General features: G+C 43.7%; 1 protein-coding gene across 2 annotated transcripts; it reads right to left on the bottom strand.

The window, feature by feature from the left end:
* Nucleotides 1–12,384: 12,384 nt before the first annotated feature.
* On the bottom strand, nt 12,385–60,493 carry LOC118787684 (inhibitory synaptic factor 1-like). 2 transcript variants are annotated; one of them, XM_036543288.1, is made up of 4 exons: nt 60,159–60,493; nt 59,839–59,945; nt 58,127–59,577; nt 12,385–13,218 (listed from the first exon to the last, which is right to left on the bottom strand). In XM_036543288.1, exons 3-4 carry the CDS (start codon nt 58,268–58,270, stop codon nt 12,385–12,387), a joined length of 978 nt encoding a protein of 325 aa, XP_036399181.1. In that variant the 5' UTR covers nt 58,271–59,577; nt 59,839–59,945; nt 60,159–60,493. The 2 variants fall into 2 exon arrangements, with proteins under 2 accessions (XP_036399181.1, XP_036399180.1); XM_036543287.1 differs by lacking the exon at nt 60,159–60,493 and having other exon boundaries at nt 59,839–60,028.
* Between the last annotated feature and the right edge of the window lie 11,596 nt (nt 60,494–72,089).

Genomic DNA, 72,089 nt, shown 5'->3' with positions numbered 1-72,089 from the left:
ACTGTGGGCTGTGGTTGTGGTGGTTGGGTGTAACTGAATGGGCCCATGGGAGATAAATGTGGATTTGCCATTGAGAAGACGTTGAGAAAACGTGAGACTGTTATGATGTTGAGCAAGAGATGTTTTACTTGTCTAATCTAATTTATCTTGTTTAGACCTGTGGATGGATATGTTTGTTTCATACAAACGGGCTCAAGAAGTGTCAAAACAAAAGCTGTTCCCTTGCGCTCACATCGAGTCTCATTACGGTATTTATTCCAACATGTCTTCAAATGGAAACCTCTTGCTCTAAATGTTCTCATTCTTGTCCCAATAAGTTTTATGAAGATTTGGTGGAACAGATGTCAAAAGCTCGTGAAGTGAGATGCGAGATAGAATCACTTCCACATCTTCCCAGCGCACCAGTCAACAAGACATCCCCCCCCCCCCGTATTTCCACGTATTTGTTTTCACCCTTCTGTTTTTTGTTTTTTTTTTTTTTTGTAAAATTCATGTGAATGTTTCATTCTTCCCTTGTCTTTATTCACTTATTTAGACACAGCTGGTGGAAAACAAAACAGAGATGACATTCAGAATCACAACCCATTTCCTTTAAATTATACATGCTTCTCTGCTGCTAAAGGGATTTAGGATGCGATAATAAAGATAAGAAAGAACCATTAAGAATTTTTGTTATGTTAATTAGAGGCAAGGGGATTAACGGCAGAAAAAAAAAGATGAGAAAAAAAAAATGTGTAGAGCAACAAACAGACAGCCATGCCGATAATGTATCAAAGCCATTAATAAAAATTCACTTTCCCTCTCAGCCGCGATCTAACAGATCATCTAGGGACAAAGGATTTTAATTTAAAAAGTGCATAAATAAGTCAGAGTTCCAGGCATTCAGAGCTGGCGTGCAAACATTTTCAATCCTTTTTTTTTTGTGGCGCATGAATGTTGATTTTTCTCATTCCCTTCTATTCTTTACTATTGTTTCTTTAGAACAGTATTATCTACAGCCAAAAGCAAGCGGGGACTGGCAAATGGAATGCAGTTTAGGCAGCAGCTAAAACATGGTGTGGCGTCCCGAGCATTGATCTGCACCATGTAGTGAGGAGGAGCGGGCGGTGATTAGAAAATATATTATCCTCAGACTGACTAATAATCCTATGTTGGGGTGTTGTGAACATGGCTGGGTGAACACCCAGGCACATAATGACTTGGGAAGCAGGAAGCATGCTGCACATTGTTGCGATGATGGAATGGGCCCTATAAATTCAGTGGATAAATAACGCTCACATTAAGTGCGAGGTGGATGATGGCTCCTAATCTTCGGTGTACGAATGCTCCATCTCCCCTGGCGTGATCGCGCTGTAATGTGGCAGTTATTGACAGAGCCGGCAAACAGGCGATCTGAAGCATTGAGCTGTTCAGCAGCTGGTAAAGCGCCCCCTACCTGAAAAGCATTGTATTGCACATGATGGGCAAACAGTGGCACAGAAAAATGACGTGGTCCACAATCAATCGCTCAATCAATACCCTTGATTAGAACGATAACTTTATCCTACTGGGGGCAATTTAAAAAAATACTCAAAGCAATCAGCTAACATCACAGAATTGGTGACCTGTGGTGACCCGTGCCTCAGGCGGAGCAGAGCCATTTTTGACTGCCAGTGGTAAAAACGTTATTGTCTCGACTATACAGGGACCACTCACCAGTGAATAAACTGCTGTAAGGAGAAACAACAAGCAACGGATCATGTTAGCAGAGCTTGCTCGACGCAGAGACGCTCTCATCAGTCTCATCTGCGTTGAATAGTGTAGAAGGCACCTCAGTAGGGGGCCCCGGCTTTGCACTAAATCACATATGTGGTCACGCACCGCACCCGCTGAATGGGAGGGCTGAGCCAGATTAAAACAGAGACGTGAGAGAGAGAGGGAGCATGGCGGACATGAGGCTACATGGAGTGCGCGGCTCAGCCCTGGCTGCCTGTCTCACCGATGAGATGAAAGCAGCAGAAGCCGAGGCAGCGCGCCGCAATGACATGTGGGATTACCCCGCCTAAGCCGTCTGAGGCTGACCCTGGCGTTTGAGGGGTTAATAGAGGCTAACTCGTCAAGGAGTCGTGGAGAGGCTCCGCGAGTTCGCGGCTGATTGATAAGTTGTAAATTGATTTTGCATTCATTAGAATAATGAGCCGGACCGGCGTGGATGATCCCGTGATGTCTGGTCGGCATCGGCGGCTATCGGCTTGTGAAAATTAAATGTAGATGACGGTGTTCACTGATGTATGTGTGGGTTTGTGTGTGTGCACGTGTGAATATGTGTGCGTGTGTGTGTGGGGGGGGGGGGGGGGGGGGGGGGGGTTGGTGGACTGAAGATGATAAGGGATCTGAGCCAAAACAGCTGAACAACTGGGTGTATTCATCAAGCCCTATTGATGATACCGTCCCATTATTGGTGGAGGCTTCAAATTAATGTTGCATGAGTCAGACAGACCTTTCCAAACCAATTAAGACTTTGTGAAGGACAAAAAGAACGTGAAAAATCATTGGCAAACATTGCTGGTATTAGATTAAGAAAGGAGGGGGAAAAAAAACGCATTGTGGCGTGCCGATATTAATGCCGTTTTGCATGGCAGCTTAGAATGCGGGACGCTTAGCACATTTCAATTTCACAGATGCATTTTTTGAGGCGGCTGTTCAGAAGTGTGATACTGTTTAATTGATTTTATTTATAGCCTCGTCTACATTGGTGTTAAAACCTATTAGCACTACATGCACAGATAAACTTTCCTTCCTCCCGTCCTCCTCCGCAGTTCCTTGTAGTAATTGTCCTCTTGTACCGATTAGAAAAATACACCTGCTTTTAGGAGTCAGGAACCCAGCAGAGTAGACAAACCAACAGCTGTTGTTTATAGCAGTCAGTCTCTCTGAAATCCTATTTACACCTGGGCAGTGGGTGGCCCTACCCATTAAAATGGTGATAATTTCCCTTTCGATTTGAGTGAACAGGAGGAAGGGAATATCACATTCAGGGATCGCTCATTAAAAGAGCTGGCAGCAAAATGCGGCAGTGCCGACAAGCGCTTGTCACAGTGTCAGCGCTCATTGAGGTTTAACTCTTTCTTTGTTTTTCAAAAACAGCTCAGTACCTGGTGGGCAAAAGAACAAATCGGTCTCTTGACTCAACAGAACTGTGACTGAACAGGCATTGTTGCCTTTATGCTATTATGTGTGATTCAGTTTGATTGGAGGGGTGATGCTTCACAGAGCACATGACTCAGACCATGCTACTGTTAATGAGAAAGGAAAGAATGTGGGCAGGAGGAGGACTGAAATGGAGGTAACACCTCCCTAACACAGGAATTTAAACTGCGGTGGGCAGCGAAGTCTCCCTCTCTGATACGTGCTCCGCCCTGGACATATCCATAAAACGTATGAAAAATGATTAGGCTGTGACTAATTGCCCGTTTAGTGTCGCTGAAAGTTGTTAAACAGACCATTACCTTTTAATACCTAAAGTAAGGAATGGGATTAATTAAGCAGAAATGTATTTCTCTACCCTGCCAAGTCCCCTCTTCTCACCCTCTAAAAACAGTGTCTGATGGTCGTTCGGACCTTAGGGGAATGGCTGATAATGATGTGAGAATGGATTTCCAGTCTGCACTCACCAGTCCCTAAAGAATGAAAATGAAAGGAGGAAAGAAACAAAAAAACGAACAAAGGAGAACAAAAAGAGGACAGAAAGAAAGAAAAGCAAAGAGGAGAAATGAATGAATGCATTAATGGATTCATGTATGAATGAACAAATGAAAATTTTCAGGGCTATGGGTTTAAAGACTTTTTTGTTTTGTTCTTTTTTTCTTGAGTATTGCATTTTGTCTCAGTTACCCCAAGAAAATTACAGAATAGCTAGCATTTACTTATAATGCAAGATATTTTAATAAAGAAATCCAATGGCTTTATCCTCCCGAGTATTCTAGCCTGCAACCTTCAGTCCAAACCCTTAACCATAACACACTAAGGCCTCCCTAAAAATGTAATGTATGAGTAAGAAAATGACAGGGTCATCGCCTTCTGTCACAGATTGACCAGAGTTTTTTACTATATATTTGATTATGTTCTCAAAGGAATCAATTTTAAATACTAATTGTATTAAGCATTAACTGTAATATCTGCTTGTACGTATAGATACAAGGCATGATTTATTGTGTGTGATATATTAACTACAATGTAATGCAGAATGTGCCAGTAATGCAGCTATGGATGTAGAGATCCCTTTCAGGCTGATTCTTGATAGGGTGATTGAGGGACCATTAAGAGGGATTATAAATGAACAAAAAGGATTTTTTTCCCCTGCTTAATGCCTCCTTGTTAATTTCACCTTCCCTTAATTACGCTAATTAACAACAGGTGTTCTGCCAGCCCGCATTTCCCTTAAAAGAGAAAGCGAGAGCGGCGCGGGAGGCTGGAGAGAGGAGCTCTGGGGCCCCGCGGGCTCGGCGAGTGGAGGCGCGCCGCTCGAGGGGAACGCACTCGAGGTTTCCGCCGAGGAGGCGGCCTGCAAAAAAATATATAATACATGATAATACTCTTTCACGGAACAGCAATTACAATCGATTCACCCGAGCCCGGCCTCTCGGTTTACGACGTATGAGAGGTTTCCCCGTTTGAAAGGTCATACATTTCCCCCCTTCTTTTTTCCGCCGTAGTGGTGGATAGGGACCTGCGTTTACATTGGCTCCTCAGATCGGATTGCCTCGGAGCGGCGTAATGATGCTGGCAGCTCCCTGTATGTCACGGGCGCGCCGTTTCGAGCGGCGGAGGGATTCATTCGCTTGATAGGGGATGACGCACCATTTCTTCTCCCTCAGACAGGTATTCCCAACAGGTCGTTATGTTTGTGAAAAGCGGCGTCTCCGGCACAGATTAAACGCAAGGAAAGAGGCCTTCCCCTGGCAAAGGAGTAAGAATGTAGAGAGGGAGAAACTACACCAGCGTGATGCGCCAACACACACCATCAGTTTAAGTTCTAGCTTACGGTCCGGCAGCTCCTTACAGGCCGTGATTCAAACACTCAAGGCTACGGAACACCCTGAGCCCCTCCCACCTTAAATTCCATTGATCATATTGTTTACTTTCTCTTTCTTTCCCATTTCCTCCAATAACAGTATAGTGTATTTTCGCTCGGCAAAATAAATAAATAAATAAATAAATGCATATATCGCAATGAAAGCATGGCTGCATTACTCATGAGATCGGTAATTAATGCAGTAACGGCAGTAACGTGGTAACGTGATGGCAGTGGGTTATCTCACTGGCCACTTTTCTGAATGTGCACCTACATCGCCCTTTAGCCTCACCTTTTGTTTCATTTTAACTTTCGCAACAAAATAAAATGCAGTCCCCACTCACACAATAAGTTGGTACATTGTTAACTGCAATGGAGCACAGTCTATGCTCTACATTGCTCGATCCCCTGCATTGGACGGTCCTTGGGTCCAGACCTCAGGGCTGGCCCTCCGTCGAATATCTGGCATTATTTGCTTAATTTAGGGAAACGCAATGGGTGAGTGAGGGAGACGCTCTGAGCAGACTCATTTCTGTCTGGGGAAGGAACAAGGCATTGGGGGATTCACCTCGAACATACTCATTCAGAACCCATTCTATATTTTTATGGACCAGTTTCCTACATCATTATTATTTTTTTTTTCCTGTGAAGGCATAATCCAAAGCTGGAGCACTAGCCACAGGATTCAGGCGCCCCTGACCAGGCTAGGGCACAGCCAAAGCACTGTGAAATCGCGTGAATTATTATTTGATTGTTAAGTGTCTGTTACGCGTAAAACTCTATTGATCTGGCAGTTCCCCCTCGCTCAGCATCGGCTGCGGCCGGCCCCCGTGGCGGACTCTTGGCTGGAGGTAAATCTGTGCCGGCGACGTCTGACATCAATCAGGCGGCTCGGGGGATTTACACCTGACGTGCTCTTGAACCTGGGGGGCACGACACTGGGGTGGGGGGTGGGGGATCTGAGACGAGGCTAAACACCAACAACACCGCCATCTCATTCCGCAAATGCACAGCGCAGAATAAAGCACCATCAGTGGTGTTTTATAGGTGCATTAAGTTGAGTCCCTGCGCTGTGGAATCGGGAGGAGAATTGATTGACGGCTTCCCTAAAACACACATTTGAGCGGGTGCCAAAACACCATAACTTAGATCCTTTAAAAGCAGGCAGGTCTGACATAGTCTGTTTGTCTTTTTTCCTGTGGGCACATGTACCTTTGGCTCAAAGCGTCGTGCCCGTAATTCAGTCCAGATAATTTTTAATTTAAAGGGATAATTACTAATAAAAAGTAACAACAGTTTTCTATTCCATTTAAAGCAGCTTCTGCATAGCAATGTGTTATTAATACTATGTAGATTGCTTAATTAGCCAAATTGAGTTAGCATTTAGAATTATGTAGCTATATTGAGTTTTAACAATGCTTAATTTATTCTTCCGTGCGAATGTGGAGTAATATTCAGTGTCTATGCCTGTAGTGCATGTTCAAAGATGTTCCTATCATGTTTTTAACCACATATGAAATGTTGGCTTTCAGTATTTAATTATAGACTAAGCTTGCCCTTTAGGGAAGAAGGTGAAACTCTAATGAATTATTGTTTATTCTTCACTCATTCCCAGCAAATGACTTGGGTAGCAAACCCATAACCATTAATCTTGTGACATACCTTAGAGCCACTTTGTCAGCATGCCACGGAGATGCAAAGAGCGAGAGAGCGGAACCTGACATTTTACTAATTGTGCGCGTTTGAGAATGATCACCGCTCAGGGGTAGCCATGCCACACCGCGGCGCGGCGCGACATACAGGACCCCCCGTCAGGCTGGCGACCCGCTTTGCTCTACACGTTCCCAGAAAAAAAGGTTAAATTCATCCCAATTACACAAATAGATGGCTGCAGCAATTTCGTTCAATGAAGTTAATGGCAGCAGACCCTCTAGCCCCTAAGGCTGGTGTTCATTGTTGAAATGGGTAGCTGGTTTAAGGGTTGGCCACCCTGCCTCTGCTTCCATTGATGGAAAAAAATAATGCAGTCGAATCCGTACCGCAATCAGTCATCAGTTAAAAACAACAGCCTCTGCACAGCACTCAGACAGACTCTCCTGCCCTTACTCTCGAGACCCTTGAAGATTGTCTCGTGCCTTGCCCTTGCTGCTGAGGGGAACAGGGCATCAGGATGCAGGGGCTTGCTATAATAGCGGGTTTAACACTGCCTTTCAGCGATGTCCTTTACAGGAGGAAGACCTTGTAAAGAGGAGAAAATAGGCATGTGAGAGAAGAACTGTAATGGGAAAGAGGGGCCTGCTGCCTCTTATGATTGTTTAACTCTCATTTGCTGATCTTACAAAACTGTCAGCAGTGGCATCCTGGACTATACCTGCAAATGCCATAAAAAGGTTGACAGGCTGCCAGAAGCATTCCTGACTGGGTAAAATTCAAGTGTCTCCTTTAATAATAGTCTTTCAGCAGTTGGTCCTTTATGTACTCATCCAGTGAATGTATGCATTTTTTTCTACTCACGATTGCATACCTAGGTAGATTGCAATGCATACGGTAATACCATTATATTCTAACAGCAAGAAACAGATTGACTAAAAATAAATGGCATTTCTAGATTGCTTTCTGTAAAGAATTTTTTGGCAGGCTGTTACATTAATTTCTGACTGCCTGTTTGGAATCCGAGATAGTTGAGAGTTTGGCAGGCATCTTCGTCAGCCCTCTATATCGTCGTCGTCCTGAAGCAGACCCCAGAGTGATGGATTCTGGGAGTAATGGAGTTGTCAGTGCTTGGAGCGGCGTGATTGGGCGGCGCCGGACATTTGAGCAGCAGCTCTGTCAACGGCGAGACCCAAATTACCTTCCCTGATCTGAGCGGCAAGAATGATACTCCGCTGTTCCGGTCGCGTGTGTGGTTTCCCATTTGTGTTCACGCGACGGGCGCCGCAAGGAGATGGAATGCTAAAGACAGGAGTCGATTGCCTGCGTAAATATGTTCATTGCGTTAATGAATTCTGAGGCAATATCCTAGAAATCCCATCCGCCTCAGGCAACTCTCTCCCCCCCCCCACCCCGCCACCGGAGGTGCAATCTAGTTTGTCGCTGCTTCTTGGAGGTTCACCAGTCATCTCGGAAAAGGACAATTGGGTTTTGAGTGATGCTGACACGGCCTTGTCCAGCGCGTTAGCGGTGATGGGCCACCATTCTTGCCCGCCCACGCTCGTCCCCAGGAACACGCTCCGGGCGTCAGCCACACGTCAGCATCAATGGCCCATCAAGCCTGGGGAACATCCTGTACCTTCCACAGTCGAGGGAGTCGTGCTACGGTTGTTTACTGGTTGTGAGCGCTGGTTTACCATTTCTGGTCCTTAGAGCTCAAGGGTTCTTACTCCAGATGAGGCACTGTCGTTGGAAACCAGTGAGTATATGCACCTCCCACCTTTCTACGACCCTGGGCAAGCTGGGTCTGATGAAGAGCCACAGAGATCAAAATCTTGGCAGTTTTACAGAAGTTTAAGCAGCCAAATAGCAGGTGTGCCTTTTTGTCAATTTTTTTTCACCATTTCTGTAACCATTAGCGACTTACCTCACCTTATTCACTCCGGTGTGCAAGGCATACAGTTTTAATCTTTGCGCGCTGGCCTGGATATCACTGTCCTCATTCTGTTCATGTCACCAATTATACTTCACGCAGATAATCACCCAGTGGTAATGTGATATAAGCCCAATGATGTGCTGTCGTTTTTTAAGGCCATCTCTTCATTTCGGCGGGGATGTGGGATTTATGAATCGGAAAAACAATCTGCACATTCACAAAACGCCGTGACTGCCCCAGACGCGTTTCTGAGCCTGTCCTCATTTGGCCCATGTTGCGGCCCCAATCACGGCCCTTGTGCTTGTGCAAAATTGCAGGGAATGGGTGTCGAGTTTCAAGAGGGGGCCAATTGGTACGGGTGGGCGGAAGCGCGGAGGGGCTGATAGGGTGAGGGAGGGAGGAAAAGAAATGTTTTTTCCCCTGGTCACAGCAGAGAAACAAATGACACCGAGGTGAAACAAATGAGCATTCAGTCACCCAGTCTGGTAGCCAATCCATAGTAATTAGTGTGATTGTATTGGGCTCTTGTGGACCTTTTCCAGTCACCAAAGACAACATCTCTGCCAGAACAAAGATGTTTTATCCTGTAACTTCAGCTCAGCGACGTGTTAAAATAACTTCTTCGTATGCTGCGTATGCACAATGCCTTAAACCCCTTTGTGAAGAAGTGAGCTTCTACACAGGGAATTTTGAAATGTAGCTACAAAGTGACTGACATAGCCTAGCATCACCAAATGTCTAATGGGATGTATTTATCCAATGTCTTTATGTTGACATTTGTGGTTGTTTTCTACATGAGTAACTTGATCATGTTACACAGTTATCTCATAATAAATGTTTCAATAATCTTGATATATTACACATTCCTGTATAGGATTACACATGATGATAATAATGTCAAAATATGACATTATTATACAATCCCTTGTGGCACAGTGGATAGCTGTTTTGCATCTCTGGTTGCATGTCCAAGTCTTTATTTGTTTATTTATTTGAACATCAAATGAATGAAATTGAAGACACCCACAAACCCTAAGGCAATCAGTAATAATGGGAAGGACATGTTGGGTTTGTGTGTGTGTGTGTGTGTGTGTGTGTGTGTGTGTGTGTGTGTGTGTGCTGGGGGTCAGTTGCAATGATACACTGATGTCTAATGACGTGACATGCGCACGACTTACCTGAACATAGTGTCATGTTAAGTCTGCCCTTAGACTTTAGTTGCATATGCACGCGCACATGTACACACATGCGTGTACACACTGTTCTCAAACGATCCCAGCAGTACACCGTGTTTGTGACATTTGAATAGAAATAGATTTATTTGCTCGGGCATTTGCATAACATTACCGACTACGCGCGTGTGCATGTTTTTATTTTGCTGCAGTAAATATGTGGCGCCTGAGATTTTGGCCCAGGTTCCCATGGCAAATTTGTTCCTATCTGTTGATGTACTTAGGTGATTGTTTATTTAACCTTTGGATGTCTCTCCACTCTGCATTCTCATAGCCAGGAAAAGAGAGAGAGAGAGAGAGAGAGAGAGACAGTATCTGTTGTTATTCTGCATCAGTAGTATACCTACTGGCTTCAACGGGCTTCATCAACCACTTCAAATCAAATATCAAATATCCAATATGAATACTCACCAAAACTTTGCACACAGATATTACACCTAAAAGGCACTTTCCATTGTGCACAAAATTAGTATTGATCATTTTCCCTGTGACTGTCAACATTTATTAAAGGGCTGCAATAGCACATTTTTGGCAAATGTCAACTAATTTCCCCCTTCTGCTGTGACCTATGAGAGTTCTATCACAATGGCGACGGCAGAGCTGTAAGCAGTATTAATGGTACCCAGCCAGCAGGTGTCAGTCCTGCCAGTGCCGTGCAGGGAAACGTATTTCTGTCAGACCCATTTTCTCATTATCAGGGACAGCACTCTGGGAAAAAAGGCAAGCATGAGGTAATGATGTGTTGTGATTCAGATTCTTCACACATGAATACGTGAATGATTTCGTAATTGCAGTATATGTGGCTGCAGTGGCTGTTCACCTAAAAGGCCCTTTTAATGTGAAACCCTCTTGGTTTGCAAAAGGCGAGGGCGTGGCACGGAGGATGGAAGGTGGTCCGTGTCGAGAGGGGCAATGTGCCGGGAGGAGGATAAAAAGTGCGTAAACAGGTAGGTTGCACGCCTTAAGAAGCAGGAAAATCTTTCACTTGGACAACTGGCGCATGTCGAATGTGGGATGCTAAAAGGCAAAGCAGAAAGCGCGAGGGTGTGTAGTACATTATGGGATGCAGAAGTATGCTAAATATGGAAAGCCAGGGAGTGGGGGCGGGAGTGAGCACAGGAAAGAAAAATAAATCAAGAATATGTTACAGATAGGGCGTCTCCTTTGAAGGCGAGGGCACCGGGCATCTGGGAGACGAGCGAGCTTCAAGCCTTGGGAGCGATTGCACAGAAAATGAGCCCGCAAGGAAGATTAGTTAAGACAATCTGTCTCAAGATGGCCATTTCTCTGCGAGTTTCCCCTTCGGTAGGCTCTCCATTTTCATTGATATACTGTTTCCCACTCGCATCCTCCCCCTCGTTTTTTTTTTCTTTCTCTCTCTCTCTCTCTCTCTCTCTTTCTCTTTCTGTCTCTCTCACTCTCTTTCTTTCAATTTTTTTTCCTGGTGTAAACACACAGGGGCCTGACAGAGGGTTTGTGTTAATGGTCTCCAGGAGTGCAAGACGCGTACTCAGCAGCGAGGCGACTCCCAGCATTCTAAACAACTCATATTGATCAACAGTGCTATTGGCATTATCCCTGTGGAAAAAAATGCAACTCTATTGAGTCCCAGCCCCTACTGGGAAGGAGAAAGCAGAGACATAACCTTTCGCATTATGCCTTTGTGCTCCGCTATTCAAGTTGTCACCCCTAACAACCTTGCTCCCTCACAGAGAAGAATAAAGAGGAAATGTCACAATATGGAGCACAGCAAATGGAAAATACCTGTTTTTTCCCCCCACCAACAGTTTCAGTAGCACACAATGGATTGAATTATTGAAATAATTTTCAAAATCATAGGAAAGCCAAACAATGTTGTTATTACTCCTCTTTTAGCACAGAAAAACATGTTATGCATGTGGTATGCTCGATGCTGTCAAAAAGGAAGCTTGCCATTTCCAACTGGATGTATTGATTGCATGGCATCACCTTGGCATTTGAAACCATCGACTACAAAAACCAATATTGTATCTGACAGAAAGAATGTACCTTGTTATTGTTGTAGCTCACCACTTATTATTAACAGCTCAGGTTTTGCTGTTGACTGGCTATGGTTTTTTACAAAAACACAATCTCTACAGTGGAGGTTGTTGGCTTTCCATAAATAGTAGGATTCCTACTTTCTCAAACAGCCCCCATACACAGTTATACTGCTGTAGCGCTGATGGTGGGGGAACCTTCATAGCACATATGTTTTACTAGGCAGTAGCAAGCCTTGGGGATCTCCTCCCACCTGCTTTTTGCTATGACCGTAAGAAACTGGTTATTGTTTCCACGGAACATTTTCGATCTTTATTTCCCTGAGCCTCCAAATGACGTTAGGTAGTCAAACAATTTCCCACATATCATTTATTTATTATGTTTATGTATTTATTTATTTATTTTATTTGTGTATTAATCTATTATCTATATATTTGATATTAAATAGTACACAGTCTTTTCTTTATTTGTCTTGATTTAACTCTTTTTCTGTCTCAATGCAAGTCCTTTGTTTTCTGTTTGGCTGGTATATAGGGCAGTACAGTTTGGGTGCTCTTGTCCGAGACAGTCTGTGTACTGCTGTTCCGTAAGAGTTTTTTCCGACAGCCTGGGTTGAGGAGACCTCTTTTGGTGAGGGCGGGGGTGGGGATTCCCAGGGCCGCCTGCCCCCCGCCTACCCTTAAGGACGAGGGGAGAGGGGAGGAGTCGAGGCAGTTGTGGAGAGAGTGTTCGGAGGACGAGATCGTGGGGACGGGTGAGGCAACGGGCGGGCTGGGCTCGCCGTCCGTCTCCGGCGTGGCGTGGCCTCCGTCCTCCTCCTCCCCCTCTTCCTCCTCCTCCTCCTCCTCATCATCATCGCAGCACAGTGCGTGGTACAGGATCTTGTCACTGAAGCGGACCCGCTCCCTAGTGCCAGAGGTCCGGGAGGTCTTGTGGCTGTGCGTGGAGCTGGTGGCCTCCTCGCTGGATGAGTCCGGGGTGACGATCAAAGGCCCGTTGGGGACGGGGAGGCCCCCGTTCATCTGCGAGTACACCGTGGCGGTCTTCACTGGCGGCGCGGCCTCCGCCCGCTCCTGCCCCTCCTCCCGCAGCACCTCCCCCGGCTTCGGGGTTGTGGCGGCGGTGGCGGCGCTCGGGGAGGAGGCCTCCAGGAAGTTGCAGAACTCCCAACTGTCGGAGAGCACGTCCGGGTTCAGGAAGTCCAGCCTGAAGGCATCGCCCAGCCCCCTCTCGCTGCTGGACGTGCTGCTCGCCGTCGCCACCGTCCAGTCGTCCGGCTCCAGGTCGAAGTCGAAGTCAGATGTCAGCTTGTCGATCTGACCCACCACCTGTGACGGAGCGAGCCGAGGAAAAAAAAGAGACAGGAGGGGAATTAAACCGAGATTCAAGATCACAACTGCCTGCAATATCCTGGCCACCAACATTGTTTTTGAAAGACATACTCTCAACGACACTGATTGCTGCCCACAACAGTTTCCAAATGAGACCTGGGTCTCCGAAATCAGCTATGATACTCTTCAGTTAGCATACATTCCATACAAGTGTTTATGGTGTGATTTTAAAAAGCACTTAAACCTCATTGACTTTCTATTGATTTCCCTCCTGTTTATAGCATTTACAATCAAGTCCAAAATGCCTGAAGTCCACGCACCTTAATAAAAACACTCATGAGGCATGCTTATTGTAAAAAGACAAAAAGATTAAACATTTGCGCAAAGCAATGCATCTACAAGATGTTCCACCAGGACAGAATCAGTGCTTATTTCCCATTGAACAGCAGAAAAAACATCAGCAGCATGGGATTCGTGCTACATGAGCCTTTTCCATTTTGTTTACAAAGCCATTCGCTGTATTGTTTGTGCTTTCAGCAGCTCGTCATGGCACACCGTAGCAAATGACACCATAAAAAAATACATTCTGAAGTGCATCACGGATTAAATCCGAAGTAGCTCTTCCAGAGCGGTGAGAGTGAAAGAACAATGAGGAGTTCTGCAGACTGCACACGAGCGCATGATTAAGGAAGAAGCATTCATTTCAGCAGATGCACGGACTGATTGTGCAGGTGCTTTCTCCGGCAGATATAAATACATCGCGTCAGACTACTTGATAATCACGCACTGAACTGGAGGGGCTTAATGAAACGTAAGCCAATTTCTTAAAAGAAAGGCGAGCTTTACAAACTCACAGATCACTGGAAACAGATGGAGTAAACAGCAAGCGCTGGAGGAAACAGCATGGGACTCTGAGGGCCGGGATGCTTGTTGGCCCAGGGAAGACAGCTGGGTTATCCCAACGATCCTAACAATGTAGACAAGGGGATGGCATATCGAAACGTCTGCCACCCAGGTGACATTAAAGGAGGACCTGTCCTAAAAGGTTTGCTCGTGTCCAGGTACGTTATGCCTGCGAGTTTGACTTTCAGCATCTTCGCTTTGCATAAAACGCACCAACCTTTTGCCCTGGCTGTATTGATTTTGCGTCATTTGACATTTGCTCAAGGTAAACATTCCTGTATGTGTGTACGCGTTGGTGAATATGTGTGTCCATCCCTCCGTCCTATCCACTGTGCATCTGTGTAGTTGTTGCACACAAGAGCAACTGGGCAGGATGTGCTTAAGGAACACAGCCTTTTGGATATCGGCTAAGGTGTCTGTCAGACAAAATATTTTGTTGAAATGCTGCGAAATGGAAACCCGTCTCTGTTGATGGCCAGACAGGAGAATTATGGGATGTGAGGAGCAGCGATGGAGGATGTGGAACAAATCTGTTTAGCTAATTACACAATCCTAAAAATTCACTCAAGTACTGATCCCAGCTACTTTTTATGATTATCTCAGTCCTGCAGTGTCAGTATGAGATGTTCTGGCCTGGCAAAAACCTGAGATGTTTCAGGCAACAAGCAGAGTTTGTTTTTTTCAAAAATATTCTTTCTTACACACCATCCAGGACACTGACTTCCAAAAGAACAGAAATAACCTTCCCTTCCTGGGACATGCAGATAACTTTGACATGCCTGAAATTCAACCAAACATGGCTGCAAATCTCGTTGCAATTACTGTATAGCCACTGAACAAAGTTTGTCTGGGTTTTTAACAGAGGAAACAATTTCGAAGGCTTAGAAGATAATTAAAAAATGTAATTCCCCAAGCTCACCTCTGGATTTCAGCTCTCGGGAGCTATGACATACAGTAATGTGGTGTGGGTTCCGCAGACTCTTGCTGGGTCACAGATACCCATTAATATTTGTGCTTCATTTTTTAAAAACAAGTGAGATGGGGAATGAATGGGTTAACAGACAGGTGAATAAAAAGAAAAAAGCGAAATTATTTTTGGTCTACTGAAATTGTAAGATTTGGTAACAATTTACAACCTGCCCCTACATTAGTCAAGTAATTGGAGAGCTCTGAGGCTAAGCTGCTATCTACATGTGGTCCAATGGGAATAAAACCTTCAAGCCAAAGAAACAATCATCCTCAGGTATATACATGATATGACTGAAGTTACAAACAATGCTTCAGGAGGAGAATTTTCAAACAATCCCTACACAACTGAGCAAACTTAGACAAACCAGTATTGTCCTATAAAGGTTCCACTTACCACTTCCTTTCTGTGCCAGTTGTCCTGGCATCCCTCCCCCACCCGATCTCTCTCTGTCTTTTCCTTTTTTATGATGTGCACATGGGGGCAACAACTGTGACCCATGCCAAGGTGTGATCCCTTTGCTGGACATCAAGCCAAATAAAAGTACCGTTATAACCACATCAAACGCAACCTTCATTCTTTGACTGTATGGAAATTTATCTACTGAAATGCATTTTACCTGCCCTGCTACACAGCTGCACACATTTGAGGATACATTGTAGACTGCTAGATATGTAATATCATTATTAAAATAACACAATTCTTATCATCCAATTGAAGTACTATTATTTTAACAATGATTAAATGTGACAACTGTTCTCCTGTCATCTTATAAAATATTAAACTTGTTTACAAATTACTGAATAAATATACTTTGTGGTGCTCTTGAGAGCTCTCCAACTCTGGAGGGTGTCAAATTAAATTTATAGACACATTGTACGTTAAATAGAAAGCCAATTATCTAGCCAAAGTAGGCAAGCTAACCTTCGAGAGAGAAATGCAATACCTGTATTTGTTTGTGACTGTGATATGTTGTGGTAATTTGAAAGCTGTGCTCATTTGAGTTGCACTCCTGCATTTATTTTTTCTTATTTCCCTAAACGATCCAGAGGGAAGACTGCCCCGTACAGGCAGGCTCGGCACCAGAGGAGAATACAGAGGGGTGCAATTGCAATCCATGGTGTACAAAAACTCATAAATACTATGTAGTATTGGGATATAAGGAGACACCTGGGGGTGCAATGCACCCCTAAGCGCCCTCATAGGGAATGCCTATTGATCTGCCAACAACAACATGTTCCTCCTAAGAGTGTGTAGTACATCCTCCATCCAAGTACTAACCAAGCCCATCCCTGCTTAGGTTCTCTGAAGGGTGGTATGGCTGCTGGTGTGTCTGGATGCTCTTGGATGTGTGTAGGTGCTAGCTCAGTTACTGTGGATGCTTGCTGCAGTGTGCCCACAGACTTCCATGTGGGATGATTGGACTGGGTTGTCGAGGGTCAGGACTGAAGAGGACCCTGTGAGTGTACAGTAAAAATAGGATGAAAGAGCCTGTTGTGAGTGTAGCCTATGGGGTAATCTGTGCGCTATTAAGCTTTCTGTCAAATGGAGTCTCTGATGTCCCAACAATGAATGGAGTTTCCTCCTGAACCCAGCGTCCCCAACATATATATCCTAAGATAACTGTACTTTTTTTTTTTTTCCTCTTTTAGATCTGTCCCCGCACAAACATTGTAGGTGAACTCAATTTCAAGGAAGAAACATTTCAACTTGCTTTGATATTTTGAAATATTCCTCCTAATTAAGACGACGATCATGATATGAATGAGAAGGGGCCACATATCAAGAATACAGTTTGTTGTGTTTGGCAGTCCCCAAGATTAATAAAAAAATGTTGAACAAGAACGCTTCTCATTTACAGCTAGGGAAAACCACACTGTGCTCCGATTGTAGCGGGGATTTAGTCTGCAGAAGAGGATGCAGTAGGTCATTCATGGCTGGCACTTCTGCTTTCTTCTGTTGCTGTGGATATAAATTCCTGGAGCTGTTTCTCTCTGCCATGCAGGTCAAAACTGCGTAAACTCTGCTTATTTGAATTCGCTGTTGACAAGAATGGGGTGTTTATTGTATGGTTTTATCGCTCCACTGGTGTTTAAACAGATGTGTAATTAGGGGAGTTTGTTATCATGCCCCTAGATGGTCTTGAAAAATCAACATGGTTTTTCACTGGCTCTGGAAAATTCCTGATGTCTTTCATATTTGTACATAATGAAATGACCCGCACCAGGCCGCAGCGGCAGCACGTCCTTCCGAATGAATGCTGACATCAAAATTCCTCTGCGGCAAACAGCAAGTTATTTTACATTATGAATCTTAATAAATTCAGCTCATTTCAGCTCATCTCATTTTCACTGAGTGAGACTTTTGCATCTCTTATTATAAATTGGCATAAACAAAATGGCATAAACAAAATAATAGAACACTCATATTGTGAATATAATGTGAGCTAAAACAAAAAATAATGACCAGCAAAAATTGATCATGAAAATGCTACTTTCTCTAAAAACATTTAACAGACAATTCTCTTACGATGTCATTGAGAGATGTTATGCTACATGACACAGATGCAAAAGAAAGTGTACGGAATTCCTTTTGTGACTGTAAAATTGTGCCCTTTATTTCAGAACAAGTTGGGGTTGTTGTGCTATTCAGTGTTCTGGTATGTCTCTGTATTTTACCTCTACTTCTGAATGGTTTAAGGTCCCATACCATACCTACCAGTGCATGCCTCCCATTTTTTATTTTTCAAGATTTTTCAAGATCAAGATATTTTTTTCTTTTTTAAAATTTTGTAGAAGAAAACCAAGACGAGGTTTGACACTTCAACTGTTTAATTATGCTGTAATTACACCGTGAAGCCTCATTTATCGGGCATTTACTTCGTTTTTCCGTGAATATGAGCCAGGAAGGGTGATGCTGAATGCTATCTCACCAATGCCATTATAACTCTCAACATGTCATGTGCATCTCAACACGTCCTGCAGCAGCAGCCGGTCTCACTCCTCCTTCTTTATTCCACACGTCTGAGCACTACATGCTAATTAGGCACCCGACCAAATTACCATAATGCCCTTTCCTGCTGATTTTGAAGTGAAATGTTTGCAAATATTGTTTTAATGTGTAAAGCTAATGCAGATCCCGCAACCCCGCTCCTCAGTCGTGTCAGTTATTTCCAGCCCGTTTACCCCACTTTGGGGTCTTCTGTTCAAATGCACGTCACTAAATCGCATGGATCCAGACTCATCATTTTAATCTCTCACCAAGCTTGCTGGAGAAAGATACCGTTTTGTCCATGTTCTGAGCCCCTGTTATTGTTGCACATGCTGTGAATGAACATGCGCATGTGTTATATTAAAATTTCTTAAGGCCTAGATTTTCCTCATGGTGCGCTTTTACAATTCAGCTTATTGTCTTAAAATAATGGTTAGTAGTGGCTGGTAGCAGTTGGGGGCGGCAATATTTTGTGTCTCTCTTACTTAATGACTGGATGTTAAACAGTTCTGCAGTGTGGTTGTCAAAATGATCTCAGTAGTTTTAGTCTGAAACTTCCCCATCCGGGGATATTATTAAATAAGGACTCTGAGTATCATCGTACATGTAAATTCACGTATTTGGCAGAATTTGTTATTTGTCTAGCTAGTCAGCTACGCAGAAAAAAGTAATGACATGGCACAGGTTGTATTTAGTTTTATATGTTTTTAGTACATTAAACTGGACATGAATTGGGTATGAATTTCACCCAGTGACTGGCAGTGCTTACCACAGTGTTTATTCTGTTATGGGACTTGCTACTCAGGACGTCGGTCGGGGTGGGGTGGGGGGGGGGGGGTTGGGGGTCATTGCAGAGGGTGCAGTGACTTCAGGCCCAGCTTATAGTGTGATCATATCAACAGTTTTTATTTACAATGGCCAAAATGTTTTAAGAAATGTAATTCAGACATAAAACACCAGTGTGGGACAACTACAGTGTTGAATCCTGCTGAAGCTAATTCAGCTGTGTGACGCTAAAACCATGCTTATGTCTCATTCTGCGTAATTCATCAGGTTGGGGAATGAACGGGGCCACATATCACAATATGAGCCCCCCAATTAGAATCCGTGACTGCACCTTTGGTCTCATTGGCAGAACTACATTTTCTCGTTGTCAACACAAGCGATTGTTTAGGAACCCGTGCACCTTTGCCGCCGCGTGAGACATTTATTGCAGTTTTCCTCCATCAGTAACGTCTGAGAAAAAGGTCCAGTGTGCTCATAATAACCTGAAATAGATGGAGCTGCTCTGCAACAGGGGATCACACTCTGTCTGCTTCCCTGTGATTAGGCCAAACCGGGAACGTGCACAAGTAGGTCACGCTGGGTGCGTTTTAGGAAATGAGTCTGCCGAGCAAAGTTTGGACTGACCCTCTTTAATGACTTTGCAGCAGAGGAGTTTCAGGGTTTGCAGCCTTGCCAAGCTTTCCCTTTTTTGTTACTTTGCGAGAAGGCCACTGAGGAGAAGGCATTTCGACCCCAGAGGGAAAGGATGCCAAGGGTTTTGTTGAAATAGTGGGAGCTGGTGGTGGGTACAGGTCTATAGAGATGCCATGGCAACCAGTAGGCTTGGGTTACACTGTGCAGAGCTATTCATATTAGCAGCAGCTTTATTATGCACATTTCTAAAAATGAGTGCTTCTGTAATTAAACCATCCTAGACACCTGGATTGAACCAAAAAACTGAATAATAATGAGTCATCACATATATTTTTTGCTTGTAGCATGTGTTGTAAACTAGGTGAACCTTCAAAAGTGACTACTGAGTGTGGCACACTTCAAAGTTCTTCTAGTAGTTTATGAAATTTGTTATGGTGTTGTTTTGTCAATAACATCTACATTTTACACATGCACAGGAACACAAGCAAATCTACCTGTTTGCTCAGAGCCTCTTTAGAACGCAACTCATTAGTACAGTTGCTGATTAGATCAACACACAACTGCTGATAAAACATAACTTGCTAAAAGGTTGGTAACTCTGGACATCACTCTCATTGATAATCAGCAGCTTAACACTACAGTCAGTACACCTTTCACAAGTAGCACATTGACAAGTCAACCATAAGTCATCAGAAAAACATGACTTGCTAGCGACACAGGTTTGACATAGAATGGCAAATATAGCTGTGTCACCACTGTAGATAGCTTCCAAACTACTTACTTGGAGAAGGCTGTGTCTCCTTTTTGCACTGCAATGATGCCAAAGTAGACACATAATGGTTTATGGTAGGGATTCCAAAGCAGAAATGTAAGATAGGATCTTGGTTTATGATTTTTGCTGTCAGTAAATGTAAATCAATAACATTAGTGAGCTAGCTAGCTAGTGTATTACAGTTTAGAAACAGTGCAAACTGAAAGAATGAGAAAATGAATATGAAATTTATATATGTCACACTGAGACAATGTGAAATAGTCAGCAATGGCCCCAGCTTAGCAGCCAGCAATAAATCCTTAACTTCCATCACAAACACCAGAATTTAGCCCGGTCAGAATCCCCTGTTGGATTTAAAACTTCTTTTACTTTGCAGCATTTTTGAGTTCAAGCCTGTCTCAGAAGAATCCCTCTTTAACTAAAGGGCTTGTAAAAGTCTGACACGCCACCTTTGCTTAAAATGTACCCTCGACTGCAGTAGCACTCCATGGGTGGCAGACTCTGTATTACAGTGCCGAGACATAAAGGAGAAAAGAGGAAAAGAGCACCAACAGAAAGGAGAAGAGAAGCTCCTGGATGCACTCTTTCCTCAGCATGGGGCATGTGATCGATATTCTAGAAGCTTCTCCAGGTGCCCCTGTTTCTGTGGCCAGCATTGCTTGCTGTTTTTTTAATGGGAAAGATACTCCAATTTTTTATCATTTGTGGAGTCCATATATCATTACCTAGCCAGTGCACTCTGTTCTATCATGCCAAAAGGGAAATCCTGAAGCCCCTAGAACAATATGTAATTTACCTTCCGTTTATGACATGTCGCTAAAGCTTATGTGCTTAGAGAACCATCTAAGGCAAATAAATTTCACTTCCTTTTATTATTTTGGTCTTCTTGTTTTACTGCGGTGTATAACGTTCTGTAACTACCATCCCCAGCATAAACATGCCAAAGTGTTTTGTATAGTAATACCCCTTCAGAGTCTGTAAGGATCATTATGGGATTTTAGCACCCATACAACAGTCTGTATCAGGAGGCAGGACAGATGCTATCATGTAACATTTATATTATTACAGATAATTTCCTGTGAGCTAAACAGCATGTTTGTACCTACGTCTTCAAGCCTGTGTTGCCATGACCAAGTAATCAATTCAGCCGTAGCTGTGGATTATAATGGATTGACTTGACTGTAGAAAAAAATATGTTCACTTCAAGGTCAATATAAATACAATCACTATATATGTATAAAGTGAGGTCAGTATTTTAAGGAAGAGATTTATATCATGACAACAGTAATGACAAGAAGAAGGCATAGTAATTGTAATCAAATTTATGGATGTAAAAGTTGGTTGTCCTTTCAATTTTGCTGTTACATTATTGATTCAGATTACTACTCATCACCTGGAATTACTTGAGCCCATTGCAGCCCACAGCGGTCTTATCCTTTTATCCAATTGCATTGTTTCATTCTTCATGTATTACATGTTAACTTGGAAATTTAACTGAAACATTTGTGCTGAACGAGTTGCAAAATCTCCATTTCACCCACTGCAATATTTGTGCTTTAAATAAACCCCTCATTTAAAATATTTCTTGAATTCTGGAAGAGCACAGTATCTATATCGTTTTCAGCTAAAAGTGGTTGATGGCTTTTAGGTGCATAACTTGAGAAATTAAAAGTCTGTTTGTAATTGAACCATCTTCAATAATAAAATTAACATAAAGGAAGAATGGTAGATAACTGGGAATGAGGAACAAATGTGTGACACCATTGCTACGGCATAAACTTGCAAAAATCAAAGACAGAAAAAACCATGAGCCCAATAGCACATAACCTTGAATGTGACACGACGGTTTCCTCCTTCTCGCTTTCAAAACAGTTTGTCATTTCCTCCCCGGTTTCCACCATTTCTATCTCTGACAATCTGCGGGGCGGCTACCTCAAAGAGTGACAACATCTGTCACCTTGAGTTGTCGTCACTTTCGGTTTTCGCATGCAGGCGGGACGTCTTTGAAGCCAGAACACCTTCATCAGGTCTGTCAGCTCACGAAGCCTTCGCCACAATGCCAGGCAAGTTGCAGGGGTAAAAAAAAAAAAAATAGAAGACTTCGCGAAGGACGATTTGCGAAAGCAGTCACTCTGAGGCAGCCTGCAATCCCCTGTGCAGCACCATCTGGACGCTATACTTGCTTCACCTCCGCAAAATCACCCAGTTCCCTAAATATAGATTCTCTTTTGTATCCATACGCCGCATGTCGTAAATGAATTCTTTAAAATCACATGCAGGCTTGCAGTCTGACGGCGAACAAGCAGGACAGCGCAATGTCACCCTTTCAACTGTAAGTGCCATGATTAACCATTCATAACAGGATGAGTGCGTTTACTGTCATGTCTATGCACATGGCTTAATTGTTACTCAAAAACTTGACGAGAAAAACCTTACAGAACAAAACAGGGCTGGGCACTTGCCATTGCAAGACTCGAGGGACCGCAATGCTTGGACCTGCTTAGACTAAGTCATGACAGGGAACTCCTTCAATGATGTGTGGCGTCCCATTGAGACCAGCTCCCAGAAGGTGAAGGCCTGTCCATGTAAAAGCACCAGTACATTTGAATGCTTATCTGAGAGCAGAACCTCCCAGGGAGAGTAAGGTACATAATTACTGTCATTTGCACCATAGGAAACAACGTCTGTGTCCATATGGAGGCCTCATAGCTGATGTGTGACACTAGCATATTGGTCATTTGCAATTAAAAAAACAATCAATGCTTCAGCTAAGCCATTGGTTGAAGGTGAGCTGTGGGCAGCATAGGGATGGAGTGAAGGGGGCAATGTTAAAGCTGACAGTTCTTTGTGGGGTTGTGAGCTATGAACCTAAGTCACTGCAGCCGACACATCAGGTATTTATTAAATGGTTGATTATTGATTAACATTTTCTTACATGCAATCAGAAGCAGACAACTGCTTTACCCTGTTATTCTTTGTTTAATTGTTTTATCAATAACAGGTTCCAATTATTCAAGTGTGAAATGAAAAGCTAATCATAATCACTCGATGGGCGTAAAAACATCGCAGCATCTATCAGGGTTGTAATTAAGTTTTTATTTCTTTATTTTCTGATTCAGTCAAATTATTTTAGGAGCATGCATGCGTTAGGTTCGGGTTCTTTTTGTTTGCACGTTTTATCTTACCACACATTAATATGTCAAGATTTAGTCTAGCACAGGCCTTTGATGATCACCTCCATATGTTTATAGGCACTTCACTTTATTAATGAATATGTTTAACTTTGAGAATCCTGTTGCGGGTGTTGGTTTGCCACTCCAGATCTGTTGTTGTTGTCTATATCCATTCATTAGATAAGCACTGCAGTGTGTTGAATCTATGACCTGCCATGTATTGATGACTCACCCACTTTCATTCAGTCAGAATTTAAAATCTCGCTCAAAAGGAACATAGTTTAATTCGTGAGCACAATTTCCACACTATTACCACGATGTCTCATTCCAGGTGATATTCACCCCAGTCTTTGGTTTTTGTCCTCTGTAACTGCAGGTTGGGTGCTTTATGGGAGTGCTTGCTGGGAGGGTGAGTGGAGGGGACAGGCAAGCAGGCTGTGTAGGCCGAGCTGTGTGTGAGTGCCACCAGCAGATAGATTTCCTCTCCATTACATATCACTGGCTCCGGCCCACCAGAGTGGCCCTATAAGTGCCTGCTCTGTCCCGTGACATCGCTGAGTAATCCGGTTAACAGGCTGTAGCGTTTCATGCATGCTGCAGTGTGGCCAGCTTGTGCTGACATCAGTTAGGTATTTACAAGCATCCCACATTATACTTACTCTTGCTTTATCACTGATAAGGGGAAAAAGACATAATGCAGTCTTCCCTCAGCCAACATATATTATGGATAAATAGTATAGTGGCTCATTAACTCAGGGAGATAACGAATAGATAGAAGAAAATGAACTGCAGCAAATTCATTCCTCTCTATAGTCATGTTCACATACACCCTCACACTCCTGTATAATCAGAATATTTAAAAAAAAAATTAAGGATGCTAAATACATTAGTGTTCTGAATGTCAAGATTTGGAATACATGGAGTGGAATATTCTGTAAATATTGCAGCTATTACAGCATTAGTACACATTAGTATACATACAGTATCTTATTTGGAGATCTTCATCACTTTGGAAAGTGCACACCTTTTTACAGACAGCACAAAGTGTGTAGCTGGAATGCCTTTCTCTGCTTTATATTAGCCTTTTCTGGGGATATAAATATGAGAAGATTCAATGTAACTGAAATGATTTTACGGTCTTTTAATATTGTTTCAGTCATTTGGGACGCATAAAATATTTGGTATTTGTAGTGCTCAAGGGCGGCTGTCAATACTAGAGTTGCTGTTTGCCCAATAATATATCTTAACATTAGTCTGATCTTGGTATCATTACTACATTATGTTGAGAGTAGAACAAAAGGAATCATACTGTTACCTGTTGTACAAAATCAGTGATAACTTACAAACTAACTAACTTGTGATTTAGCCAACAGGGAGGTAATCATCACGTGGCCTCTAAAATCCTTACAGGTACACCAGGTGGTCAAGGACAGTAAGCTCCCTCCACCTAGGACAACATCCTTGTAACAGGAAAACAAGGCTACTGTGTGTGGAGGGGGATAACAAGGGAGGCTTTTTTTGAGTGACAGTGAAACTGCCCTCAGCTGCAGCCAGACCAGATGACATGTGTGCAATGCAATTGAGGGGCACAGCTCGATTCGTGCAAGGCCAGCGACTTAACCAGTCATGGTGGCAGCAATTTGCAAATGTCAGCATTATGGCTAAAGATTGTGAAAACAGTGCACTCCGCCTAAAACTGATGGACAAGGGATGAAGCTGAAAAAGAAGACTGGCTCAGTCTCAACCCTGTGGAATTTCAAAATTCAAAATGCGCATTGCTTTTCTGAACAATGGAAGCCCTTAAATGCACATTTGTGCAAACTGGTACCAGCAAATGCCAACTCCTGTGGAAATGACTGAGATGGTGGTCAGCTTGCATGCTATATACTGTACAATAGCTTCAAATAAACAGGTATCCAAAAAAACAGTAAATGGCAGCATCATTCCCCTCAATGACAATTGATGGTGCCCTGATTTCATTGGAGAGGGATGTGAATGCACTTATTTATGGAGACATAGATGTAGACACATGGAGATACAGATCTGCCTAGACTGGAAGGTTAGTGAGGGATTCTTTCCATCTCCTCCTAGCAGTAACACTGTGTGAATTACTTCAGTACGATCTGGCCTCACCATTTCGCATATATATGTTCACCACTCACCACTGTGCCCACCGTCTGGTGCTGGTGCTCTAAGACGTTGTGTACTTGTGCCACATTGTACAACACACTTTCAACCATTCTAATTTGCTTCCATTACAGTTATAGTCCAACGCTGACAAACTAACTGTCAGGCTACCTGCAGACACACTGTGGACATGAAGATGCTGGTTCAGCTTCAAGTTGGCAGCAGAAGATGGATATCACACAATATTCGTGCCATCAAGGTATTTCTTTGGAACTACACCATTTTTCCATTGCCATCTTGAGTTGGTGCATTGAAACTGGTGCTAAAGCAGTAGCAGCAGCTGCAACAACGGTTATTTGGTCACAGCTGTGAAATGCCCCCCACTGATCTACATGTACATTCTGGATAGGTAATTCTCTGTTTTAAGGTTGTTTTTGTGTTATTGGCATGCATAGATATTCTCACATTCTCACAATAAGCACACAATATTCCACTGACACCTGTTACACTAGAATACCACGTTCAATCTATCATAAAATGTGCTTTAGAGATATGCACAAAGAATTAGCACAAATGCTATGAAAATATGGTGCTGTTGGCATTTTTAGCATCAAATTACCAAAAACAACCGCGTTGAATGTGTTAGTTGATTGCTGTGTGTTTTTGAGCCATTAAAATCTGGCCCTTAGTCATTTTACTGATTGACTAGCTGAGCTCCGTGGATTATGTTTAAATGATTAATGCTAAAACCTTTACAAGCAACTAGCAAGCATGCTATGTTCTAAAGTGTAATCCTTTTAGTCTTTTCTTAACAAATATTTGCTTGATCTTTAAAGTATCACCTCTTAGTGTTTTATCTAGTTAAAGTAATCTCACATTCCTTTCAGGAGTTGTTGCCTATGGGAAAACTCTTAACTACAGCTCCGGACTACAAATATGACACTTGCTGATTCACAAGTTTAAATCTGCACATCAGAGACAACACTTGCACTGCTCTGTCAAGAGCAGAGTGTGACTGAAGCCAAATAAGATTGAAATGGAAATATGATGTTGGAGGAGACATTTTAAACCAGAAACGTTGACAGTAAGATGCTGGAGCAAAGCCAGGCTGGAAGGCTGGTAGTCTGGGACAGCCTGGTGTGTGCAGTGCAGAGGCCAATCCAGTCAGTGAATACCAAGACAGTGCTCCAGATCACCAACATTCAATAGCCAATGCAGGGCACAGCGAACATTGCATACAAGTTCTCCCTGTGATTAACTGGCAATCTAATTCAGCAGTACTTGTTAGCCAGTGAAATCATATTGTACTTTATAAACTCACTTTAAATGAGAGATCAGCCATTTGAAATAATTTGCCGAGGCAGTCGGTCATATCAGTTGAACATGTATTATTTAAAATAGCTTAGTTGGTCTGGCACATCTCTAAGTCAACACTTAACAAGTGCAGGCATGAAGTTAAATGCAGATCTTGTGAGAAAATGGACTTAGCTAGAGTCATATATAATGTATACACAAGGTGATTCAACCCCACAATTTATCTTGTAGAAAAGAATGACTTTGTGTTCAATTTAAATGACCTGGTTGGTTTACTCACTTTAATTGATTACTGGTTTTCTGTAACATCCAGATTCCCCCAGTGTTTGCATTACAGCTCAGTGACCAGTTGTATGTCTTAGGCATGGGTAAAAATGGCTTTCAAGCAAGTACAACCCACCTTTAACATTCTGAATCGTTATTTTTTCCCCATTCCCCCTCTAGGTTCATTTTACCTTCCCCAGCTGCCTGAAAGTAAGCGGCGTCCTGAATCAGAGTCCATATGAGAACCTGACTCATAATAAAATTACAGGCCCAATCGCTGCTCACCTTATTGGGCTGTTGATTTGTTGCCCGGTCCCCCACCTACTTCCATCAAAAATTAGAGCTCAACATAATACCACAAGATGCTTCAAGAGCCTCCAGAGAGAGTAGATTTGGAGAATTTTGTGGTAAGTCTTTGATATATGTCTGTTTGTGTCAGTACTCCGCCTCCCTAGCCGTGGTGTTTTTTTTTTTTTTTCCCCTGTCCATGTGCTTTTGTTTGTTTCTCCTTGTGTTCCAGCCCTGCCCCGCTCTCCGCCCTGTCTCCGCCCTCCTGATCTGTTCCACCTGCCTGCCCACTCACCTGTTTCCAGTTCCCTCATCAGCCCAGCCCTATTTCTACCCTGCTTGTTCCTGTCTTGTTTGCTAGTTCGTCTCAATGTATTTTTTGCCTGTTTCGTCCCTGCTGTTTTCTCTATCTGCATATTTACCGTATTCAACCCTGCCTGCGCCTCGACTTCATATCTGCCTGCCACCTTGTCCTGTTGCCTGATCGCCTGCATACCTGGTTCCTGACCCTGCCTGTTCTTGTTCTCTGCCCCTGATTCTGCCCTCGGACTGCCTCCCTGGTATCGACCCTGCCCGTTTTTGATTTCGCTTCTGTTTTTGCGTTGTTAAATAAACCCGCCTGGAACCTGAAGCTCCCATGGTCTGCGCCTGAGTCCTCACCTGAGTCGTTACGGTTTGCTCATTTATTAACTCTCAGCTCTTTTAGAGTTGCATTTTAAAGAAATGAATTAACAAAATGTTAATTTTCCCCACGTGAGCACAGGTACTGTCACTCAGTGTACCGTAAGCGCAGACATTTTTCTCCTATCATTTATTTTTCAGCGGCAATGCTGCCAGCCCCAGGATCGACCACCACTGAGAACTACATTATTTGTTATGTAAAGGGAGTCAGGAATTTTAAGAGTACATTATGTTCTCTATAACAATTTTCCCAAACATCATCAATCATAGAATGAAATAGATTTACTGCGTACATTTAACTCCATGAGGAGAGCGAGGCGCTGCCATGCTTCAATTGTCTTAACAGATTGACTGTGAGGAGGAGGAGGAGGAAGAGGATGACAATGACGATACGCTGCCAGCACTGGAAGAAGGGGCTGTTTCCACCTACCTTCAAAAACTAATTTCCGATTTCGATTAGAAACGCTCCAAAAATAATAAAACTATTTGTTGTGAGACATGTTTTGTTTGTTGGTGTATCATTTGTAATTTCAAGATTAGATTAAAACTAGGTAGCTTTTGGTAAAGGGTTGAAAAATTGCTACAAAGAAATGGAATGGCTTTAAAGATTAGGCAGACAATAATATTCCTGGGAAATATAGATCAAAGGCCAGACACTTTATACATAAAACCCTTTCTTTAGCAACATATGCTATTATTTAAAATTTAGATGAATTGAAAAGGCAATGTTTTCTACCTTCTTTGTTTCATCATTGGAATGATGATAGAAATTAAGAATCCAGTACGTTCTGCAAAAAAAAGATTATCTACATTCCAGTGAGTTCACTTTAATTAAGCCATATTACCATGCTGTTGTGATGGCTACATGATGTGTATTGGTGATGGTATCCTTATCTCTACTGTTATTTTTTGAATGTCCTTCTTTGGTACAGTGTGCTGAATATGTAGAATGAGTCATAAAGTTCCTTGCTTATAATAACCATCTGGATGGTATTTCAAATGCAAGTGAAGAAAGTCTGATTTCAAGTTAATTTACAGGTGTTTAAAACTCATTGACTATGTTTTCATGCACATTAATATTCCAGCGCTAACCCAAATTCAGTGATTCAGACTGTGACATGAGGCATGTAAACACCATATATCAATAAGCATAACCTTAATAAGCCAGTATTATAAGAAACCAAATAGACATGGGGGATATTCCTCTATTAAATGTAAGACTGAGTCATGTAAACTTCTTTTACAGATCATTCCACCCATAATCTTACTGTACATCTGTCATGTTAAAGCAATCTTGGCATTGTGGGCGCCAGCTGGTATTTTCAGTTTATGCTCCAAAAGCTGCGGTAATAATGCCAAATTAAGCATCTTACTGTGTATATGTCCATACATTTGGAGGTACAGAAGCAGCCATGAACAATAATTTATTGATGAGTTTATTTTCAGGTAGTCTTAATGTTTTTACTTTTAAAATGGGAAATTTGCCAGCGTTTTACATCCATGACACCTTAGACCACATAAGAATGCCATTGTGTCTGATTTGTGCCCCCGAAAGGGAGACAATACAGGGATGTGAGTGCTATTCAGGAAGCTTTTGATCCAAGGAGAGCGGTGGGTCAGTTTGAGTCTACCTGCAATTGTCCATGCTTCATCCAGAGAAGGTATTTTTATTGACCAGTTGATCACTCAGCCAGCCATGTCTTCACAGAACGCTTTTGGACAGCAAACTGATTTGCCACTATATGGTTCTCCACACAGCCTCCTAATCTGTACAGTGCAGTGACTACAGGCATGGAAAGTAGCACAGGTGCATGCACTGTAGCATTGCAAGATTCACAATCCTCTCCATCATTTTGCATAATTCATTGAAAGAGGCTCGCGACATGCAAAAGTTTTCTTTCCACTCTACATCTGTAAATTCTACTATTACAACTCTTTCCCACCAATTCTGGCTGAGCACTTCCATCCATTGTCTATGAGTGTTTCGTGTGGCTAAAGTGGCAAATTGCGGCAGATATGAGCCACAGAATATCCATGATCTATTTCCTGACACTGTCGTCTGCCATTGCTGAGGATATTGATCAGAATGATTGTTCGCAGTAAGCTATTTTGCAAAAGTGCACAGAGACAAGATAATACAAAAGAGTATCCTCCTACCCATTCTTACAAATAAGATAATCAGCAAAGAAATTCACACCTGTCCTTGACACTCAGGACACTCGAATTATCATGTATACAGGAATGTTAACAGTGGTCATGGTACATGTAAACAGTTTATTCGGAATATCATCACAACCAGAATAAAGACCTGGAACAATGTGCAACTAAATGTAGCCGGTGTTATTAAATGAATGGATTGGTCTTTGGTATTGGGTTGAACCAGTCTAGACAGAGTGATGTAATTGTTTTCCAGAGGTGAAAATTCATTCTAATACACATTCTCAAAATTCTTTCTTGTCAATTTATGTAAGCATGTACCTAATGAATAATAAAAAGACAATGTCGGTTTGAGGATTTTGATGCACTGGGCACTTGTTTCTTGGCCTGTGGGTAGACTGCAGATTGTAGATCACAACTCCGGATACAATGAATTCAGTTATTCATTACAAGTGATGGCAACCATAGATGAGTCATTCATAGTGAAAAGTATTCAAATGTTAGTGGCAATTAAATGTGAATATTTCTGAACAGAGACAACAGCACTGTGCATACACTGGAGTTCTGACAAATGTTGATGTAAGCTCTGTTTTTTTGTTGTTTTTAACATGGGGGTGCATCCTGCAACTGGATAACTGACATTATGAACTTCTCTCCCTCTATTTTTATGAATGCTACCTCCTCGAGAGTGATATGACCTTTACCCACATGGCTGTTAATTCGAAAATATCTCTCAGCCCTTAAACTGAAACTACCAGCTTGATTTTAAACATGGTAAGGTAATTGGCTTATTCGGAATGTAGTATATTTAGAGCCACATATTCGGCGCATTCTGTATATAGCTCTTCAGAATATCACCTGCATTCTAACGCTGATATTGTCTTTTGGAATGATTCTTTCTCAATTATTGATCTGTCTTTCTTTCTCTGTCTGCCCTACCTCTCAATATCCTTGCCAAGTTTTAGTCCCTGATCATGTGTGAAATCCCCTCCACAGAATGCCCACACTCTTTCAGAAATGGACTTAGATCAGTGATGCACCAAATATTTCATTATAGAGAACCAGAGAGGGCAGAGCCAGTGAGAACTACACAATGCCCATGAAAATCCCACAACAAAAAAGCAATTGTCCTTGGGCTTCCTCATTACTCTCCGTGCTTAGTAAAGTCAAAGCAGGGGATTCTGGGAGTTCACCAGGCACTCTGCATATTTCTCTGTGAATTAGCCGGCCCAGAGCATGAACCCACCCCAGAGGAAGGAGGGGAGCGGGAAGGTGAGAGGGTACGGGAGGGTAATTGGGCCCCCGCAGTCCGGGAATGTCACCACGGGGCGTTGACGACGCCACACTGGCTCCAAATGTCCAGGGGCTGCGCGAGTCAGCCATGGTGTTCCCGGCCAAGCGGAGAGCTCAGTCACTGCTCACAGCAAGGCAGCTCCGTGCTGACAACACTGCACAATAATCAATCCTCTGTGGGAGGAAAGGCTAGCTGCGCTCGAACAGGAGGCCGGCGCACACACACACACACACACAGAGCGTGGGTGGTGCCTTCTCAGAGACTGTATCTGACTGACTTGCTGAGGCGGGCTTAATCTTGATGTGAGGTAGTGCTTATTTTGGTGACGGCCTGTCCGCTCTATCAGTGAGCTTGAGGACTCCAGTCTTTTTCAGGTAATTTTGTTGCTGTTGCTGTTGTCCAGTACCTGGTCAAATCAGATGATTGCATAGCAAAAAAATGAAAAGAGGACTAGCTTTTGCAAGATTGTTTTTATACACTGAACATGGAGCACAACTAGTCTCTGCTCTCTGTAGAATGGCAGGTCATTTTTGTTCCTCCCACTTTGGCACCACACCTCTTTAATCAATGGGTAGTTATTATCGATGATGTCATGGCAGGAATATGATTTAGCAAAAGGCAGGACTGTATCAATGCTGCCGATGTGCCTAGCTGGCCATCCCTCTTTAAATAGCCACCGATATTATCTGCCGACAGCAGCAGAGTTCTGACAGCCAGAGCCCCAACGCGTTCTCCCAGCAGTTGACAGAATTTATATTTATTTTCTCTCCCTGCCTGGTATTCACTATATGGAACTCTGGCCCCTGAAGCTGTTGTCAGTTCCATTTGGCTGCCACATCTTAAAAACCCAATGGATTTATGAGGTTTACTGTCAACCAATCTCTTTACTTCTCTCCTCAATAGCCCTTGTCTTCCTGCTTCCTGTTCCTGTGTACTTTTTCATTTTTCACGGCCAAGCATCCCCTCTCGTCACGGTGACATTTTCATTATTCTCATTACAGCCTGTCTGGGCTTTTGTTTTTTCGGACGGCGGCGGCTCGTCGCTCGGAGAAGTCGCTTGCGTGTTTGAGCCGGAGCGACGCCACCCGAGCGCGCGCATGAGGGAACACGGAGCCGCACGCCGGGGAGATCAGAACCGAGCAGCCTGAACGCACGCTACGGGCTTACAGTGAGCCAACACCAGGGAGAGGGACTGATGGATCAGACAAAAGAAGAGAGCAGACTCTTCCACTAGCGAGTAGCAGTATTCAGGAAGTCTCACAGGTAAAACCCTGCCATCGTAACCCACACGAAGTACCTTCCTACATAATTTAGAGCTCTGTTTACCTGCTGCTACGCTTAAAAGCCTCTTAGGCCGGCGCCGTGTAAAAGCCATTAAACTGATGTGTGCTCGGTAAACACATTCCCTTCTGTTGATTTTCAAATATTTACAGAATTTTCAAAGAACCTGATATTAATTTCAAGCCCCAATTAGTTACATAGGTTTAATGAGAATCGAAGGTAAGTTGCTTTTTTTTTTCCTCAGAGAACGGTCACAAATTCAAACAACTTGTATATGTAAACTGACACAATTATGTAAACATAATATTCATTATGGCAGGTTTTTAGGTCATCCAGAAAAAAAGGATGCAACCGTGTAGAAAATTGTGTAGAAGTCCAAATAATGCAATATAGGAAGTGTTGTATCTATTGTATTGACGCCATCATTTGCCATGCATGGCTATAAAAGAACAGCATGTTATTGCATGGAAAACACAGCTGGCTAAAAGCTGGGATAATGCAAGCGAAAGTAATTAAAATGATAAGATCAAGCCGGGCACTGGTGTGGGAGAGGTGTCAGAGGTGGGGGTGGAGTGTGAGAGTGTGTGTTGTCGAGCCAGCCTTCGGCAGACCTTGCTGCCTCCACACACACACACACACACACACACACACACACACACACACACACACACTCCAGACGTATAGCAGGGCTGGAATGCAACATAGTCATTATGGTGGCAGTTTTTTTTTAGGTGTGATGGGCCCTTTGAAGAGACAGAAGTCCCCTCCACCGGTTCGTTCCCTTTTTGGAACTGCATGGCTTTTTCTGTTCCCACAACATACACAGACCCACTCATCTTGCTCCCTCGTCATGGAACCCACAGTAAATTCTAGTAACGTCTTCTTGTCTCTCTGTAATCGCCAATGCGTACGTGTGAATTGTGCATCTCTTCAAGTGTGCTGTTTTAAAATTGTAAGGTCTTTTGTGGCAAAAGCCAAAAGGCCACATCAATGTAAATGTTGGGATGTTTGCATTGTATGCACAGCCATGGTAGGGTGAGAACATTTCCATGTTTCTTGACCCTGCAGTCTGTATGCATGATTAATTTAATAGCAGCTCTGAACATAAATCCTGTATGATTATTCTATGTTTTGGAGGAGGGGAAAGGGCATAACGTCTTATTCAAAACAAGGTGAAACAAGAAAATGATTTTGTTTTTAAAATATAGAGGTTGTCACTTTCCTCTCTACGGCCAAGGAAGTGTGTGTGTTGAGCGGGGATGTTAAAGATGACTAAATTAATGAACATCCAAGACAGTTAGATGTGTTCAGATCTGATGTATCCAGAGAGGGAATCCATTTGCATATTACATGATAGCATTCACGTAGAATTACGATGCATTGACAATAGCTTAATTTTTTTTTTTCCACTGAGATGGGTGAGAGAGGATATTTTTTTATCACCCCTTTGTTGCACTGTACCCATATGCGCAAGGGCTCTTTGATAATGATCAAAATGTAAATGCAATCTATACCCCTACCCCCCTTCTCCCACCCCCTTCCTTCCCCACCTTGAACACAAACACAATTAAAAGCGGTTTGCCCTGCCGTTGGAGAAAGGCCAGGTGTTACAGAGGGAAGGCGAATTGCTGGATGTCTGTAAAGTGACCGTTGGCAGGCCGCTGGATGAGGCTGCAGATTGCGCTCGGACGCGCGGTTTGCTCCCTGCCTGGCGCGCGGCTGTCACCGCGGATGATGAAGCACCCGGACACTCGCTCTCAGTCAAAAAGGGGCGGGCAAGGGGGGAGACGTTGCGGAATAAGAATAGGCTGGGTCCATTCCGATGACCCCTGACCCCTGCGGGTCTGTTTATTAAATGGAGTTCAGGAGAGGCGGGGGAGGGGGGGAGCTCAAGGACTTTGGGACGGAGGAGTGGGACAGAGAGAAATGCTGTGTTTTGTTTTTTTTTTTCTATTTAATGTCAACTCCCATGGAATGATCTTACCGCCCTCGCTGGGAAATGCTGGCCGTCAGGATGATGCATCCCCTGCCTGAGTGCAAACCCCAAAATGGTCCCGAGGGAGCCTTCCTGCTCCTTCGCTCCAAAGAGGAAGTGTGTTTTACTAAGGAGTCATAAACACTGAATTAGGTTGTTATAAAATAAAGAAATCTCTCCGCCCTCCATTGGACCATTGCTAAACTCAAACCCCCTCATTCCAGCAGACTCTTTTGTCAGCTACCTGGTGGCGCTGTTCTCAACAGACAGCCTGGCCGCTTGTACTTTCAATCCCTGTGAACTGAGAGAGGGGATTAGTTGTCTTTCTGTGACAAAGAGAGGCTGGGTTAGAAACCAGTGTGGTGCGGTGGTTACGACACGAGGTTTGTAATCCAAAGGTTGCAGGTTTAATTCCATGGTGAGACACCACTTTTGTACCTTTGAATCGCCTGAAAAGATATCCAGCTGTATAAATAGATATGTAAAACTGTAAGCTGTGCACATCACCCTGGATAGGGCCATCTGCCAGGCAGATACATAACCAGAAGAGGAAACAGGGACACAGAGTGGGATGACAGAGCATGCTGAAGACACAGCTCATTTTTTAGTCTGATCGCATATTCTTGCTGATGTTTTCATTCTAGGTATCCATCCCAAGGTGATATAAATTATCTATTAACATGTTATTAAGAATTTATAACCCAACGGATAATGGAGTGTAATGGTAAGCATACTGTTACAACAAATAACAAGCGTGGCTTTCAGAAGGGGATCATTCACCGTTAACTGCTTGGCAGACCCATTGCAGAGAGGCTATGGTTTAATTTTGTTCAGCGGTGATTTTGGGCATGAATAAAGCCAAATGATGTTCCATACCCACAGCTAGGATCACAGAACGATTCATTATGGTGAGAAATGTCTTAGACTTGCAAAAAAAAAACTGAGCTACTGTTAGCTTCCCCAAACAGAGGAGACAGTGCCAGATTCAATGTCAGGCAAGTTTTCAAGCACATCCCCAATAATTTGTATCCAGGAAATCCCTCAATGCAAAGAGGCAGAACAGCAGTTTAAGAGCACGCCTAGTTGTCTCTTGCATGAATTAGGTTTTCAAGGGGAAAGGTCTGGAGATCTATATACGCCATTACGCTGAATCAATCACATTCTCTTTGATATAGGGCACTTGAGAGTGAAATTCACAGTCACGGGGCTCTTCACCGTGGTCACAATTCATAGAAACGTGGAAGTTCTTACGAGTGCGCCTCACTTTCAGATGTGATCTAACCAAGACCAGGACGATATGGAGACATATAAATAACAGTAACACGTCAGATAAATCTGCCAATGCCTCTCTATTTAGCTGTTGTAATGGGAAAATACAACACTGCTCCACCATTCATAATAATTCACAACAGTGATTTCAGAGTAAAATTGCTGGCTCATGGCTACATTGCTACATCAGCTTAAGCAATGTTAAGTGACAGTATTTAGCGCCAGTTTCCTCAGATGCTGGTTGTTTTCTGGATCAAACATGACTTTTTTAGGCCAACACACAGCCCTAGAAAGGATGGTGTCCCTCATTCACTCACAGACTAAATGACTAAGTGAGGGTCCCCTGGAAAGTGTAAGCAGTACCTGCATTCTAACACCAAAAAAGCAGTTTGAACATAATGTACCAAAGTAGTTACAGCCCTGCTCCCCAAAACCATCTCTGTTCTAGTTTACTCAATCTTCAGATGTGATAGGGCAGAAGATGAAAGAACAGTAGGGAAACCCTGATTCCCTATTTTAAATAACCTGCTAATTGGTAAGCGAAAAAATGTATTTTTTTTAATGCCTCGCCTATTTATGAAATGCCACATCATGCTCTGCTTATCGCTGTGGGTGGGTGGGTAGGGAGGAACAGGAGATTAAATGAGGCACAGCATTTCATAATTAAATAATCTTGTTTCCTTTTTTCTTTTTTAATCCATTTCCCAAAAAATCAAATGTACAGTTTATCTGTCCTCCATGTTTCAATGACAACTGGATCACAAAAAAACAGAGTAGACCATTAATTTAAAGCACCTCAAAAAAATAAAATATAACACCTCTGTATTAATCTCAATATTTTATATGTCTCCTAATCCACTCATTCCAGTATCTGAGAAACCCCCCTTAGTTTTTGATATGCTTATGACACCAGCCTGTAATATTCACTGGTTCTTTATCAGAGATCAATAGAATTGACTGCCAGGAAATATTTTCATGGAATCAATGTGGATGTCCCAATGTATCAAATATATATTCCCAGATGAACAGAAGTCATTTCAATTATTGACCACATTTCCCTGTCTTCCTTTTGTGCTTTAGTAAAGCATTCCTTTCTGTCACATGTTCTTCCATTTTATCTCTTTCATCAATCAATATTGCATTGCAATGTGAATGATATTATTCTACAGCTATCATTACCCGAACTATGAATTCATATCTATTTTCCCATGTTTCTGTGGGCATCCTTTTGTGTATTATTTTATGATCCATAAAATGATTAAGCAGGAAACGTATCATCGATTTGTCATTACCACACAATATAAATCCACTGCTGTGTTTCTAAGGGCGGCTTGATAATCTTGCGCACAATGGGCTTTCTTGCACGGCATCTCGTGCAGTCGGAAAATGGCAACAAAAAATAAATTAATTAATAAAACCCGCTACTTACTTACTTCTTATTTGTCACATTGCTATACAATATTGTTTATCCTTAGGATATGATCTGAAGCGTGAAAGATGACATTTTGGTCTATGAGAGGATTTGGTGGTATTTGGGGAAAGAGCAGCGACACTACACCTCTGCATGGGTGATGAATGTGTCCGGACACCAGTCACTCTGATTTTGTAGCGGCCTGATTAGTATTCTGTCTTCATGCAGGCAGACGGGCCTAAATATAGCAAATAAAAACATTAAACAGGCGGCACCCTCTTGTCCTCGAGTAGCTCCCATTTCATGGGCCCGCTAATGGAATATGGCCGATTCTTGCCCTGAAGTAGCGAGCTGGCTTGCAGCCTGTCTGCTGGGGATTCTTTAGCCACTGGCGGGGATCTTGGCAAACTGGCAGCAGAGCTGTGATTCGGCTTCATTAGGACACAGATGCTGATGGGCTGCTGTAGGCCCAAGCCCTGTCTTCAAAATGCTCACAGTCTATTCCTGGCTAAGATGGACATATTTTGTTTTGCTTCTTTCTCTCTCTCTCTCTCCCCCTCTCTCTCTTTCTTTCTTCTTTTCTTTTCTGTCCTTTTCTTTTTGGGGGTGTTACGCAAGATGGGGACAGAGCACCTTTTCACACTTACAAAAGGGGAAAATGACTTGATTTGCAAAACACGCCAGACACTGCATTTGTCAAACCACAAATATTCATATTAACAGGATGCATGAGCTTCAATGCCTGGAAGATAGTATTTTATTTTGATTTCTTGAAAATAAATGTTTATACTGAGAGAAGGAAAAGAAAAGAACACAGAAAGAGTCCAAACTTTGCTCCTAGTTGAAACACCTGTGAAATGCCAGTCATTGTCCCAGCATCGGCGAGCCGTGCACTCGCCTCGTTCCCTGATTACTCCAGAGACTCTTTGAGGTTTTCAAAATCTGCTGAGGTAGCCGGTAGCAGATATCGTTAGATATCTGATTCAGCACCATAAACTTCATTCAAAAGATTACCCCTCAGAAAATATCCAGATGCCTCGCATTCGAATAAATAGATAAGGGAAATCAAAAATTAAGAATAATGTATCTGTGATGATGAGAACTGAGTGTTCTTTCTGTTGCTCTCTTGTGACCTGATAAATGTAGAGGATGCGCATCTTCACGCATTACTGTTGTCATTCACTACTGACTGTTTTATGAAAAACACTGCAAGAGTTGAAAAAGCAGAACACCAAACAGGCTTTAGACAGAACAAAGATAGCACATACGTTGAAGTCTTCTCAAATTCAGTCGATAATGATTTGATATTTCTTACTTTAGTGTTTCTGTTTGTGTGACTGATGTCTCTTATTATTCCCAGCTACTCGCAAAATGAGCAGCTATGTCAGGTTTGTTCCACTGAAGTCCGTGAATGCTAGTTCCACCACTAAATATTGCATTTCACCAGTATTCCAGTGCAGCTTCTGACAGATACTTTGGCAGACTCTTTCATATAGAGCGAATAATGATTGACCAGCATATCCACTGGTCAGTATCATCAGCATCATGTACCATTTCATGTGGTTATTACCTTTTACCTTTTACCTTTGCGTTTCTGTTTAATGACAACCCAAACTGATAAAAAAAAAAAAAAAAAAAAATTATGTCCATTTTGCAGGTACTTGGCTTGTAAGATTTGCAGCCTGAACACTGAACAGGCCCGGGCAGTCCACCCAGAGGCAATTTGGTTACACTGACATCCAGGCACTACTGGCTGAGCTGGCGCTACCCATTTTACAGCTGGCTGCATCAAATTTGCAGCCACTGGTCTTGCAAAACAAATCCACTTGAAAAGTACATGTTGTCTGCACATTCTTTATTGTGCTACTTAAATGCTGACAGTGGCCTGCGCGTCCACCGTTATAGTAATGTAGGGGTCAGTTTTATTCAGAGGTCATACATCTTGCTGGATGCTCTCAGATCGAATTTGCAATTCAAAGAGGCCCCGTTGTTTCCGAGCACCGCCTCGCCATGTCGTGTTCAAAGTTAGGGGTCGAATCTAACTTTGGCTTCGCAGCAAAGTTTGCTATTCCGTGAGGATATTCAGCCATGTCCTGGAGTCAAAGATCAATAATGCATCTTCTGCCTACCCTACCCTTACAGATAAAGAAAGAACATCTTTGTGAATTGAAAAATAGGACATATTGATTTTAGTTACCTTTTTTTCAGCATTAAAAGTGATAGTTCTATATTCGCCACGCACAATGCTGTCACAGGGTCCATTTCAAAAGATTCTGGGAGTAGATTTGGTCAGCAGCTGCAGCAGAAAGCACAGTGCAGTTTGGAGATTCGGGTAAGCTGTGGTGGTAAGGTTCTGCCAAATGGAGGGATGCAGGGGATGTTCCCTCCGAAAGTTACCCTGATCATGAATGCGCAAAAAGTAAGCCACGAAATGCAGTTCAGACCTCGAAGCCTCTGCAGCTCGGATGCAGTCATTCATCGAACACGATCCTGCTGGCTTAGCCTCCTTTTCTCTGCTGTAAAAATAAAACGTTAACATCCTTGATGTTGTAAACGGACTAAAAATATCCTACCAGTGACAGGACATTTTTTAAATATATATATATATATATTCTAAAAAAGCATTTTCTCTCCTGTGAGCTGAAAATCCAGAGATGTGCGAGCGGCAGTTCCGCCCGACATTGCAGCCGCTGAGTCATAAATATGCATTATGTTGAAGGAGGCAGCGGTGAGAGAGAGGAGCAGCGTGATGCTGTGTTTCGCACAGCGGCCATCTAATTGCCTGACCACCAGCGGTTCCAGCCTGATTCAGACCAGACCTGCTCCTCGCAAGTCGTGAACCAACACCCCCCGCCAGGCCAGTTCAGAAGAACATGCCGTGACTCCACCTCACATTGCGAGGGTTATCTGAAATTCGCATCCTAGCCCTTCTGCTGCCCCCACCTGCCAAAAGGAGACTTTAGCAGAGACTAAAAGACGTCAAAAAGCGCTGCTGCTGTCTCCTCCTTTGCACGACTTTGATTTCTTGTTCCGCGTTGTGTCTGGCAGGTTTCCACGCAAATTTTCCTTTCTCCAACCTTCGTGTAGCAAATGACAGCATTGCTCCCCTCGGGGTGCCCGGCCGCCCTGTTTCGGAGTCCAGGAAAAGCCGCCATTTGATAGCGTGACACTCCCCGCAGGTGTGCGGGTTTTTGAGCTCTGCAACTCAAGCGCCTGAAATGGCTTGATAAGGCGCCACGGAAAGGTGCGTTTTATTTAGCCGCGAGCAATTAGCGTTGCTGTAGAGCGGCGTGAAAGACACATTTGTAGCTATTCCAACACCCAGGGTGCAGCATCTCCTGTTACAGTCAAGGTAAAGGGTTGTCAGAGACCTCTGAAAGGGACATGTCAGCTCAGCATTGCAGATATAGAGGCAGCTAACTTTTTTATTTTATATAAAAAAGTTATATTGATTCGTGTTAGCGAGCGCACGACTTTGCAGATCAGCTCACCAACAAGGAAACATTCCGCTCGTCTTTTTAATGTAGCTCAACAATCAGAAAGGTACATGGCAACCAGGGGAAGATGACATTGCTGTTCACATCGAGTCTTGTTAAGAAAGGCTTTCATTGATTGGGATAATATGGGCATGTTGCTGAATGCATCTTTCATAAACATTAGCCTGAGCATGTCAGCAACGGGAGCTCACAAACATTCAGGTCACCACACAAAGTGATACTCATGGAAGGCATTTTATAATGTGAACTCACAATTTTAGGGCCACTTCACTGTTGAGTATCCCATATAGTCAGACAATATTTGAAATGACTGATGGCTCCTTGAGTGGTTCAGTGGACAAGGCTTTTGCTTCGAGTGCAGACTGAGCCCTACAGCCTGGTTTTGGCAATGCCTGGTTTTTCTAACAATGACCCACTTACCACAGAGGCGGAACAAACTGGCTTCATTCTATCTGTGAGACAAGGGCCTCCTCCTCTCACTGCTCTTAGGCACCCTGTGATTCGTCAGGACCTTCAAGCTGCTTGAATGACATCAGTAAAGTAGCGCCTATTCTCCAATGACGGCCCACTCTGCTGTAGCATGCTGTGTGACTTATAGTGTGATAATGGCCATTCCCTGCATGTGAGTGTATGGCTACACGCATCATGCTGCGGTGATCCTGTGCAAATGCAGAGGTAGTCTCCTTGGGAAGAGTCTAGTATAAAACCAGCAATTCCAGAATAGGGTTGCATGAAGGCGAAAAAAGCATTAAAAACACGACAGATGAAAAGGTTGATGTCTTTGTTTCTTTTACATCTATTGTTTCACCTTTTGCACAATGGTGCACGCACTCACTGCCAAATCTCCTTGACAGGACACAGCGAACATTACGCTAAGGTCACTGGCTCAGCCGTCCTGGCAGTCTTCGAGCATGTGCTCATGCAACATCGCTAGGATGGGACCACGCTAAGGCCACCACCTCCATTTAACAGACAGGAAGGACGGTGGCTATTGACTCAGGCTGAACCAGGCAGAGCAGATCCAGTGACACAGCATCAGGATTGACAGCACACGCTCTCAGCTGAGAAACTTGCTCTCATCAGCGCAGTATCTATTTGTGATAACGGTTAGAGTATTGGACTCTGGATATGACAAATACGACATGAATCCTAGATTTGGCAATGCTGTTGGATCAGTAGCAGTGCACAGTGCCTCAGTTCCTCTGGTAGAATTCCTTTAAGGTGAACATGTTTAAATATGTAAATTGTAACTTGCCCTCAGTAAGGGCATCTGTTTGGCCAATCAATGATAAAATGTCATTGGTATGTAGGTCATCGATGATGTATGCTATCCTGTTTATATGTAGTTTACAATGCATACTTTTACATGTTTTTTGCTGTTTGAGGTCAGTGGAAAAATAGCCCGGAGACCAAGTTCAGATGCTCCAGTACCTGGATTGTGGCTTTACCACAAAACCTACATCACAGTTGGTCCCTGCAGGCCCGGTGCTGACAGAGAGACAAAGAAAGGTCACGCCTCCTTTTTATCAACGGATCTGCATGTGCGTCTGACTCACACCCGTACAAATGTGGGCGGAGCCGGTGACCGTGGCTCAGACAAGAAGAGGGAGAGCGCACCCACCCCCAACCCCCCTGCCCACCACCACTACCATTCAATGAGGTGTGTCTCCTGGACGATCTGCAGCCTGCAGCCACCGAGATAAGCGCCTGTGAGCCTCCCTCTCTCTCTCTCTCTCTCTCTCTCTCTCTCTCTCTCAGACACACACACACACACACACACACACAAATACACAAGAACCAGTCTCGCACACTCACACGGCAGACACCGTGTGTGCTGCTCCCTGTCGTCTTGATTCCTGGCGTGTAATTCAACTTGTGACCTTGGCTCTGATGCTGGAGGTCACCGCCTCTCTGTTTTTTTCCCTCCTCCTCCTTTCTCCTCCTTTATTTAATCCATGTCAATTGAAGCTCCTGGCCAAACAAGGACAGACATTAAATGCTCTGCCAATTAGTCATAGTTTGCCTTTTGGCGGCAGCGAGAAAGTGCAGCATTAATAATCCGCTGAAACCAACGGGGTCGTGGCGCGTGATTTACAGTGTGTCACAATGAGAGTGGGAGGAGGTGCGTGTGGGTGACAGCACGCATGTGCCCACTGTGCCACTGATACCCTCCAACTGCTGCCATAAGTTCTCTATTTATATCCCCTACCACTCTTTCTGGAGTACCAGCTGACAACTGATGTGGGTGGGGCCGTGAGTTTTCTGTTCATCAGCCACAATCCCCACTGCATGCACGCAGACACACACACAGGCACACGCACACACACACACACACACACACACACACACACACGCACACACGCACACACGCACACACACAAACACACATTCACATACAAGCAAGCAATATTCAGATGTGGATCATTGCATCCACATCTATATTCATCCATTGCATTCCCTTTTAACATGGTATATGTCAGTAAGTTTATAGAAAACTGAAGGAGTAATAATAATCATCATCATCATCATACATTTTATTTGTATAGTGCCTTTCTGGCAACCAAGGACACCGCACATAAATCTCAGCAGAAGTAACTCTGGTGCTGCCAGTGTAGGGTGCAATTTCTTCTCTCCCGATACAACACTCAGTGACAGCCCCTTCTGTACTCTGTGGAGTCTTACAAAGTAATTCAGCCATACCAGTCTCCGGTGTTAAATATTACTTTGGCATTTGGAACAAGTATAAACATTGTTTCTCAACAGATATTCAATGTTTATTTGTTTAAGTAATGTTAAGTATCAGCGAATTCTCCATCGCCTTGTTCTGCAGTACACAGCCTCTGGGTAGGTAGAAATACAAGTTCTGCAATACCTTTAAATATGACAGAATGGATGGCAAATTAATGAGATTTTGATGAATGGCTGTGACCTGCACTGTGTGACACTAACCAGTAAGAGTTATTTTTTACTTTCTCTCTATATTATTATATTACTGCACATCCTCTTATGAGGAAAATTCTCTTAAAAACTATGGCATATAGTCACAAAGGAAACACATATAATGAGACTATGAGAGCTATGGTCTTCATTTTGAGGACAGTCTTACGCAAGAAATTTTAATATCATTTGGAAACATCATATATAGATGGGTATAGATATTAAATGAATGCAGATGTAAAATAACTAAAGTCAGCTGCTGTGCATAGTGTGTGTGTGTGTGTGTGTGTGTGTTTGTGCATATATAAGAACCAATTGCAGAAATTCTTATTCAACTGCTGATATAGTACATATAAATAAGTACACATAAAAAAACTTAAGTTTCATAGTTCATTACTAAAAGGCAGAAGGATTTGCTTATCCACACTGCCATATTTTCTAATCATGTTCATTTAATGTTAGAAATTAGTATTTTGTGTTTTGTAATAAGTTTATTCCACATGTACATTTAACAAAATGCTGTGTGCAAGGTTTGTAACTTTGCAAATGCACAAATTTTGCTAAATTATAACATTGCAGACTGTTGTGCCGCGTATCATATGTCGCAATGGCATTAAATTTTTGTTCTGCTCTCTGATGACCCTGCGTTGGTGGGAACTTAACGAATTGCCAGGCAACCCTCGCCAGTGCATCTGTCACATCAGCGCATGGAGATATCCCCAACTGTAGCGCGGAAGGAGCCTCTGGCGTGGAGTGCCAGCATGGTACAGGCCCCCGTCTCCGCAGACAGAGAATGACTGAATGCAAATGGACTGTCTCGTAAATGATCCTTTCGGAAGATGACACAAGATCTCTGTTTCGTCTCTATCAGAAACAATAAATCTGCCTTGAGACCTGACCAGGGAAGTGTCCGTATATCTGATGGTGTAGGAGCAGTTGAGCTGTGCTGTGCTGTCAGTAGGAACCCCCATGACTGTGTATGTGTCCTCATGCATTTTCTTCCCCTGTTGTGAGTTCAGAGTTCACATGCCTTTTTAAAGCATCATTATAAACAGCATGCACTGAAACGGATGACGTGTATCTGCAAATGCAATCGCTAACTTTTTCATACAGGATTTTGTTGTTTGATGTTTGAAGCTTACAGGAGTTATGATTAAAGAAGTCAGTAGAATCTGCTGTTATATTTCCATTACCATGTTTTAAGCAAATTAACTCGTATGGAAGTTAGTTAGCTAACCATGATGAGCTAAAAATGCAAAGCTAACTTTACTTTTAAGTATGCATACAAGCAGAGTTGGGGTCAATTCCATTTCATCTCACTTTTTGACTAACCGTCTATGTGGGGAAATGAAAACAGGTCTTCTTTATCAAAAATCAAAGAATCAAACAGCCCATTTCATTGATCAAATGCATGCCTGTTTGTAGCACATCACAGAGATCCAAATGTTTGGGTCATTGGCTGTGTTTTTTGCAGTATGGCCATAGAAGGAGGTCAAGAGGAGAATGCTAATGAAATCTGTCAAAAGCCCAGTTAAAAAAGAAAGAGTTTTAAATAAAATGTCAAAAGCCCAAGACCATTTAAAAACAATAATATATTTGGTGTTTTCTTCAAGTAACACAATATATCTTTTTCTTCTATTTTATTTGAAACTTAATGTGGCATTTGAAGCGAGGGTGTCATTAATAATTAGTTTAACGTCAAAATTTTATCCATGGAGAATGGACAGAAAAAATTAATACAGTCACCATTGGTCAGTTGAACAATGTGTTTTACCTTTTACATAGTAGGCTGTTACGGGCTATGCTTGGCCTCTTTCGACCTTAACCTAGGCCACGTCTGGCTTTAGCTATGAAGTCATAGCGCTGTGACAGACGGAATGCTCAAAGCATAGAATTGTGCAGTGACCTAAGGTTGAGGATTGTGTACACACTAAGCCACAAAAGGTGAATAGTGCATAGGCTGAGCCTAATCTTGCCAAAATCTTCTTATCAGGCCTCTGTATCAAATTGTCGGTGTATCAAGACCAGTTGTAACGCAATTGTGACTCACAACTGAATTGAGGACAGATGAACCAGCCGCCCTGTCATTCTTGGCAGGGCAATTCTACACACACTGTAAGCATTTATTTACACAAAAAATAGACTGTAATAGAACATGCAAATAAACAGCAGCGGGATCTTTGCATAGCGGGAGGGAGGCCTCCAGAGATGACAGATTTTCTGTGTTGTTACCTGGCAGCTAAAGCCAGATGAAAAGCCGGAAACACGGCATTAAATATTATCGCACTGGCAGCGGAGAGAAAGGGAGCCGAGCGCTAGGGGTATGTACCCTGACAGTACACTTAGGGACACTTGTGTAACCTGTACAGATGGCTGCCATGTCCGAGTTCTGTACAGGAAGGGCGCAGAGCACTGAAGGTGAGGGTGACAGCAGAAGGTGAACAAAGTGACAACTCACATCCGCCGCCCTCAAGGATCGCCCTCCCTCTACAGAGATCCAGACAAAAAGGTTAGTCATCAAAACAGCATGTTGACACTTTTTTTTTTTTTTTTTTGCTCATCTCCCCTGAATAATTAAACTGTCCCTTTGCATACAGTTAAGTGTTCTGCATTTTGGGAGTTGACTCCTGCACCAGAGCTGTATTGACAGTGATAGTGTTAGTGGTAATATATGTAGTACCAAGTGTTTGAGCGAGCGACCGTCCTTGAATGACCGTCCAATGTCACCAACCCCAACTGTTCAGCAGTAAAGGTACGTGACAGTAACCTTCCCTGTCAGTGTGAGTGAACACCCAAAGTTCAGGTCAAGTTGCAGACAGCCACAGGGGTCATCTTTCCAACAAATATGTTATTCTATACTTTATACTTTAAAATTTCATAAGTTTTCATGATATGAGCTGCTAGGTCTTGAAGGGTCACTCCGTATGCAAAAGATTCATCAGAAAAAGATAATTAATGCCATTTGAACACAAAATGTATCCCTGTCTTATGTTAATTACATGGATTAGAAACAAATCCCACTAATCCAACAGTTTCCTATTGCACTGAAGTTCATGGATTTGTGAGTCTTTGTTCTTGTTTCAGGATAAAAAACTATTTTGTTTCACCTCACTGTTACCATACAGGGTGTAGTCCCAACTTTGTATCAAAATCTGTGGTAGGTTTTTCAATAATTATTGATGGCTAAAAGAATAAAAATTAATTAAAACTGATATTTAAAGTTGTAAAGGCTTAGATGGATGGCAGCTCACTGATTAACCCCTGAATATTATCTTTGCTTTCATCAGAGCAATCACATTATAGGATCACTGCACACTGGGCTGATTCATAATAGCCAGGGTCAGTAATGGGAATTTGATTTATAAATAGCTGAACCATGCCCATGTGATTTGTGATTTGAGTACAGAAGATACTTTAAAATTTCAAATCTGTCACTGCATGGCAGTACATAAAGCAGTGTTGGTCCTGGAGCAATCCTTCAGTCCTTTTCAAATAAAAGCACCGGAAACATATGCAAAATATTTTATTCTAGTTGCTTGATCTGTTTGTCATTAAAATATGTATTTGTCTTTGTTACTTTCTTAAAAATAAACCGTTAAGTTTAATCAGTACATCATAACATACTATTGGCTGCCTACTGTATGATTGTAATTCTAATGTGTGATCACATGGTCATTCTGCCTGCTCTTAACTTCCACTAAAAGTAAAATCATATGAAAAACCTACTTTTTCACATGTACTGTAATGTGCAAATGTTCTGGATTGGATAGTGCATGTGTGTGTGTGTGTGCGGGTGTGTGGTGGAGGGGTGGGCGGAGAGAGCAGGAGTTTTTAAGTTTATTTTTAGGTTTTTTTATTTAAATTTTTTTCACAGAACACTTGCCAAATCCAACTTAAATGCGCCCACGTGAAGAACCGCATGAATTCATCTCAGCCACTACAGTGCACTGAATAAGGGAGTCTGTTATAAGCTTTATCCCTCCCTGGAGGAAGGAGAGGGGTTACAGTTCTGTGTGGACGTGTGAAGCATGGATGTATATACCCTTGTGTGTATTGCAAACTGATGTATCGTCCTGCTCTCCCTCTTGAAAATTTAATTGCTGGCAGCCATCTTGCAAACAATATATATCAGCCAAAAAATATTAAAAGCATTCCCTGCAGAAAGTCAAGGCTGAAGGGCACAGACCTGTCATTTGCATAGTGGAAGTAACAAATATATAAAAAGGTGGATTTATAACAGAACGAATGCTCGCACATTGTGCACGAAATGGGAAAAAACAATCAGACAGAAAGGCCTGTATATTTTTATTGCTTTCTTTGCACCCAAATCTGCTAATTAATAATGATCCACTGCTGACTGCAGGACGTAGGGAGTGAGGCCAGCCGAAGGACTGCCTAATCCAACGGATTTTACAGGAATGATGCACAACTCAATATTAAGCTGCGTGGCGTTCTGTCCTAATGAGGCCCGCGCTTTACGGCGTTGCATCAAAAAGGCCTGGGGGAACCGCTGTGGCTGCTGCAGAGCTGCCTTCGGCTGCGCACGGCTCTCAAGGTTAAAAGGCGCAGATCCTCACCATTTGTGTGTTAGCTTGCCTGTTTGTTTCACTGGTTATACTGACAAGGTGATGTCACTCTCAAATTAAAAAAAAAAAATTACCTCAACTCCCCGAGATTTCATCTGGTACACATGCAAAGCTTTTTCAGAGCTCACCCTGAGATCACATGGCTTCACATGACATACCACTTATGCGCTAGAGAGATAGACTGATGTTCCACTGTCACACAATGCATGGTTAGAGACAGTTGTAGAGACAGATATCCTATTGTTGCATTTAATAAGCGCAGCTGAACAAAAAACATTTTGAACTGAAATTGGCTCACTGCTGTTGTATATTTTTATGTGGCAAAGCAAACTCCTGGAAATATGTCATCAAATGCTGCTTGGGAGAGACAGACGAAAATAAGAGAAAAACGTACTTGGCTTGCAGACTCTTGAGTGCAACATTAGCAAAAAGTTGTGCTTTTTGGAAACAATGAAAGCTCTTGAAACCAGGTGTGGCAGGTTTAATGGGAGCTTTGGCTACTCAGTTGTGTCGTTTATCCTTCACAGTAGGCCCGAGTGAGCGCTGTTTGCCTGCAGGGTGGTTGGTGAGCTCGTTTGAAGGCCCCCGGCTTGGCCAAATCCTCCTCTTAATCTCCAGTAAATTGACTCTCTCCATTGGTGGCAGGGGGACCCTGACTAGACGGTGTGTCTGCTGGCGCTGCTGCCGAGAGAACGCTCACCAGGGGAAAGGGTGCTGATTGGTTTATAACCGCCAATCGGTGGGTTTTTGGGACCATAAGAAAAAGTGGCAATAAACACTTCAAAAAGAACAGTTTAACAAGGCATATTGTTTGCAGGCTGTGCAAGGCCTAAAGATGTATAAAAAACATTTACCCCAGCATTTGTCCGTGATTTAGTATCAGCCCACTCCAGAAGCAAACCACAAGTAACACCAAATATTGCATAGGAAACCTACTGACTCCTAGATTCAATCCACATTTGTCCTCAATTATTGTTGATTTACAGTATAAATAATTTCAAGTATTTATTTTGTTTTGTAACATTCTTGGTTTGATTTTGGTGACCACTGAACTCACCAAACTGTGCTTAACAAAGAAACCTTTTTTCTTCAATACAGGGGGCATCGCATTTTACATTAAATTTGCTTAGCAAACTCTCTTATCCAGAGTGACTTACAAATATTACCCATTTATACAGCTGGATATTTGCTGAAGTAATTCAGGTTAAGTGCCTTGCTCAAGAGTACAACAGCAGTGCCCAATCAACCTAGAAACCTTCTGGGTTATGAATCCTGCTCCTTACCATAAACCATACTGCTGCCCTTCTATTCAGCTTTCAAAATACACAGACCAACATTTTGTATCTAAATTTGTATCTATGTTTTTAATGAAATACGGTCTTATAAAACATGTGTTGTGACATTTGTACATATCAGAACAACTTTCATGTTTCCAAGCCAAACCACCATGTCTAGGCAAAATACTTCATGTAGTCTATGAAGCAACCAACTGAAGTTTGAGAAGTCGGCTAACTACACTGCATTTCATTGCATTAGTTAAAACAGGTAGCAAGGTCACTGAGATGATCACAAAATGGAGGCTATAGTAATGACTTATTTCAATAATTTAGTTAGGCTTTTTTCCCCCATTCTTTCCACTTAGTAATATTATGTACAGATAGCCACAGTAGTGCTGTAGTAGTGAAACTGGTGTCTTTGCTGACCATGGTATGCTATTTTGTGGAGTTCTCAAATACAGAAGCCAAATAATGTTTCAGAACACAACCTGTTATCTACCATGTTAGCTGGTACTTGGTACATGTGACCAGTGTAACTGGTATGAATTGTGCACAGCCCACAGCTATGTTGTGCTTACCCATTTATGTTAACAAACCCACACAGTTTTCAAACATTTCACAAATCCAGCACATATAATGATGATGCCATCTGTCAATATGAGCATAATTACTTTAAAAATTGTGTACCATCAGCTAGCATGTATCATCATTTAGCTGAATGCATGCTAGTTTGCATTCAACTTATGTCTTAATAATGTTTATTATTTTTTAGCTTCATAGAATGAACCAATATAGCATATGGATATGCTTGTTTCTTAATTGTTTCACAGATGCAGTAAATTAAGGCCTTCAGTAATCAAAGACTTTGGTTGTAACCATTAAGACTTGATATCACTGTGACTCGTGATATCACTGATAGATATCCCATAACATTCTCATTTAACCGATAAAACCCCTACTTTAAATAGGAAATAAAAACATTACGGTTACCAGTCTCAATAAATTATGAACTACGTTTTAGCATGGCACAGCTTCATGTGAACAAACACACACACATTCACCAACCTTCCACTTCCTGAGATAATCAGATTCTGCCTCTTTGAGTCACAAACACGTCTACTTCCCTGGAGAGGTTTATGTTAATATGTGGTTATAGCTTCTAGTGGAGTAAGTGCATCAGGAGGTTTAGTTATGTCCTCCAGAAAGAATATGTAAATGAAGGAAGAAGATGAAATGGACAGACCAGTGGAGCCTATTGAGCGTCCAGTCTTTTAGAGCTGTTCAGTGAATTCACAACTGCAGCATTACAAAATAACGACCACAGATGTACTGAGAGTGCCAGAAAGGAAAGGAACATAATAATTATAACACTACTATCACCATAATCATGACAGTCATTATATTTCTTTTTCTCCTAAAGTTTTGTGGAACATGTTATGTAGGCTGTAAAATTCAAGACCTGGCACCAACACATTGGGTTCCCTATGAAAATATTGCCTGAAACCGTTGTAGGGCAACCTACAGTAAGCCCAATGCGCATAACTTTATGTGATTTTGAGATGAACATACAAGTTCCACAGCTAACGTCACCTTACAGTATACAAAAGCAGTTGGAGACCAAAATATATCATTTTTGAGGCAGCACATTCAATCGTTAACTAGCTATCTAGCTTCATATAAGAGCTCACTGTTGGTAAACATGACATGGCTAAACTGCATCTCTCTCTTTGCCCTTTCTTGATGGCAGTGGGTAGCTGTGCAGTGTTAGTTTTCCTTGAGCAGTCTGGGCTTCCAGTGCTGTAACCTGGGAAATTGTACACTGAAGGTACTGATCCATAGCTCAGCTGTATCATCATTTATTTATTTATTTATTCTTGGTGCACAGGTCTACTGGATTCTTTGTCTGGACCTGATTTGTGTGCATAATCATCAGTTGTGACTGCAGACAAATGCTCCTTTGTGAATGTGAGCATTTTATGGCAGTAAATCATTCTTTTAACAGTTCTTTGTTGTAGGCAGTCTGTAAAAGTCAAATCTTCCCGTTCCACAAAGAATATATTGGTACAGACAGGGGGAACATGATAAGAACTCATTCTCTATTGGCATATAGACATTGCACTGGACAATACTAGGATGTAAATCATTTCCACCATGGTCAACTTACTATTCCAACGGCATAGCCCCACTGGCAAAAGAAGGAGTGCAGTGCATGCCTTGTGAAGGAGGGAATTCTGATGAATATTATTAGCAAATGAGGGTGTCCAACCAGGTGTAAGAACTGCAACAGGACAGACTTCCTTAAGAGGTACAACTCAACAAGCAAAAAATGTTGTTTTGTTTTTGACTTAAATTATTTTACATTTTGAAAGTGATTTTTCCAGTTTGCCAGTGATTTCTAATTGCAGTATGAGTATTCTGGATAAGAATGCTCTTTTAGCAAATACGTTGTATGTCACAGATATGGTACTTATGTCTCCCAATGGTGTCACCTATATGTTGTTAGACAGTTCAGATTCTGCAATGTTGTCAAGACTATTTAATTTTTGATGAATAGTTCATTAAATGGACAAAGCCCAGCATAGTTCACAAACTAGCATTATCCTTAAATGTACCTTTTTTACTGGTGCACTTGAGTAGCTTGGACTGTATTGATTGTGTGTTGCATTCAAAGATGTAGGCTACGTTGAAATGTATTGGTAGATAATGGACTGCAGTATAACATAATGGAGTAGCTTCATCTGAACTAAGTGATTTCTCTGGTGCATTCTGTGCTGCACCAGGCCTTTAAATTTGCATATTAGCGCTACTAAATTATCTTAATGTGCACTAATGTTGCAAATTGGACATATTGTTATTCAAATGCAGTACTACAACCATTCCAGTTCTGATATTGCCGTTCTACTTGAAAAGCATGAAAAGCACTCTCACCTGCAGACAAAGTTTTTCTGGAAAACTTTAGCACTCTAGTTTCCATTTTTCTCCTGTCAAACGGAGGAAGACAGATATGAGTGTCTGAGTGGAGTCGCAGCATCCTTTGGCAGGCCTTGGCTGGAGGTAATGGAGAGCTCCCTCAGATGCCGCGAGCGAGCCCTCAGCCGCATTAACACGGCGCGAGCATCCCAACAGTTAATCCGCAGCCCACTCTGCATCGGCAGAGGCGCGGCCTGAACGCTGGGCATTGTCTCGCTGTCCGCAGCAATACCCGAAGCCCTTCAGCTCCAGTTGCGGGCAGGGAAATTCCACAGAAATAAGTAACTATCCCAGAGAAGCAGCAGGCTTTGATTTTGGTTTAAGCTTCCCTCAGGCTTCCTCTGTGCCAGTACCAGATCTCTCCGCATTGTCCTCTGTAGCGGGGCCACATGTGAATGAAGAGCAGAGAGAACCTGTCTCCATCCGGGGCGGGATCATACCGGGTGTACGGTGAGCCTGGTGGCACGGAGCACTGTGTGATCTGCATCCAGGTTTTTATGGCGCTGCCTACAGCGTGCTGAAACTAAATGAGGCCCTGCCGCAGACAAGATGCCGATGAGCATTATGTTTGTTTTTCCATTCGGTTGGGTTTTTTTGTCTGTTTGTTTTGGGGTTTTGTGCCTTTGTTTCTTTCCTTTTTTCACCTGCCTGGCGCTGTTTCCATGCCAGATAATGTCAATGCACAAACTTGGCCAGAATTTTCTTTTTTCCAAGTTAAAGAAAACATCGATCATGGATGGTCCTCAGAAACGTTCCTACTGTAGTGTGTCTGTAAGGGATTAATTCCTCAATGGGTAATGCTATAATGCTATATGCTAGCAGATACACAAACAAATGACAAGTTGGTTGCCTACTTCTATCACCATGACAATGATATGTCATGTGGGAGAAACACCTGGATGCTCTCTGGATGTTTAGCAAAGCTTGGTGGTCCAAGAGAGAAACTAGAGGAAAATTCAGTATGGCTAATTGAATCCTGCTTTGCTTCTAGTACTGAAGTGAGCAACTGTGAACAATTGAACAAAAAGAGTACTGAACAATTAGAGAACAATTAGAGTTACGTGATCCCACATTAAAAAGCTTTCTGCACCTTTGTTTAAGTGATGTATAATGTACCCACAAATAATTCCTTAGTCTAGTTACATCCCAATGACACTAATGTATATTAAACAACTTTCACACAGATAACTGTAATTCCTTTAGCTAGCATGTCCTTTTACAGAACATTCCCTTCATCTGTGCCAGAATTCTGCTGTTTATCTTGTTTTCTCTCTTCCCTGCTTTTCTTATGCAGTCATTTTCACTCTCCACATAAGTGCTAGAATTTCCTTCAGAAGCAGCAGTCTGTGTTAACCATTTACTGTTACCCATCATTCCCTCTGATTATCAATCAATTTTAACTACCACTTCCTCTCCCTCGGGAGATGATAGTGAAATGAAATTATTATGTTTTGGCACACTATCGGTTCCATCTCCTCATTTGGATATTTCTAAATCTAGATCATTCTCTTCTCCACAAGCTTATTACCAGAATGAGCTGAACACCAACACTGGACTGCTAAGTCTTGTTTTGCCTTTTACAGTCGCCTACAGGTTATTTTAGTCTGATATTTTCATTCAGTAAAGCCACATAAATCCAGGCCAAAGACCATGATTTGAGTCTTGCTGCTCTGTTCAGGTCCTGTCATTCCTGAACGATTATGCAGTGCATCACAGTACTGAATATTTATACTGTACTTTATATGTATAAGTATTTTTAAATATACATATATTTATGCAGTATTCATATCTCATGAATATGTTACTTGATTTACAATTCTATCCTGAATTCAGGAGTGTAGCATTGAGCAATGTAAAAATAGGATTCAATTCAGTTTACAGTGAGAAATGCTTTGTAATAGAAGGGACAACTTGTATTTGTCACTTAAGGGGGAAAGTATTTAAAAATTCATCTCTTTCTGAACCCACACGCTATTCCTCAGCAACATTTCAGATAGGTGAAGGCTTTCTCTTCAGCACCGTTCATTTATGTGGAGCCAGTCATGACAAGCAATTTGTTGAAACTAAAAAAGCCCAAAAACTTTGTCTATGGGTTGCATAAGCTATACCACACAGGGCAAAAGGGTATGTTTAGCATAATCACATTGAAATATGTAGTGAGATGGTAGAAGTTGGGTAATTCTATTTCAAGAATGAACTAGGACAGAGAGCTAGTGATGGTTAGTTGGTTTGTGAATTTGTAGTTTATTTGTATGTTTGTATCATTGCAACCCAATAAATGTAGATAGATAGTCAGCTAATGCAAGTTAATTTGTTTGGCCAATTTGTTTTCTTGCTGGCTTGCTAACTTTTACATTTTGTTCTGTTTATCTAGTCATTATTGCAATATATGTGTCACTTAACTGCTATTTTTGGTACTTAGTCATTGATTCCCTTTTTAAAGTGAAGCTAACAAGTATACTCAACTAGCTAGCATGGAACATTGACCTTTTAGCTAACGGGAATAATATTTGTATGTTTTACCTACTGTCTTGTGGCTTTATAAATGCACAACCAGTATTGATTCAGTATTGATTACAAACCTGATCTGCACAGATATGCCTTTTTAACAATTTTGATTACATAATGAAGGTGAAGAAAGAAAGTCTGACCACGATCACTGATCACTTCTCTCCAAACAATGTACAATGTACGCTGTCTCACGTGTTCCCAGGTATTGGAGTTCACCTGTGGTTCGAGCTGTCATGCGCATGATGTCACGCTGAAGTGCTGAACAGTAAAATGTTTCAATTTGACAGGTACAGTCTTTTAGGCATTTCTAGTGGGGAGGAGGATTTTTTTTTTTTTTTTTTTTTTTTGCAGCGGTGCTGTTTTATGTAAGTAACCAACACTGTTATATAATGCCTCCGTCTCCCTGCTCTCCAGTCCCTTCGGAAAAATGTAAGCCCAAACGAGAGGAGAGCTACGGGGCGAAGTGATGGAGCGGGGCTCGCGGGTTGCCTCCTGTTTGTTTTCGCGGTAGCCACCGCCGTGGTGCGCGGCTCCTCGCTCATCCAGTTCCGCGAAGCAAGGGCAACCCGTAGCCCTGACAACCGCGAGGAGCCAGGAGGCGCACGGAGAGCCGAGCTGCGCCGCGCGGGTGGAGGAGGACCTGGCGAGCTAGATTAAACATCCTCGGCTTCCAGTGGTCCCCCACCGGATAATCCTCCCCGCTATCTCCGCCATCTAATAATCATCTCGCCTCGCCGAGAATCAGGAGGAATCCGAAACAATGTTATTTAACCCAAGGCGCAGTCCAGTGTCATCACATTCCTTTCATGGAGGGTGTTAAAATTTCCGACTATTATTCGTTTGCAGTAAATTTTCTCTTTTGCATATGCTGTTAAGCGTGTTTATTTTTGTATTACATCATCGACAAACATCAGAGCTTTGTGGTACATTATTGTGTTGGCATTTGTGTAGTCAAAAGTTGAATATTTCATGTTATTTCATAATAAGTTGAGATGTCTTAACAGATCATTAAAAATGTTACTTGACTTCTACTAACAACCACAATAAATATAATAATAACATTTAGCATCATAAACATATAATAATATATTTTTTATTATTATTATCAGAAGTTATAGTAGATTGGATACCTGCGGTGGTGGTAGTACTTATAATGGAACGAGCCAACATGTTATTCTTGCTGCCAGAATCCCATAATCATCAATCACAGCTTTACCCAATAGGTTTGCAGCGCAGAGCAGGAACGACACAACATGTGCCCTTGTCCCTCACCCCGTGTGAGTAAATAAGGAAGTGAGAGGTGAGCAGGGAAGGGTCAGTGAGGGATTCAGTGGGGATGGTGTGAAATGTGACCGTGCCCCCTCCCCCCTTTCCCACCCGCCCACCGTAATCATCTGGTCCCCCACGCATCTCCACGCACTCTGGGCTGCTTGTCCATGTTTAACGCACCCCTGACAGCCTCCGGCACCCTGATCAGATGGATGACCGGAGCTAATAACAGGCCGACAGCGGGCTCACACAGAGGGAGCAGTTGGGGGTGGGGGGGGGGCAAGCAGAGCTCTCAGTGCTCGGAGAGTGAGAGGATATCCTCTGGAGGGAAGGGTTTAATTAGAGCTGCTTTTCTGAGGAGCTTTCAGGGACCTCACGGCGAGGGAGAAGGGCATTGCAGGGGGGGCGGATCTGGCTGTGAGGCTGACGGTCAAGACAGATGGTTTGTTTTCATAGACATGTTCACACGCGTGCACGCACACACACACACACACACACACACACACGTGCGCACGTGCACACACACACACACACACATACACACTTGAATAAACGTGCATATACACATACAGGCACACAAACGTACAAACACCCGCACACACACTCGAGCACACATTCATATACACACACAGGCACACATACGTATGTGCACACATACACGCAGACACACACACATACATGCATCCACTTCAACATTCAGACACACACTCAAATTCATACACACATATACATACTCAAACACACATTCACACACACTAACACATAAACACACACAAATATAAGTTAACGCACAGATATTCATTCAAATGCACATTTACACACACACACACACACACACACACATACACACACTCACTCATACTCACCCCCAAAGGTAACACATACACACACTCTAACACCTTCCCATGGAATCAAACATACACTTATGCTCACATACATTCAAGCACACATGCAGTACACGCAAGCAAACATATTAACATATACATACACTCACACACTAAAATACACACAAACACATATGTTAACAAACACGCACAATGAAACATATTCCAGAGTACAATTTCTCCATCTTGTTTCCTTGGCAGTGTTCAATATTCATTACACCAAAAAACCAACTGATACAGTAACAAACTAGTTACATAACCTGATCACTGCCAGGTCCTGCCTTTACCTCAGTACACCTCTCCTCTAGACTGGATTGGCTCTCCCTCTCTCCCAAGAAGCACAGGATCTTTTGACTAGAATCTTGGTGTTTCAAACTGCAAGGTGCACACCTTTGAACAACACTCAACACTTCAATGTTGCCCTGCAGCCAAGCTGCCTGAGCAGAGCACGATCTTCCAAGCAAACGCAGATACAAATAACCAGCTCCCAAATCCGAAGAAGGTGACCATATGCCATCCCCCTCCTGCTTCTTGTCCTCAATGCCAAACCACCGCTGTGTCCCAAAGTCCTTCCTACCCTGTCTTCAGCATAACCTGTCAAGAGCACACACCCCCCCCCCCTTTCCCATTGCCACCTCCCATTACAGTAACTCAATTACACACAGATGTGAAAGCTCTTGAGCCTCACCTCCCGGAGCTCCTTGGCCACATCCTTGAGCTCCTTGAGAATGCCTTCCAGCTGGTCGATCACCATCTTCATGTGGCTGCGGATGCGTTCTCTCTGGCAGGGGGTCTCAGCGGTGTCCCGGGCCGGAGGTCTGCTTTGGGACATCCTTCACAGTGCGACGTGGGGCCAAGGGGCGGCGCGCTGTGGTCGGGGGGGAGGCGATTCGGGGTCCATGTCTCTGGCCGTGGGGAGCCGCAGCGGTACTGATCCAAACGGGAGCCCCGGCGACGCAGGGAGATGTCAACATCTTAGAAGCACCAGGGCGGCGGGGAGCGCTCGTTCCGTCTATGCGTGAGTGTGCCTCGCCCGCAGACGCGAGCCCCTCGAAAGACCACAGACGGACAAAGCGGCGCGGGGGGAACGGGACCGGGGCGCATCCGCAGAACTGGTTCGGAGGGGGACGGGGAGCCAGATCGGTGAGGAGGGATCTTACGTAATAAAAATGATGAGGCAGAAAGCCTACTCATCGTCGTGGGTGTGAGTGTGTGCATATGTGTGTGCGTGCGCGCGTGTGTGTCCGTCCGCGTGTGTGTGCGTGTGGGGTCGTGTGCGCCTGTGCTTGTGCAGAGATTCAAGTGTGGATCATTGTTGCCTGTGTGACGAAGTTGCCGTTGCCGGTGTTCACTTGCCTCTCCCAGTCATTCCTAAATCATTTTCGGTGCAGTGACTTGGTCTGTTGTGGGTCAGCCAGGGAAAGTATTAGCAACCACTGTTGTCGACCTGAACAAGGGTTTCATTTTGACCTCCCTTGTAGCACTGCAATATCCAAGCCAGAGAAGAAAATAGAACTCCCAGCAGTTCCCTGATTTTTTAAAATAGTTTTGCCCTACATCATGGTTAGCCAGGAGGGATGAGCTTTTCTTTCTAAATATACCTCTTCTGTGTCGATTTGTCTCGCAGACTAATAGGGAGAAAAAAAAATTGACAGTGTTCAGTGCAACGCCGTTATTCCTAGTTATTCCTAGTGTCCCGGAGAGAAGTTCCCCTTTCCTTTAAAAAACAAATTTGGAAATGTCAAAAAAGAAATCCTGCATCAAAAGTCATTAGCTGCTCGTGGCCATTTCTTCTGGGACATCTGAGATGTGTCATTCGTTTTCACTCTGTGAGGAGGTGAAAGGAGGGGTTATGTTGGAATCCACAGTCCACTCCTCTGCATTTCTTACTCCAGGATGAAGAAAAAGAAAAGACAGATACAGGCAGAGATAGAGACGCTGTGACTCGTTATCAGAAAATTTGCTGTGAAGAAGGGCAACCAACAAAATTTGGAGGAAAAAAAAGGGATAAGGATCAGGGATCCATGCCCAGATACTGGACTCTTCCCCCCATGTCTGCCGTGTCCCTCTTCATGGTTGTCCAGAACCCCAATCCGTTCTTTCGCACGTGTCCGTAGGGGATAAACCGAAACCAGGACGCTGGACAAAAAAAAAATAGACCAATTAATACAACTCCCTCAGTTGTTGCTAAGGGAATCCAGTCAGCCAGGATGCGTGGATTAATTTATTATTTTACATTTTCTTAATTTCCCCTAATTTCACCCCCCCCCTTCCCCTCAGTGAGTTGTTGGGGGGCTTTCACAAAACGAAAAGCTCACTGTGATCCGGCTGAAGGCAAGCCCATCTACGTTTCCCCAGAGAGAGAGACGGAGGACAGACGCGAAGAGAGGGGAGGCTCACATGAAATCCACAGCGACGTTGCCAGAGAGACATCCAGAGAATCCTGCATGACACCTGGCGAGAGCGGAAAGCAGCCAATTTCGTCCTCTTTCTGGGCTTTCGCAGCACTGCGAATAGAGCACAACAGTGAAAGAGTGAGAATCGGAGAGCGAGAGAGGGAGAGAGAGAGAGGGAGAGAGAGAGACATTAAGCAGCGGTGCTGGAACTTGCCGATTTAGCCCCAGTGAAAATGTATTCCTGAACCCCCCCCCCGCCCACCACCCCCCCTAACCCCCCCTACCCCCTCCCTAACAGCACTCCATCTCCCCGGTTCCACACACCTCTGTCTTCACATCAACGCGTCCGCGGCTTGCTCTCGCGGCTCCGGGCTCCTCCGCGCTGCAACGCCGAGCGCTCTCGCTCTCGACTGCAAGGACAGCTGCAGCCGAGCCATGCACATCCCTCCAGTTCTGTTGCAGTCTCAATCTCTGTATCCTTCAAACACATGCGGCGGCGCGCGCGCGCACACACACACGCTCGCTCGCACTCCCTCCCTCTGCTGCTCTCTCTCTCTCCCTCTCCCTCAATCTCTCTCTCTCTCACCTCTCTCTCTCTCACCCTTTTGCTGTCTGCTCTCAAACAAAGCTGCTTCAGTCAGGGAGAGAGAATTCATTCAGTGCTGCAGCTTAGCAGAATGGGAACGTGTGAGGGATGGAGTTGTGGATGTGGAGGCGGGTGGGGGGGGGCAATGGCCAGAAAGAACTGAATCCCTTCTGCTACTCTCTCTCTCTCTCGCTCTCTCTCTCTATCCCTCCCTCTATGCTGATGAAGGCGTGTGGAGGATAGAGGATGCCTCCCCTGTTAGCAGAGGGGCCGAGGAGAAACGCTTTGTCAGTGGCCTGGCCAGACTGCTCCTTCTTGTGTGATCCCTCTGTCTCTCTCCCTTTCTCCCCCTCTCTCTCTGTCTGTCTCTCTCTCCCTCTCTGTCCCTTCCTCATCACCCTGCGCCCCGCAGTGTCCCCGCAGACCGCCGGATGAGGGGAGGCCGTGGTGGGAGTTATCGGGGGGCTTTGGCTCCAGCTCCTGCGCTCACTGCTCAGCTGTTCGGCGGGAGGAGGGGCCAGGCCGTTTAAAGGCGCAGTGGCCCGGCAGTGTCAGTACCCCAGCGCTGCACCCCACTGGCGGGGCCTTCCTGAGGCATGTGCTCCTCCTACTGTCAGCTGGGACTGAACAGGCACTTACATAAATCATCTGCCTTTTATTACCACTACTGTATCATTATATGGTTTGTATCAGTTTTAGAGTCCACAGCAATGACAGCTATATAAGGATGACGCATATCAGGGGTGTGTGTGTGTGTGTGTGTGTGTGTGTGTGTGTGTGTGTGTTTGTTTCAGGCATTGCTGGATACACATAATACAGTATAGCTCTTGCTAAGTCACATTTGAAGAAAATCACAATGTGTTTTAGCAAGAGATAAATTCTGACAAGGTAGCTTATTAACTCTGATAGGTTTACATAATTGTGTTCTGAATGTATTGAATTTTTTTGACATAATAATTTCATAAATGTTCCAGCACAAGAGAAGATGCAGAACCCACGTGTGGATTACAGCGTTTTTTGAAGACTGCGTTTACGCATCCAGTTGCCAGGACTCATGTGCTGAGCTTATGAAGTTAAGTGGTGCCATATAAATTATTCCCTTTTGTAGATTTTCATTGATCAATGAAGCATCTCATGTAGAGTATTGTCTTGATTAAGAAAACACCAAAATAAATAATCCGAAATATGAATTCAAAATCAATTATATTACTGGAACGAATTGAAAGCCACACACAGCTTTTTTATCCTCTGCTTTTGTCGAGAGCTTGGACATTGGTAAACACCATACTTGGAGGATGTAGGGCAATTTTAGAATAGCTCCTGACTCCATTTCCCACCAGCACCTGCGAAAGACCCTGCCTGCAAATTTGGCCAACCAAAGTCATCGGTTGGCCACCTGCAGCTCTACAGTGTGGTGGGTACCTCTGTGCTCTCTGGACCTGTTTCTAGGCCGCCTCGGATTCAGACCGGGGGCCCCACAGGTAAGGAGGCGTGCGAGCCCATGATGGAGAGTGGGACGAGAGTGTGTGTGGGAGGACAGCCGGTCCGCCCAGACCCATTCACACGCGGCACGGAGGCGGTCCTCGCGAGCCGCTCGCTCGAAAAGAGACGGGAACAGTTGTTCTGCCGTCCTTGATGTGGCGCCTGAGTCACCGCTCGGGATAAACCGCTTGCGAAGAAAAATGCAGTTTAACCCTAACAGCTTCTCTGCAACTGTGGCTCTCTGCAGATTGGCCTGGAGGTGCTTTTTATTGTTCTGCACAATAAGCACACCGATTTAAAAAGGCTCACCTATTGGTAGTTGATTCTTCTTCTTTTTGACCAATCACAGATCGCTTCTCAAAAATCGTGCTTGTTATTGTTTTGCAGGATAAGCACACCGATTAAAAAGAGGCTCATCCATTCACAGCTGATCCTTTTTCTTTTTGGTGACACTGTACACAAACCAAAATTATTATGTAACCCAAACCCTGTTTTATAAAATTATTTCATGTGAAGAAAGACACTGTAAAGCCACAGTGTTAGAAACAATTAAACAAAACAGAATCAGCTGGTGATGGGTGATCATTCCTCACACTGGCAATATCGTTAATCAGAAACAGGCTCAGGATAGTTATCAGTTTAAAGTTATAATCCCTGCCTTTCCCAGTTTCTTCTCTTGGGTCCCTATTGCTGTACAGTTTTGCATAACGTGATTTGCTATCATCTGCGATAACACTGGCGAGAGTTTTAGAGGTGGTATTTTAATGCATTTGTCCCCAATAAGAAATCAGAGCATGCCAGATGACCTACAGGATGGGACTGCGTGTGCACTGAAGATAATCTCATCCCGAGATGCCTTCATTGAAAAGCGATTGCATTATTATATTTTCTCCCTGTAATATATATTTTTAATACTAAGGTCATCCAGTCTAGCAGTTTTTACTGGGGCGCTGGCGAGAGTCCAAAGAAATATTGGTTCCACTTCATATTTCTATCTGGGATTTATCGTGCCTGGCCATTTATGGAGAAAGTTTATAGAACGCAATATTTTTCCTCCGAACACTCATACACTCTAGCTGGTGTACCTCTGGAGGAAATTGTCTCGTTAATGTGGAAACATAACGCCTCTGTTGAGGTTTATTTGAGTCACCGTTTCCCTGACACTGAGTAACTGTACAGTAGCCGATTGATACTGTGAGGATCAGGTCTTTTTATTATTGTGTTATTTTTGTTTGCGGTCCCCGGGTGCCGTATCCACAGCACCTTGACTGTGGGTATATTTAGGATTTATCTTCTAATAAACCTGGGGGAGATGAACACAAAAGATCAATACGCAGACTCCCGCTCATTCTCGTCACAGCTGTCACACATGTTAAAATGTATACTGCTGTTCGGGTTTATGATTCATCAGCACACGCGTCAATGATCATTCAGACATGATTTTGGAGTGAAATATGCTGATACCAGGAAAATTGAAGAAAAACAACATGTTTCAAACACATATAAAACAAAGGCTATGAGCTAAACAATCACAGGTATTTAATTAATATTTTGCCAAGCTCAAGCTACTCTTATGGCCGCCAGGCCAGAGTTCTACTATTGTCCACAGTGTGGCGCTGTGGGGCAGTCATGATGGCGCTGTCCTTGCGTTCCGGGACTGTGTGTGACACCTGTGTAAATTAGGGGTTGAAGAGAAGATCACATAACATTGAGAGAATGAACTGATCAAACCAAAGTGTGAGATTGCTCACATCACAAAACCATCAAACCATAAACCATCAAGCTATGTCACTGAACGGTAGAACAACATAAACACAGATTCTTTATGGGATAAGGCACTGTGCGGCGCGTTAAAGCTGAGAGCCATGCTGGATTATTGCAAGGTTGCGAATATGTACAAATTGCACGGCTCCCTTGGGAGTCTTCATTGTCAAAATGAATCTACATCAGCTTCATTTAGATAATTAATTACCTGCAGGATTCAATCTGTATTAGAAGCAGATTGTAAGGAATGTTAATGTTTCATTTGTCGGAAATTCCTGATTGGACACACGATAGCATGGCCAAAAAAAAACAGCACCCTTATGAAAATAGCACAAGATTTGTTACTGAGCATATGGTGCAAAACTGTGTAAATGGATCCAAATGGATCTTTTAAACATGACTGTATTAAATACAATCCATTGCATCTGTTGATGGGAACTGTCTCCGGGCTAATTAGAAGGTTTTAACTAGGAGTTATTCCTGTCTTCTGCAACTGTCACCTGAGTTTAAATGTATATTTAGTGCCTCTCACCCCTCCGCATAAACTGCTGTTGATGTGAATGTGTCTCTTTATGAAGCCTTTGGATTTGGTTTGTTGTGTGCCTACACCCCCAGGAAAGAGGGGTTCCAGGCAGAGATGGGTAGGACTGGGCTGCTTGCTGACTTCGTCATGGATGACATGCAGATTTGTGCACAGGCGTTTACGAGCTGTCTTCCCCCTCCAGCCCCCGCAGGGCACACAGGGCCAAAATTCTGGGGCGCTCTTTGTGAGAGTAATACACACACTGCCACGCACCCCTGGTGACCTTTCCATATTTCACCGTTTATGTTGTTTGTGTGCGTGTTTCTGTGCATGTGTGCTTGTGTGTGTCAGTACGTGGGTCTGTGCGCATGCGTGTATTTGTGTGCCGTGCATGCTTGATTGCATCCGTGTGTGTGTGTGTGTCTGTGTCTGTGTCTGTGTCTGTTTGTATGTGTGTGTGTGTGTGTGTGTGTGTGTGTGTGCGTTTGTCAGCACATTTCTGTGCATGTGTGTGTTTGTGTGTCTGTACTTGGGTCTGTGTGTCTGTGTCTGCATGTATGTATGTGTGTGTTTGTGTGCGTGTGCATACTTGGATGTATCTTTGTGTGTGTGTGGGTCTGCGTTTGTTTTTGAGTGTGTGTGTGCATCCTCACGTGTGTGTGTTTGTGAGTGTTTATGAGTGTGTGTGTGTGTGTGTGTGTGTGCGTTTATGAGTTTGTGTGCATCATCACATGTGTGCGTTTATGAGTGTGTGTGCATCCTCACGTGTGTGTGTTTGTGCGCGCATCTTCACATGTGTGTGTGAGTGTGGGGGAGCGTGCGTGTGCGTTTATGAGTGTGTGTGCATCCTCACGTGTGTGTGTGTGTGTGTGTGTGTGTGTGTGTGTGTGTGTGCGTGTGTGTGTGTGTGTGTGCGTGCGTGTGTGTGTGTGTGTGCGTGTGTGTGTGTGCGTGTGTGCGTGTGTGTGTGTGTGTGCGTGTGTGTGTGTGTGTGTGCGTGTGTGTGTGTGTGTGTGTGCGTGTGTGTGTGTGTGTGCGTGTGTGTGCGCGCGTGTGTGTGTGTGTGTGTTTGTGCGCGCATCTTCACATGTGTGTGTGTGTGTGTGTGTGCGTGCGTGTGTGTGTGTGTGTGTGTGCGTGCGTGTGTGTGCGTGCGTGCGTGTGTGTGTGTGCGTGTGTGTGTGTGCGTGCGTGTGTGTGTGTGTGTGTGTGTGCGTGCGTGTGTGTGTGTGTGTGTGCGGCTGTCTCTGCGAGCGAGGTGAGCGATGAGCGCGGCGCTGCATGCAGGGAACACGATGTGATGGATCGCAGCTGACTCCACATCGGGGGTTATCTCCCTCCAGGCGCGGCGCGTTTATTTTAGGGCCAGTTAAAAATGGAACGGCTGCGTTGCTTTTTTATTCCTTTTTTTGGTTCATAGATAGAGGTCACTGTAGTCAGAGGGGAGGGGATAAATATATAACATGTGATGTCTTCCTCTTTGTTCTTCCTTCGACCACGGGAATACGTGGGATCGCTGAAGAAAAGGTTCTGGGCGCATCATGAGTATGGTGACGCATTTCAGACTTTTAACTTTTAACCCCCGTTGTGTGTGTGGCGGACAAAAACATAGCAAGACCATGTAGCTTTTCATTGTATTCTCTAACGACATTCAGAGCATTGGAAAATGGGTGGCATGTTGTTCCAAGGCCTTTGGCCTTTGTGGAAGTGGAAATGCCCTGGTGTTAAGCTTTAGAAACGCTGAAATAGCCGTGCATTGTTCTGTAGCTAGCCTTGATATCTGCATTTGTTAATGTGAATGTTTTCCCATTTCACTCTGTGTGCAATAGAAGTACATTTTTGGTACTGCTGCACTAGTCAATGTCCTTCTCGCAGAAGAGGCCATTGGTAGATTTACTAATGTCTGCCACTCTCTTTTTTGCTAGCACATTCTCATGTCATTTCACCTGTCTCTTTCCATCTTTGTCTTCTTTCACCCTGTCTTCTGTCCATATTGTAGGCTCCCTCTCTGCTATGATTTCTTTTCTCCTTTGTCTTCCCTCTTTTTTCCACATGTGTCCTTCCCTGTTCCCCATCCCCTTCCGTCTCACTTCTCTATCACCTTGAGACATGCTAATCAGCCTTTAATCTCTACCACAGATATTCTAAATTATGACAAGATAATTAGCTCTCGTGTCCCTTCCGTCCTCTGTCTAGGAGGTTCCAATTGGTAACAAGAGGATCCAGTGCTGTCGGCATTCATCTGCTGAGTATTTATAATCTCTTTTAGACCACGCCCCTTTAGGAATGTTCATAACAAGATGGAAAATTGGAACACTTTAGCTTCAACAATTTCAGAGACGCAATTTTCAATGTGGAGTGGACTGGACTGACTGTCTGGTCAACATATAGAAAAAAAATGTTCCACTACTCTGTACTCAGTCACAGAGATGTCTCTGTGACTGTGTTTGCCAATAACATGAAACAAGCGTACCAGAACTGAGGAGGGCCTTAGTAATGGCAAGCTGTGCATCTATGATTGGCTCTGTCTTCCCACCCGAGTTGCTCACAAGCCAAGGTGCCTCGTTGCGATTTCACCACGCATCCTGCTAATGTAGGTCATCAGCCACTCCCCGCTCACCCTCCGCACACCCAAGCTTTCCTCCAGGACTCCTCGATTTGTTCTGGTGCGGTGTCCCGGAGCCGCAACCGCGCCAGGCCTCAACGGGACATGTCCCACCACAAGCCTGGTGAGAGAGATATGAACGCAGGCCTTGCCTCTGCCAGGGATCTGTTGCAGGACAGGAAGCCCTGGTGGTTTGGGCTGGATGGATCCTCGTACGCAAACATGCATCCCAGGCTCTCAGAGCAACCTCAGCTTCCATGATAGCGCTCTCCTCTGTGACTGCGAAGTGCGCCCAGCCCTTGCGTTAGGCTCTATAGCAAGCAATTTGTTCTTTGACTAGACTCCTTGTTCACAGGTCTCTGTGGTACATCCCCCTCTTTGCCGCTTCTTGACTCCACAGAGGCCTACAGAGGGAAAAGTGTTTTTCTGTCACGCTAAGATTCGTAACTGGGTCGCGGAGCCTCAGATACACCCGTCATGAGTGACATCACTAAGCATGCGCTGCCACCACATTCAACCCCCCCACATGTAGCCCGATTTTCAGCAGTCCACGTGGACCGCATGCTTGTGTAATCCCAGGGCACCTCATCTAAGCCGTCCGTCTCTCTTTGCTTGAGCATTTGAGCCATTTGTGTTTGAAAGCCGGTTTGACCTATAGTGAGATCCTCTGATGTGGACCAGCCATGCCGTAAAAAGTCTCCTGCCACTTCTGCCACACAGCGACTTTGGGTGACAAGGCTATGTCTGCTTGAGAGAGCTGTCCCGTTCGCCTGTTTGCCACAGCAGTTAAATTAACATGGCTGCAGCTCCCTCTTGTTTGTGGCAACACATTCTTCAAGTACTGTGGATGTGCCCCTCAGGTGCCAGCTAATGATGGTTTTTTTTTTGATTCCTCAAGAGGAGTCATTACTTTATTCAGATATTCATGGGATTTGAAGTGGAAAGTGTGTGTGTGCTGAAAGCAAAGGGAAGGATTATACAGAGGAAGCAAAGGTCTGATGAATCCGCCGAGAAAAATGAATATTCAGACACGCGGTTCCGCACAGCCCAGAGTTATTTCGCCCGGCCCTCAAGTCCGACATGTTAATTTCGCTCACCCTTCAGAGCCGCGGCAGCTGTTGGTATCGGCGGAACTTTCCGTACGGTTGAGGTGAGGATGGAGGGCAGGGCCCCTCCCTTCTGTGTTATGGTGCGTGGTTAGGACCGGCCGCCACAGACTGCACACAGCTACACAGGAGGCTCTGTCTGCGCCGTTTGGGGAGGGGGGGGGGGGGGTGGCTGTCCGTGGGACCTACGCCACCCATCACCCAGATGGAGCTCTCCGCTCCCCGCCTCTGTCATTGACTCATCAGAGCCTCTCAGAGTCTGTCATCTTTGCCATCACTCGCCATCCGTTTCCACGGAGGCAGCCAGCCACATCCAGCGTTCAGAGACATACGGGGAGGGGGGAGGGGTTGGGGTGGGGGCTTGGAAAAAAAACAAAGTCATTTTTAAGACAAACAACATTATGCCATGGAGCCATTACCCTTGAAAGTGAGAATTCCATTTTGGACCAGGGCAGTTAGACAGCCTCCTACCTCACATGTCAAAGCCACACAAAACAACACTGCTCTGCCTGGTCTGAAAAGCCTGTGTCTGTTGACAGAGAGTAAAGAGATATTTTCACTCTAGCGTGTGATGCAGAGTCCCGTTATGAAAAAGAAAGTAGATCAATAGATGTGCAAACAGGCAGTCTTCACTGAAAGCCTGCTTCTGTTTTATGCGGGATTGAATATTCACGGTGGGGAAAAAAAAAAGAGTGAGCAAGACTGTGGGTTTTGCTTTCTGTACATATCACACACTGACTTTTCATACTGCTGACATGCAGGGCTTTTTCTACCAGAACCCTGTGGAATGAATCCCTGTCACGTTGCTTTTCGTACCGCGTGCGTGCGCTTTATGCGTTCCATAAAGCGTATGCCAGCTCCATGCTGCGTAATTGTGTTTGTCCCTGTGCATCTGTTTGCATACGCCGGGGTCTTGTTCCTTAATGGTGCAAAACACACTCTCAAAAGGAACGCTGGCAAAGCGAGCTTAGGTAAGAGTAACTGAGATGAATCAATGTGCTTGTTACGTGCATATTAAAAAAGCAGAGCCGAGGCAATGAGAGCAGGGGAAGGCGTGTGCTGAACGTCTCTCCGTCATTTCAAAACGCACTGGCGCTCCACAGCACCCAGAGCAGGGCCCTGGAACAGTTGCATAGACTTGCGCCTGGGCCTGGGCTGCCTGATAAGATGGAGGGGAATGGTTACAGCTGGAGAGAGGCTGTACTGAGATCAGCCCTTGGGTTGGGGGAGGAGGCACTCTGCGTTAACACGGTGCCATCCTGAGGAATGTCCAACTCTGGACTGTGCAATGCATCAATACATTAGCGGCATGGAGTGGTAAAGAGCCAGCCTTGTAACCCAAGTGTTGCTGGTTTAGTTCCCATGGTAGGACTCGACAGGACCCCACTTTGATACCGCTGAGCTATGTATATGTGCCTTTTTAATAGCTGAGAACAGCTGCTTGATATTTTAAGTGCTTTGAATCTTTGTCAAGCCTACTGCAGTGGTAGGGGTAGTAGCGGGTCAAGGTTTGAAAGAGCTACTTTGTTCAAAATATATTCAGCAATTTCAATCCATCTAACTGTTGAAATAAAAAGTCTCCAAATTATTTAGTTACGGTGGCCAGGAGTTTTCAGTTTGTGTCAGGTTTGTGTGTGTGTGTGTGTGTGTGCACGCGTGTGTGTGTGATGTATCTGTTTAAAGAAGCTTCTTATTATATATGATGGCTGAAGGCTGCCTGTGATGACTTGTAAATATGTGTGGATGTATCAAGGCTGCAGTAGTCAGGAATATTAATCAGCTGAGGGAAGGCAGCCACCATGGCTGTGCAGTCTCTTTGCTCCAACGCTGCTTGACTGGCCTCCCTCAGTTGTCAACACATCTTTAACAGAGACCGAACAGGAAGTGGCTGTCAGTCACTGACAGTCCAGGCCTGAGTGAGATCTCTCTCTCTCTCTCTCTCTCTCTCTCTCTCTCTCTCTCTCTCTCTCTCTCTCTCTCTCTCTCCCTCTCTCTCTCCACCACTCACATGCTGTCCTCTCCCGGCATCTCTCAGCGACTAAGGAGTGATTAGAACTGACAGGGCAGGACAGCGGCAAATGCCCACTGCGACCCGGATTCTGTCACAATCCGTAGATCAAGACTGGGCCACTGCAGTCAGCGGGGGCCACACGGGCGCACCGATGCCCCGGTCGGCAGCCACCTCTCAGGGGCTAAACTCTTGCAAGCCATTAGAACGGCCCTGGCTGTGTCTTTACAGGGGTCCCCTCCCGAACACACGTTTCCGTGCGCCTTGGAGATAGTCAAGCAGGCCTCTGAGCATGCTATCCATCTAGATACAGCTACTGACCTGGTGCTCTGTCTAGCCAAATTGTGTCAGATGGATGTAGGTGTATTTATTCTCCGTTACACCAGCTGGTTCATGTATTTCATTTTCTGGTATATATTTTTTTAGGTTTACAGCTACCCCAACCTGTTTCATTGGTGTATTTTCTGATCGAGCATTGCATCTTTCTGATCGAGCTCCTGTTACTTTATTCTAATAAAAACTTATACATGTGTAACTATCTATGTGATTATTTAATACCTGCTTGCATGAAAATAGTACATTTGTATGAATTAGTAACATCTATTCTGTCCTGTTGCAAACAAGCAGGCTTGTAATTTGCTATAGTATATAGTTAGCTAAACAGCTATTTACTATTTACTGGATAGTTTTCATTCCAATGAAAACAGAGAAATCATTACCATGGATTCCTTTCTATGGTGCTTACAAGGGCCAACGTTTGTCTTAAAATGTTTAAAGCAAAATGTGTAGCTTGCTAACAAATGAAATAAATTTGGATTTTGAGGAAAACAAGCCAGGCATTAGTTACAGAAATCGATAAAACCTTTTATTCACTTTCCAGCCCTGGAGAGCAAGAGCTGTCTAACAGAGGTGGCATCCATAGACAGTTGTTTACAAAGGGGCTATCCTCTATTTCATCCATGACTGTCTTTTGTTTCATAAATAAATTAAAGGGAGACTTTTTGTCTGTTTGTTTAGACTGTAATCTGCAAGGCACTTTCGGCCTCACCTTGACCCGATGCCAAAGTGTGGAGAATTACAGTCCCGAGCTACGAGATTTATTGCTTGGAAGGAGAAGAGGAGGTTTACTGTATTCTCAGAGGTGTCAAAAAGGACCACATCACATCCATAATGAGGCAACATGTAGGCTTAGGCTGGGGAAGCATCTCTCGTTCCTTATATGAAAGATTTATTAGTAAAAACATGCAAGTTTACATTACAGAGTGTCGTTTTTCAGAACTATCGGACATGCATTATTAATGAGAACATAGATCACATTTAAGTGACATGAAAAAGAGCCTCTTGCTAGTGCACTTTTAAGGCAACAGCACCGAACGGCACACAGCACAAGGACAAGAGTGGACACCAACTGCATTATCAGCGGCAAGAAATTACGAAATGGCCTATTAATAATTAACATTGTCATGTGGTTTCAGGGCCAGCAGAGATTGCTGGCGGCGCAAAATGTGAACAAACCTCCGATAATGAGGACCAGAGTGTCATTAATCGAACTGGACTCGCTTTTTTATCAATAGCTGCCATGATGCTCCTGTTTGGAGGCAGCAGCGATTGTGGCTAGCCTTTAAAACAAGCTGGAGTGAGCCTATTGAGCACCAGCATCATGCAGCCACATGGAACAGGGCACGAGTAAGTCCAGAAAACTGAACTGGCGACCCGCGGGTCACGGAACAGAATCTGATGGGGGTCGCAGCTGACATACCCTTGGGCGAGGTGTTTAGCCTGTATTGCTTCAGTAAATATCATAACTGCATAATCTGGTAATGTATAAAAATGAAAGCTGCAGAATACAAGGCAACCTCAGCGGGGGCATCTGCCAGGGCCTGGCGATGAATAATGTAGCAACGCTCTTCCAGGGTAGGGCACAGAGAAATAGGCACCACATTGCAAAAAGAAAAAAAAGAGTACCACCTCCTTGGAAGCAGATATTTGCTGGGCAAGTCAGTACTTTTTTTGAGCATGGAGGGTACCTGCAGCAGTTTGTTCCCACTGGCAGAGAGAGGACTGCACAGGGGAGAATGTGCTGGATTGCAGAGTTGCAGAAACCTGACCTGGGTACACAGGAGATGTAGGGCCCTGGAGCTGAACACAAAGGCGGTGCTGCTTCCTCCAATCAAAAGCACC

This window comes from Megalops cyprinoides, chromosome 13 (genome assembly GCF_013368585.1).
Source record: "Megalops cyprinoides isolate fMegCyp1 chromosome 13, fMegCyp1.pri, whole genome shotgun sequence".
Taxonomy (NCBI): Eukaryota; Metazoa; Chordata; class Actinopteri; order Elopiformes; family Megalopidae; genus Megalops; species Megalops cyprinoides.
Note: the sequence above shows the minus strand (reverse complement) of the source record. Positions and strands in the feature narration are given on the sequence as shown.

Excerpts from the sequence above, each read along its gene's own strand:
- LOC118787684 (XM_036543288.1), bottom strand. The coding sequence starts at position 58,270 with ATGTCCCAAAGCAGACCTCCGGCCCGGGACACCGCTGAGACCCCCTGC. Across the intron at positions 13,219-58,126 it reads TGGCCAAGGAGCTCCGGGAG|GTGGTGGGTCAGATCGACAA; the intron begins GTGAGGCTCAAG and ends GCTCCGTCACAG.